At 36.9% G+C, this 72,089-nt stretch overlaps 5 protein-coding genes across 6 annotated transcripts in view; 3 read left to right on the top strand and 2 right to left on the bottom strand.

Annotated features, from left to right (window-relative positions):
- The window catches only part of LOC127445948 (tubulin beta chain-like), a 10,835-nt gene extending 5,341 nt beyond the window's left edge, over positions 1-5,494 (top strand). For both annotated transcript variants that reach the window (XM_051706476.1, XM_051706477.1), the window contains exons 2-4: positions 527-635; positions 1,555-1,665; positions 2,493-5,494. In XM_051706476.1, coding sequence (XP_051562436.1) covers positions 527-635; positions 1,555-1,665; positions 2,493-3,661 — 1,389 coding nt within the window. In that variant the 3' untranslated portion in view covers positions 3,662-5,494. The remainder of the gene's footprint in view (positions 1-526; positions 636-1,554; positions 1,666-2,492) is intronic.
- A 505-nt stretch (positions 5,495-5,999) lies between these two features.
- LOC127445975 (ATP synthase subunit epsilon, mitochondrial-like) lies at positions 6,000-6,831 on the bottom strand. The gene is made up of 3 exons (XM_051706522.1): positions 6,692-6,831; positions 6,335-6,459; positions 6,000-6,160 (listed from the first exon to the last, which is right to left on the bottom strand). Exons 1-2 carry the CDS (start codon positions 6,721-6,723, stop codon positions 6,336-6,338), a joined length of 156 nt encoding a protein of 51 aa, XP_051562482.1. The 5' UTR covers positions 6,724-6,831; the 3' UTR covers positions 6,000-6,160; position 6,335.
- A 13,022-nt stretch (positions 6,832-19,853) lies between these two features.
- On the top strand, positions 19,854-31,154 carry LOC127445967 (charged multivesicular body protein 4b). Its single transcript, XM_051706510.1, has 5 exons — positions 19,854-20,171; positions 26,123-26,300; positions 26,627-26,741; positions 26,839-26,965; positions 29,779-31,154. The coding sequence occupies exons 1-5, from the start codon at positions 19,988-19,990 to the stop codon at positions 29,841-29,843; spliced, it is 669 nt and encodes a 222-aa protein (XP_051562470.1). The 5' UTR covers positions 19,854-19,987; the 3' UTR covers positions 29,844-31,154.
- Positions 31,155-34,766: 3,612 nt separating this feature from the next.
- On the top strand, positions 34,767-59,347 carry LOC127445952 (adenosylhomocysteinase A). The gene is made up of 10 exons (XM_051706486.1): positions 34,767-34,895; positions 36,374-36,564; positions 40,546-40,621; positions 43,388-43,540; positions 47,111-47,223; positions 47,373-47,580; positions 49,387-49,474; positions 53,480-53,597; positions 58,197-58,391; positions 58,661-59,347. Exons 1-10 carry the CDS (start codon positions 34,868-34,870, stop codon positions 58,790-58,792), a joined length of 1,302 nt encoding a protein of 433 aa, XP_051562446.1. The 5' UTR covers positions 34,767-34,867; the 3' UTR covers positions 58,793-59,347.
- A 3,788-nt stretch (positions 59,348-63,135) lies between these two features.
- Positions 63,136-72,089, bottom strand: part of LOC127445971 (agouti-signaling protein-like) — a 14,554-nt gene continuing 5,600 nt past the window's right edge. Inside the window, exons 2-6 of the mRNA XM_051706517.1 lie at positions 65,736-65,813; positions 65,142-65,171; positions 64,846-65,019; positions 64,537-64,589; positions 63,136-64,181 (exon numbers count right to left, since the gene is read on the bottom strand). Coding sequence (XP_051562477.1) covers positions 64,011-64,181; positions 64,537-64,589; positions 64,846-65,005 — 384 coding nt within the window. The 5' untranslated portion in view covers positions 65,006-65,019; positions 65,142-65,171; positions 65,736-65,813 and the 3' untranslated portion in view covers positions 63,136-64,010. The remainder of the gene's footprint in view (positions 64,182-64,536; positions 64,590-64,845; positions 65,020-65,141; positions 65,172-65,735; positions 65,814-72,089) is intronic.

The raw sequence follows: 72,089 nt of genomic DNA, 5'->3' as shown, positions 1-72,089 counted from the left end.
ACGATTGTGCAGAATGAGGCCGGGATGGACACCTGGAGCGAATTATCCCGCCAAGCTGTTGGTGATTGCAGTGTTGGCGGGCGGGGGATAAAACCGCAATGAGAGCTGCAGTCGAGAGAGACTCCAGGAGAGAGAGAGATGCAACGGAGCTGTGCGTGTCTATGTGGAGCTGAAAGCACCTCATTAATATGTGTTCGTGCTGCTGAAAAGCATTGTTGAATGTAGTTGTTACACTGAAAAGTGTTCACAAAAAAGTGTCTTATGTTGGATGTTTGATCGGCTCCCGCTTCCTTCAGAGAGTCCACTTCTTTACACCAAGTTTTGTATCTGGACTCGTTTTCTTATTAAATCAAAGCTGCACTTAGATCCTGCTCTCTTGACTTCTTCCTACATTCATTACACCGGGTCAGAATGTGGAAAAATACAGGAACTTCCTCAGGTCTAAATGGGGGGAAAATATGGTAACTAATGTTCATTGAGATCAATTTAAAAAAATGAAAACTAAAGTGTTTCTGTGTGTTTGCAGTTCTGGGAGGTAATCAGTGATGAACATGGTATTAACAGAGTGGGAGCATATGAGGGTGACATGGACCTTCAGTTGGAGAGGGTCAATGTTTACTTCAATGAAGCACATGGTAATTCTGATATACGACAACAGCCCCTTACACATTATAATCCAGTCACATTCAAGTTTTCTTTTACTGCCATATAGGCTCAAAATGGCAAATTTTTTGTGAATGTATGTAGGCACAATAGCTACAGGTGTAGTTCATCACATTAACTATAGACAAATTTTACAACCTAAAAGTGTTCAGGTACTTTGTTCTTCATTTTGAACTGTATACAGTATATTGTTTTACAATTGAAACCCTAAAGCTGAAGTGTTTAATTTCTGCACCATTAGCATCTCCAATCAGAATGGCAAAAATAAACATTATTTTAAAACAGATTTTCTAAAACTTTCCCAGTCTGCTGCCATTGATCAAACAAAAAGATGGTCCCACCCCAAACTCATGCCATTGATGAAGCCAATGTTGCTGGACAGGTTGCTCAAAACAAATGGAGAAATTTTTATAGCGCTACAGAGACAAAGTATTTACAGTTTTCGAGGAAATCAGCCTACCAATGGCTTACTTGTAGTTGTCTCTGCATAATAAGCTGGGATAAGAGAAAGTATTTTTAACATCAGAAAAGTTACACACTTCAGCTTTAACACATTTCTCTTTGTAAAACTTTTTGCTTGAAAAGTGTGTTTGTGCCATCTGTCTTTAAAATAAATGAAGCTTGGTTTATAGGTCCTTATAGTATCTAATGCAATGACATAAATAAATTTTAAGAGTCCAAATAAATTTTGGGACCACTGTACATAATATTTAGTCTAGTATTGGGTTTAATTTTTGACTATACATTCATGAATCTTTGGTATTATTGTAAATTGGGAATTTTATGCATTGTGGTGAGAGATGTGTGTCAGGCAGTTCCAGAGTCTGGTTACTTAGTGAATTTCTATTACAATTCCGATTTCAGTGATTGAAATGCTTCTTTACCTCTCAGGTGGGAAATATGTTCCGAGAGCTCTGTTAGTGGACCTTGAGCCAGGCACTATGGACAGTGTGAGGGGCAGTCACATAGGACAACTCTTCAGACCAGACAATTTTATACACGGTGATCCAACATTGACATTTTACTTTGTTACAGGACAATCTTAAAGGAATAGTTCACCCAAAAATGAAAATATTGTCATCATTTACTCACCCTCATGCCATCCCAGATGTGTATGAATTGCGTATGACTAGGTCTTCACAATGCAAGTTAACGTGTACCAACATTTTGAAACTCCAATAAGCACATAAAGGCAGCATAAAAGTAATCCATTAGACTTCAGATGTTAAATCCAGAAATTATATGATAGGTGTGGGTGAGAAACAGATCAATATTTAAGTCCTTTTTTATTATAAATTCTCCTCCCTGCCCAGTAGGTGGCGATATGCACAAAAATGCGAATCGCCAAAAACAAAAGAAGAATGTGAAAGTGGAAGTGGAGAATGATGGTAAAAAAGGACTTAGTAAAAAGTTTTGAGTTGGCACAACCCCCTTTTTGAAGTAACCACGCCACTTCTTGAGCAACCCCACCATATTTTGGAGATTCTGCCTCCATTTGGAGATCTCTGGTCTGCAGCTATACCTACTTGGGGTGCTATACCCCAAGCACAATGGAAGCAAAGGTTTGAATTGTATCGCCATGGCGCTAACCACAAAACACCGTTATATGCTACTGCTACTCCATTATTTGCTATTGTCCCCCTAATGTAACCCTTCTAGATCCAGGCCTGGCCTAACCTAAACTATACCTTGAAATCTGGTTGGTTTATGGGAGTTTTGATTCAGAACCAACAAGGATACTGGTCCAAGAACATGTTTTATTTGGCAAAATGAAACTCATTAGCCATAAAGTTATCTCTGATGCTGTTTTCCTCTCTGTTAATGTATAGGGAATTCTGGAGCTGGCAATAACTGGGCTAAAGGTCATTATACAGAAGGTGCAGAACTTGTGGAGCAAGTTGTGGATCGCGTCCGTAACGAAGCTGAGAGCTGCGACTGCATGCAGGGCTTTCAGTTTGTCCATTCACTGGGTGGTGGCACCGGTTCCGGAATGGGTACTCTCATCATCAACAAGATCCGAGAGGAGTACCCCGACCGCATCATGAATAGTTTTAGCATAATGCCCTCACCAAAGGTCTCAGATACAGTGGTGGAGCCATACAATGCAACACTATCAATTCACCAACTAATTGAGAATACAGATGAGACATTTTGTATCGATAACGAAGCGCTGTACGACATCTGCTTCCGTACGCTAAAGCTCACAACACCAACCTATGGAGATCTCAACCACCTTGTATCCCTAACCATGAGTGGGGTCACGACCTCCCTACGTTTCCCAGGTCAACTGAATGCCGACCTTCGCAAGCTGGCCGTCAATATGGTGCCCTTCCCGCGTCTCCATTTCTTTATGACAGGTTTTGCTCCTCTAACGGCACGTGGCAGCCTGCAATACCGTGCCCTTACAGTGCCCGAGCTCACCCAGCAGATGTTCGATGCCCGTAACATGATGACTGCATGTGACCCGCGTCGAGGGCGCTACCTGACTGTGGCCGGCATTTTCCGTGGTCGCATGTCCACCAAAGAGATTGATGAGCAAATGCTTGCAATTCAGCAGAAAAATAGCAACTACTTCGTGGACTGGATCCCTCACAACGTCAAAGTTGCCGTTTGCGATATTCCACCATGTGGCCTTAAAATGTCCTCTACTTTTATTGGAAACAACACCGCAATCCAGGAGATATTTAAGCGCATAGGCGAGCAGTTCACACTGATGTTCAGACGCAAGGCCTTCCTGCACTGGTACACAGGGGAGGGCATGGATGAACTGGAGTTCACAGAGGCCGAGAGCAACATGAATGATCTGGTTTCAGAGTACCAGCAATATCAGGACGCCACAGCTGATCTGGATTGGGAAGGAGAAGATGAAGTGACAGAAGAAGAGGGTCTGTCATCGACAGCAAGGAGCACCAGAGTGGAGATAAAGACTGAGGTGGTCACTGAAACGTCTGTCAATGAAGAGGAGCAGGCTTTGGTGAATACGGCTGGACGCGATTGAAAACTGGATCTGATTGTTTGAGTGGGAACACTTTTTAATGCAAACTGTGAAATATTTCTTATGTCCAGGTGAACAAATGTTAAATTGCATTAATAAAACACAGGAAAAAGAATATAGAATTTTTACCAAAAATATTTTCATGCAGATGTATATAAACATTCTCCAAAGCTTTACAATATCTTACAACTTATGTTTTGCAGATAACAAAGTACATTACAAAATCTCTGGAGACAAAAACATAGCTATTTCTGTTTGTTCTGTAATAATGCAAAACTAAAGAAACATTTTGAAAAAGATTGTAAAGAAATGGATATAGTACATAAGATTTATTTCCCCTGTGTGTAGCATAACAGTACTATATGGCTTCAGGCTGAGTTTAATGTTTTGTTGTATTTTCTGTTTTTTTCTTATCCTTCATTGAAGACATAAATTATATATTTTATACTAGCAATTTTCTAACATAAAGGAATAGTTCACCCAAAAATTTAAATTCTCTCATCATTTACTCACCCTCATGCCATACCAGATGTGTTTGACTTTCCTTCTTCTGCAGAACAGAAACAAAGACCTTTAGTGAATATCTCAGCTCTGTAGGTCCATGCAATGCAAGTGAATGGTGAAGAAAATTTTAAAGCTCCAAAAAGCACACAAAGGCATCATAAACATTTACATGTATGCATTTAGCAAACACTTTTATCCAAAGTGACTTGCGGTGCATTCAGTGCATACATTTTATCAGTTTGTGTGTTTCCTGGGATTCAAGCCCATGCTCTACCAGTTAAGCTACAGGAACCTTAAAAGATAAAGGTAATCCATCAGACTCCAGTGGTTTAATCAATGTCTTCTGAATCGATCCAGTTGGTTTTGGGTGAGAACAGACCAAAATGTAACTCCTCTTTCACTGTACGTCTTGCCATTGCAGTCTCTTGGCACGATCATGATGTCAAGCTCGATTACACTTCCAGTGCTAGATGGCTAGGAAGTGTAATCGAGCTTGAAATCATGATCGCCAAGGAGACTGCTGATGTCAAGATTTATATTGATAAAGCAGTTATATTTTGGTATGCTCTCACCCAAAACCAATTGGATAGATTCAGAAGACATTAATTAAAACACTGGAGTCTGATGGATTATTTTTGTGGTTTTTGGAGCTTCAAAATTGTGTTCACCATTCACTTGCATACTATGGACCTACAGTGCTGAGATATTCTTCTAAAGATCTTAATTTATGTTCTGCAGAAGAAAGAAAGCCATACACATCTGGGATGACATAAGGGTGAGTAAATGATGAGAGAATTTTTATTTTTGGGGGATTTATTCCTTAAAATATCAATCATTTAGACAACATAATGAGTAAAAGGTACTAAAAAATACTGCCATTTCAGTACTTTACATTTTATGTATATGCTTTGTATTTGAGTATTTCTGGTTCTGATTACTTTATTTGTGCTTACATTCCCTGAGGAAATTAGTGTAATTAAAGATTATTCCTCAATATCTTACATCTGATTTCTTGTTGCCTTTCAAAATGTAAGGAAAAACATCTAAAGGGCTCTCTAGTGAAACTAAATCTTCAGCTGAACACTTGAAAAATGTAAGGCATCAAAGCTTTGCTTTATCCAAAAGTGTTTTGAATTAAGTTAGGTACATTTAAAATCAAGTACTTCCTCTACCAGAATTATATGTTTGTTTTTTTGCATTTTCTAATATTGTTCACATTTTCTGCTTAGTCACATTTATATAAAGCACTTAATTTTGCTTCCAGTCTCAAATGTTTTCGTAATCACTCAATGGTGGAACACTGTACATATCTGAATAAAACTAATGAATACACATTACTTCTCTAATTACCGACTCACACTTGAAATCTTTTCAAACTAACGCATACATGTTACATAAATTATCAAATTTCCTAACTCTATTCTGAATGGAATCACCAATGCAAAACTACACTGCCGATTTTCTCATATTAAATAGTTGACATATACCACTCTCCTAGTATGGCCTGACAGATAATGATTATATTAACTGTCTTGTATATGTTGATAAACAAGACAGTGTACACACTTTATTCCAAGAACAAAACAGCACATTATCACCTCTTATAACTTACAGACTGCAAGCCAGTAAAAGTGATTTGATGCTGCTTTGAAAGCAGACTTTATCTAAAATGAGAACCCAGACTTGCTATTAACAAAGCAAGTATGATCACACAACATAAGAGCTCAGGTTTTTAGTTTATAACCATACAAACAGTTTGGCCAGTGCATGTTCCTCACTAGCTACACAGGGAGCTCTGTGCACCAAAAACACACACACACACACAAAAGAGAGGCTGTTTTAGTTTGAGGCTCTTCATAATTTATTACAAAAAGAACATATCTATTTTCATTCAATCAGGTCGTCAGAATTGCAGATATTATTGCAGTCACAAATGATTAAATCTGTAGTAGGAGAATCTGTTGAGGAATGGGGATCACAGGGTTTAAATGACAGCTCCTACAAAAAAGCAGAACAGACAATTGATCCATTTTAACAATATAGAATATTGCAAAATATCAGTATAAAAAGCAATATCCAAGTCTAAGTTCTCAGTAAATAGCTATACCTGTTTCTAAACAGTACAGTTCAGATATGAACCATTTAAAATCTTAAAAGGCATAATAAACTCACATTATGCAGTCTTCATTTTAGTGACCTTCACGTTGGATTCGGCGTTTTTAATCGCCTCCACTTTGAACTGTGGCTTCAGTGCTGCGCGCACGACCCTGGCGCAGATAGCAGAGTACCTGATGTAACTGAAAAGAAACAAATGCAAAAAACATTGCTTGTGTGCAAACGTCCATTGTGATTCGAAGTCAACATGTCACTTTACTAAAACGCATGTAAGCATTGCCCAGCATAGCAGTCTAAAACAAGGCCAAAGCAATAACGCAGTGTTACAGCTTTACAGAAAACATTGCGTGCTAACGGTTAAATAGAAACGGCAAAAACTTTCCATATTTTCTAATGTTAATTGTCATTTGGTACCTCAGCCCTGCTTGTCTCCAGTAAGCAACCATTTTCTGAACAAATGTGTGCCTCCGGTCTGTCGAGTGCAACAGCAAACACCGATCAAGGACGAGGACCAGGCCTGTATTTAACCGGAAGACCCGTCACAGACAACATTACCGTTTCATAGGCTGGAAGACATGTCAATCATTTAACGACCGCATGAAAGGTAACAATCAGACTTAATGGTTAAATAAAAAAATCATTAATAGTATATTTTGAACACACTATTTTAATCGTCTGATTCTACATGCATTATTTTGTATTTAAGAGAATAGATAATGTTTTTTATTTGTATTTTATTTTAACCAAAGTCCTTCTAGCAAGTCAGTCCACTATCGGCCATCTTTGGAACGCTTTCGAGTGGCTATTTCCAGTCATGACAGCGCAGCTCCTATCTACTTGAATGGGGGGACACTGAAATCTCAAAAACGGTCGGTCAAGGTTACGATCAAAGAACATGTTTCAAATCAGCAATACAATCTGATAATATTGGAATAATAAATTGTGCTTCTTGACCTCATATTATGCTAAAATATGCAATTTTCCCTGCTTGTATACCTCATGCGCATGCGCATTATCGAGATGATTGACAGGCGATGTCTGTATCTAAAAGAGGATTGGCTCGTTTACCTGTAAGGCGGGACTTACTTTCTACATCTGTTGACCGTTGGGTGCGAGAGCTTCTTGGTTGGGCGTTCCAGTTTTTCCCCATTGATTTAAATAGGAGTGGTCCGTTTTTGCTAAATAGTCTCTGGCTTAACGGTCAACTAGGGTTGTGTATCCACAATATTCCTGAGTTCCATGACGCTTTGCGGGCGATATGGGCGGAACTTCCGGTTAAGCGTAAACAATCGTTATGTTATGTACTAACGCAGCATTAAAAATGACAAAAACTTGAGAACAAATGATCACAGAATTATAGCGAGGAGATATTGTTCTTCCTCAACTATCTGTTAATGATTATGGATTTCAGGATGATGGACAAATATCGCAAATAGAAGCATTTTAGTTATTTTGTTGAGTCTTTATCCATCAATTGAAGAACCTGAGCAGACTAACCTGAAAAGCTATGTAGCCTATTAGCGCCTTCACAACCCATCCTTCAGATGAGACGTTAAACCGAGGTTCTGACTCTCTGTGGTCATTAAAAATCCCAGGACACTTCTCGAAAAGAGTATGGGTGTAACCCTGGTGACCTGGCCAAATTCCCTCCATTGGCCCTTATCAATCATGGCTTCCTAATAATCCCCATTCATTAATTGGCTCTATCACTACACTCTCTCCTCTCCACCAGTAGCTGGTGTGTGGTGAGCAGTACTGGCGCACTATGGCTGCCATCGCATCATCCAGGTGGATGCTGCACACTGGTGGTGGTTGAGGAGAGTCCCCTGTTCACTGTGCAAAGGCTTTGAGTGTAGTGTTAAAAAAGCGCTATATAAATGTAACATTCATTCATTCATTCACAACTGTAAAGTTGGACATGTTTTGAGAACTGTAGATAATTATGTTTATTTTAAAGCATATATTGAGTATAGAATCTGAAGAGTTTGTTGTACCGAGATTATGTACATACTGCAGATACAGGAGAGGTCCATACAGCAAGATGCTCGTGTATTACAGGACTCAGGCGATGAGACTGTCATGCTGCCATTTTTCGGATAAAATACAATTATTTGGTGGGAGATGAATGTGTAGTAAGCTCAATCTAGCTTTATAATTGAACATTGTACACAAAGTTCTCTGTAAAGCAACTATAAAACAGTATGTACTATTCAAAGCACTAGCTGTACAAATAAATTTAATTGATACTGAATTAATGTCCACAGTGTTTTCCGAATCACCTTTTCCCCTTAAGGGAAGACAAGCACATTCTGCAAAGACACTAAAAAGAAAGTAAATTGCAGGCATGAAAAATGCAGGAAAGAGGAAATCATAATAAAATTCATTTAAAACGTGATAAAACATCTCACTACTGTACATATCTCATCTAATAATTATGGCCTTTCACTACAAAATTTATCCATTTAGCATCACAGCATGAAAACAGTTAAAACATCATCACTGCGCACAGACAGTTCAGGAAAACACTGTTTCTTTTTATACTCAGTAATAATGCCATTTTAAAACATGTGAAGCATTCACAAAAAAAGATGCTAAATAGAAATGAACAAACTCTCAAAATGTCTAATGAACTTTCAGCACATGTACACACACTTGTTGGCACAATAACGCTATCGTTTATTTAATTCATAGTGCTCCGTTTCTGGACGTCTATCGTAGCCGGACCGTGACGGTGGATAATATAAGTAATCCCCGCTGTTGACTTCTTGCCAATAAAGTGAAAAGAGCACACAAACAAATTATTCCAAAGCTTTTTCAAACAGATATTCCTAAGTCAATCCTTCTGCAGGCAGCCGATGGAAGAAGCAGCGACTGGAGCGCTGTGCTTTGAGAGTGGTTTCTGATCATAACATTGTTCATTTTAGACAAAACTTAAGTAACACTTGATCATTAGGATAACCGTTAACTTCACACATTGTCCGGGAAATTTTTGAGACATTTTACAACATTTAAAAAGCTAGAATCTAACCGCATAACATGCAAGCAAGCTGTGTTACAATATATTCAGTTCCTGAGAAATTGTGTTCCAGTGGGCAGAGCATACATGAACATTCATTAATTGTCCTGACATTTGATTGTACATTTAATTAATTGTCAGGAACTGAATATATTGTAACACCGGCTGCACACAAAATGCCAACCAATCACACTTCCGCTAGCCAACCGGAAATTCCACCCACTTTGCAAAATACAGTGGACTCGCTGAGAAAATTGTGGATAGAAGGGATCCCTCTTTCGTCAACTTCTCGCACATGCGCAGTCTGTTATGTATGTGTAAGTATGTGTAACTACGCTCATCAGTTAACCATGTTTATCAAAAGAATGACATATAAAGTTAAAGATCAGTTCAAGATGGCTAGCAAAATAACGAACTGCTTTTAATTTTAAACAACATAAGCATTCATTATACAGTATTAAGAATATAGCAACATATGTGCCGCAGTGATGTACTTCAGGAATCGAGAATGGGTGCGAGCGCTCCTTGTTGCTGCGAGTTCCGAGTCGAATCGAAAGTCGAATCCCATAGAAAAATACAAACAAATGTGTCCCAACTCAAGATATACATCCACTGAGGTGCAGATGCAGTCTTTGTTAATTAAAATATAAAGTTGCATATGGGTGGATTAGAACCCTAAGCGTTTTATGCACAGAGCAAATTAGTTATCACTTGTCCACTCAGTCAGACTCCTACTGACTTACAATATCTCATAATTGATAGTAGCACACATAGAGATGAAGTTATCAAATTTATTATGTTAAATATTTATTTTAGAGCTTGAATTGATCATCAAAAATGACAATTTAAAATAATATTTTACTAGCGCTCATCGTTGCTGTGCGACTTCAAATGCCGTGCATAATATGTAGGCTATAATCTGTCGACTCTCGCGAGATTGACGAAAGAGGGATTCCTTCTTTTATTTTTATTTTTTATTTTTTTGTGTATGTGTTGCTGTCTTTTTATTTATTTATTTATTTTTTATTCATGCCAAACGTCTTACATTAAATTGTGTCAACAAGTACAGAACAACAAGAAAAAAAAAGAAAAAAAAAAGGAAGACATCATAAATATATAATAATTTATTCATATTAAAATAATTTAATAATAAAATAAAAAAACAAAAGCCAGAGGGGGGAAAAAAAAAAAACATCTATACAAGGTTAAAGATTGAAAGCATTTTTTGACTTTTCAAATTTTCTTTTGTTTTTTTATGCCCATCAAAGACAAAACAACATAGGCGTTATAGTCTACCAGAAAAACTGACAATAGCGGATTCTTACAGAGGGATTCCTTCTAGACACGACCGTTCAATTAGCGTGTTACGACAGTAAATCACTGTTTGCGGATACCTTACAAATAAAAGGGGAGAGCCGTAAACTCCAACCTCCCTGTCACAAAAAATAGTCCTTCTCTTATAAAACAGCAATTTTATCATTGTAAACTCCAAACATAAGTTAATTTCAAAAGGATTATTTTGTGTAAATCATGTTTAAGATTATCTGACAGTGGTCAATTTACTAAACGATGAGCTGTTTCCTCACAAAAGCAGTTTATTCAGCACATTGAAGCATCTCCTACATAGACATCCATTGAAAAAACGGCCACTTGTCTCCTCGCCAGTGTACCGCACATAGAATGTACAGGTGCATCTCAATAAATTAGAATGTCGTGGAAAAGTTCATTTATTTCAGTAATTCAACTCAAATTGTGAAACTCGTGTATTAAATAAATTCAATGCACACAGACTGAAGTAGTTTAAGTCTTTGGTTCTTTTAATTGTGATGATTTTGGCTCACATTTAACAAAAACCCACCAATTCACTATCTCAAAAAATTAGAAAACATCATAAGACCAATAAAAAAAACATTTTTAGTGAATTGTTGGCCTTCTGGAAAATATGTTCTTTTACTGTATATGTACTCAATACTTGGTAGGGGCTCCTTTTGCTTTAATTACTGCCTCAATTCGGCGTGGCATGGAGGTGATCAGTTTGTGGCACTGCTGAGGTGGTATGGAAGCCCAGGTTTCTTTGACAGTGGCCTTCAGCTCATCTGCATTTTTTGGTCTCTTGTTTCTCATTTTCCTCTTGACAATACCCCATAGATTCTCTATGGGGTTCAGGTCTGGTGAGTTTGCTGGCCAGTCAAGCACACCAACACCATGGTCATTTAACCAACTTTTGGTGCTTTTGGCAATGTGGGCAGGTGCCAAATCCTGCTGGAAAATGAAATCAGCATCTTTAAAAAGCTGGTCAGCAGAAGGAAGCATGAAGTGCTCCAAAATTTCTTGGTAAACGGGTGCAGTGACTTTGGTTTTCAAAAAACACAATGGACCAACACCAGCAGATGACATTGCACCCCAGATCATCACAGACTGTGGAAACTTAACACTGGACTTCAAGCAGCTTGGGCTATGAGCTTCTCCACCCTTCCTCCAGACTCTAGGACCTTGGTTTCCAAATGAAATACAAAACTTGCTCTCATCTGAAAAGAGGACTTTGGACCACTGGGCAACAGTCCAGTTCTTCTTCTCCTTAGCTCAGGTAAGACACCTCTGACGTTGTCTGTGGTTCAGGAGTGGCTTAAGAAGAGGAATACGACAACTGTAGCCAAATTCCTTGACACGTCTGTGTGTGATGGCTCTTGATGCCTTGACCCCAGCCTTAGTCCATTCCTTGTGAAGTTCACCCAAATTCTTGAATCGATTTTGCTTGACAATCATAAGGCTGCGGTTCTCTCGGTTGGTTGTGCATCTTTTTCTTCCACACTTTTTCCTTCCATTCAACTTTCTGGTAACATGCTTGGATACAGCACTCTGTGAACAGCCAGCTTCTTTGGCAATGAATGTTTGTGGCTTACCCTCCTTGTGAAGGGTGTCAATGATTGTCTTCTGGACAACTGTCAGATCAGCAGTCTTCCCCATGATTGTGTAGCCTAGTGAACCAAACTGAGAGACCATTTTGAAGGCTCAGGAAACCTTTGCAGGTGTTTTGAGTTGATTAGCTGATTGGCATGTCACCATATTCTAATTTTTTGAGATAGTGAATTGGTGGGTTTTTGTTAAATGTGAGCCAAAATCATCACAATTAAAAGAACCAAAGACTTAAACTACCTCAGTCTGTGTGCATTGAATTTATTTAATACACGAGTTTCACAATTTGAATTGAATTACTGAAATAAATGAACTTTTCCACGACATTCTAATTTATTGAGATGCACCTGTATATGGAACCACCCTGTTATGCTCAGCCTGTAGGCTCTATTAGTAGAAGGGTTCTGCCTAAAGCCAAATAATTTTAAGGCATGATTTTAAATTACGTTTTTCTATGAAATTGCTCAACGATGAAATATTTAAGACATTACAGGCATTGCAGCATACTTTTCTGTAAAGCTGCTCAGAAAAGATGTGTATTGGGAAAAACGCTGTACAAATAAAAATGAGTAGGGCATCTCATAACCCAAATATAAGTATTTTTTTCAAATATTTTTTATTTGTATTTATTTTTTGGTGATTCTTTTGCGTAGGAAATTTCTTATAAACCATATTCATATTGTTTCATATATTTTTTATTTTATTTAGTTTTTGGCAATTATTTTGCATAGGAAATGTAATAAAACCCATATTTAATATTTTAATTATTTTTTGGGATTCCTTTGTGTAAGACATTTTATATAACCAATATTAATATATGTTTAATATATATATATATATATATAAAATTAATTTATATATTAATTAATTTATTAATTTATTAATTTAATTTTTTGCGATGCTTCTGCATGGGCCATTTATACACTGAAAAAAATGGAAAGCAGCTCTATTGAATATACTAAAACAGTACACTTAAAATCAACCTAATACATTTATGTTTGAGATGAGAACATAATTATATTGTGTAAAGTCCAAGTGAAATTCAACACAGTCATAAAAAAGTAATATTATTACATTGATATGAAATTATCAAATTGAATCGGACTTCTAATGGATAGTGTTCACTCAACATGATTTTTAATGCTTTTTCAATTTACTTAATTCAATTGAGTTAATCCAACACAATTCTTTAGTATTAGGTCTCAGCTTAATTTCATTGTGTACAATCTAACTATGTTTACTTAATCCAATTGTGTTGGGACTATGTGAAAAAGATTTGTCGCATCAAAGTATTTCTGAAATGGGACAGGGGATTTACATTTCCCAGCATGCCTTGTATGCGACTGGATTGGGAGAGTACATTTTGAAATTAAGTGTTATTTTAATGTATTTCTACACAAAATGAAAGAAGTAGGAGACTTGTTAGTGTTTAATATTCTGTTATGTTGGGATTTAGAGAGTTTCTGTCATGGTGGATATTTTTCGGAGGTTACCATTGTGGAGAAGACTGAAGCTTGGTTAGGCCGAGGATGGGTGAAATTTGATATTATATTTGTTAAACAATATGTGTTCACTGATATTGTCATGGAACAAAGACTGAAGGATCATTAGCATACAGACTAATTGAAGATCAATAGACCCTCAACAGCACCATCTTTATCATACTGAACAAAAAGATATCTATATTATGCTAATGTGTATTGTTACCAGCAGCAAGCTGTTAAATTGAGTCGAGTAATTTTGACAGACCTAATTTAAGTGAGATGAACTTAATTCCTTTGGGTTTATGCAACACAGAACATTTAAGTAGAACCTACATTTTCATTCCATATTAAGGAAATGCATTTTCATTATGTAGAACTGATGTCCATAATTGAATTACATAATGCCAACGAAAAAAAAATTTCAGTGTAACCCATATTTATATATTTTTCCATACACCTTTTAATTTTTATTGTATTTCTTTTTTGCGATTCCTTTGAGTAGGACCAGACACTGTGCCTACACATAACCGTAAAATGTTTACTAAATGCAGACAGGGTTTCGTCTTCATGGGATTCAGCATTAGGACAATCATTGCCACATGAAGCAATTGATAACAGCGACACACACAAACACACACACTCACACACACACACACACACACACACACACACACACTAAGATCTTTATTAAGATTAATCCCTCGCTCTGTGTGCCAAAAGATAATTCCGACACCCATGTTTTTGAATGGGAATATGGGTGGCCTTTACCTACTGGGTCATATACCAGGCAGTTTTGTGTGCCATGATATGCCTTTTATTATCGGACAAATGTGAAGGCTATGTGTAAATGCTGATTTTAAATTCACTGGTCGAGCTTTTGAGAGATGAGCATTCATGAACCTCCTTTAGCATAATTTCCATGATGAGCAAGTCCCTCACACCTAAACTCACACAGAGGGATAAAGTTAGTTTTAGGTTCGATATTTTTTGATATTCGGTTTCTCCCGCGCTCTCTGCCGAACATTCCAAATATTGTAGTACGTTGCCAGTTAAAAGACTGAGCTACTACAAGTGAGATTTTTACAGTAAGTCCAATAATATAAATACAGTATTAGATTATTTAAAATAAATAAACAAATAATAATTCAACAAAATGTTATTTTCACATTCCAAAGGTTGTAGTAAGTTCCCAGTGGGTAGACTGACATACTACAGATGAGATGTTTACAGTAAGTCCAATAATGAGTACAGTATTAGATTATTTTCGAGAGAGAAAAAAAAAAACTAAAATTCACCAAAATGTTATTTCACATTTCACTGATGTGAAATCCATTTAAACTGGATTTACAGTAAATCCAATAATATGAGTACAGTATTAGGTTATTTTAGGATAAACATCATAAAAATTCCTGAATTTTATTTTCACATTCTAAAGTTTATGGTACCTTCCAAGTTGATAGACCGACTAACTGTAAAAATCTCACCTGTAGTAAGTCAGTCTGCCTACTGGGAACTTACCACAACCTTTGGAATGTGAAAATAAAATTTTGGTGAATTTTAGTTAATTCATTTTTAATGTAATCTAATGCTACTCATATTACTGGACGTACTGTAAAAATCTCACCTGTAGTAAGTCTGTCTGCCCACTGGGAACTTACTGAAACCTTTGGAATGTGAAAATAATGTCTTCGTTAATTTTAGTGATTTTTTTTCTTTTCTTCTCCATAAGATAAGTGAATACTGTACACATATACACAGCCATCACTCTGGCTATCTACTACAACTTGTGAAATGTTTTTTTTTTTTTTTTTTTTGGTTGGTTTGTTTGTTTTATTACAATTACAATGTTGTTGTTGTTGTTTTGTTTGTTTGTTTTTTTGCTTGTTTTATGATAGAACATGCAAGTCAATAGTCAAATAAATGACTGCTCTGACGCAAGTGACGTTTGAGTTGTGGGTGGAGTTTTCAGATGGCCCCTTACACACCATAGGCGAATATCCAACGAATATCGAACCTAAAATTAAATTAAACGCCTCTGTCTTTACAATGTAGGCATATGCTTCACTAGTCTTATAAATGTATGGTTATTTTCGTCATCTCATTTAAAACCATTCCTTTTCAAACCGGAGCAATGTCAAAGACAGCAGGTTTATGTGTAGGGTTGTCTGATAAATCTGTCTATTTGATGAGAGAGATAGCTCAGCTGCAATAAACGTGGCGAGTTTTGGAGAATAAATGGTAAAGAATTTCATATTAACTGAGACTAATTCATCTGAACAATTAAACAGCAGAGAACTTTTATTCTGTCTCACAGCATTGAGAAAGACGACGGTGCAGGTTGACCAATCAGACCACTTGTGTTAACTCATATTAACTCGTAGGGCTTTAATACAAAGTGACGCAACTTTTTTAAATTACATTTATCAATGGGACGCGGCACTACAAAATCATACAATGTTATTAAGAATAAAAATAATATATAATAGACCAACTCCCAGTCAGCATTTGGCCAAGTGATGTGGCTTGTGATCTCTCGCAACAACACCATGATGTGCCAGGCAGAAAGATTCTAATATATATGTTATGCATAGTTTATAGTTAGTGGTGGTTCGGGACAATATTTAATGAAAATTGAGACAAATTTGCAGAGCGACCCCAACTCTAATTCTAGCTGAAGGCGGTAGGCTACAGATGACGGGGCAAGTTGACCAATCAGATGAAAGGGGCGTTTCAGTGCCGCTCACATGTGCGTATCAAATATTCAAGGCGTAAACTAATTTTTTAAACACTGAAGGCAAACAAAAAATGAGCCTTTCCCCCCAATCTCTTTATTCCTTTTTAAATAGAAAATGAAATTGTCAACAGGAAATAAGTTTGCATCTGCTTATTTTATTAATCAGTGTTAAAACCAATAAAGAAGAAAAAAAAATTTTTTGTTTTTCATTCTGGGGTTAAAAAAAAAGAGAGAAAAAGGAATGGACGCAAAAGTACATGGACCAAAATCCATCTTCTTTACAAATAAAAAGATAAATAAAGATTTTAAAATAAAGTTATATAATAAGTAATTAGAGTTTCAGAAGTAAGATTTCTAGGAATATGGTTTGACAGTGAAGCAACATGGAAAATACACAGATAAAATAGAGAAATGCAAGAAGATGTTAAATGTAATGAGATGTGTTTCAGTAAGTGAATGGGGGGCTGATAGAATATGGCTTTAAAAAAACATTTATACAACAATGATAAGAACAGTATTTGACTATGGTTGGATAACACACGGATCAGCATCTAAAATACAATCGCAAGCATTAAGAATGTGTTGTGGAGCATATCCATCTTCTACAATTCTGGCTTTGCAGGTGGAGTTGGGTGAGAGGCCAATGTACTTAAGACAACAATTAATAATGTCATACTGGGCTAATTTAAAAGGTCAGAAAGATCAGCACCTGACCAAAAAGGTGTTAGAAGCATGTTGGGAACATGGAAAAGGGAAGGAATCTATAGCTTTGGTTGGATTATTGAAGATTTAGTACAAGAAATGAAATTAAAGGAGTAGGCCTATAAAGTTGCATCAATAGTAACTTTACCTCCAACTCCATTATGGATTATGCCAAAACCTAAAGTAGATTTATTCCTATTAGAGACAAGGCAAGGTAATGGCCAGATAGTAATAGAGGCAGAAATAACAAAGGAGTATATTTGGACAAAATATGATTGTCTTACTCAGGTTTATACAGATGCATCTAAAGATCCAGGAAAAGGACAGGTGGGAATTGCTTATACCATCCCAAAGTTGAAAATAGCAGAAGGAAAAAGGATATCAGATCATGTTTCAGTATTTACAGAAGAATTACTAGCAATTATGATTGCAATACAAAAGATAAACTCTAGTTCGGCATTATTAAGTTTGGACACTCAATATTCTAATAGCAGACAAGACATCGTGGTGGAGATTTTCCAGATTTTATATAATATGCAACAATCAAACAGGAAAGTAAAATTTTTTTATACCTGCTCATGTGAAAGGAAATGAAGAAGCAGACAAATTGGCAAAAAAAGCAATGATGAAAGAAGACATTGACTTGCAAATATCATATAGTAGATCAGAAATTAAAGCAATAATTAAAAAGAAAATAATGCAAAAGTGGCAATACTATTGGGATAATGAGGAAAAGGGAAGACATTTATATTCAATACAACCACTGGTCGGTAGAGGAAGGATATCAGGAGGAAGAAGGAAAGAATTATTATATCAGAACTCAGATTGGGGCATACAGGGTTAAATGCAACAATGCATTTAATAGGAAAACATCCAACAGGGTTATGCATCTGGTGTGGGGTTAAGGAGTCAGTAGAACATGTAATAATACAGTGCAAATAATATGCAGAAGAAAGAAACAAATTAGTAGAACAATTACAGAAGAATGGAGAGCAACAAATAACATTGAAGAATATTTTGAATCCAACAACAGGAAGTAATATACTATTACAGTTTCTTAAAAGTTCAAATCTGATAGAAAGAATATAGCCAGAAATTTTTTTTTGCCAGAACAAAGTATACAACAGTATACAAAAATATACAAGTTTATACAAAAAAAAAAAAAAAACAGCCAGAGTGTACATTCAAATCTCAAATATTCTATATTCATAAGTCTTCTTTGCTTTTTCATTACCAATGTTCTCTAAACAGGTGCTATATTCTTTAGTTTCCTGGAGGAAGTGAATAAAATTAGGCTTGGAACTTGACCTTTTCTTTTTGTGTATGTGAAATTTCCCCAAAATAATAAAAAGTTGTAAAAGAAAAATACAATTCTTATTGTTATCTACATTTAAATAATACATACAGATGTCAAAATCATTCAACCTAACATATCAGATTTATTTCTAATAAAGTCTTCCATATCCACCCAAAACATCTTTGTGTATACACAATTATAAAAAGGATGGACAATAGACTCTTTTTCAAATGAACAAAAATTACAGGAAAAATCAATGTCTAATTGAAACCTCATAGTACACTTTTTGCTGGATATATACCATGTAAAATTTTAAATGTGACCTCATTCACTTTATTTTTTCACAAATTTTCTATGCTTTGCACCAGTCTATATTTTTAAATGCAGAGGTCCATAATAAACTTTTTGTGAGTAGCTGTTTCATCTGTTATATATCTAATATGTTGATTAGTACAGTTATGTTTGAGAATGTCTATATCGCCTATAAACACGCTGTCTTTTACAAATAAAATCTCAGAGACATCACTTTCACAAGCTTTTTTTTTTTTCTCCCCTTTTCTCCCCAATTTAGAATGGCCAATTCCCAATGCGCTCTAAGTCCTCGTGGTGGCGTAGTGACTCGCCTCAATCCAGGTGGCGGAAGACGAATCTCAGTTGCCTCCTCATCTGAGACCGTCAATCCGAGCATTTTTTCACGTGGCTTGTTGAGCGTGTTACTGCGGAGACATAGCGTGTGTGGGGGCTTCACACTATTCTCCGCAGCATCCACGCACAACTCACCACATGCCCAGGGGTGGACTGGGAAGAGAAATCGTCCGGGATTTTACATAGAAACTGGCCCAAATGTTGTTGAGTGGGGGTGGGGGGGGTGGTTGTTGCTTCGGCATATCACGGCTCATTTTAGCAAATGGCCGGCCCACCGGCACGCCCGGTTCTCCCGATGGCCAGTCTGCCCCTGACTGGCCCCAAAGTGCATCAGCCCACCGGGAAAATGCCCGGTATGCCAGATTACCAATCCAGTTTTGCACGCGCCCCACCGAGAGAGAGAACCACATTATAGTAACCATGAGGAGGTTACCCCATGTGACTCTACCCTCCCTAGAAACCAGGCCAGTTTGGTTGCTTAGGAGGCCTGGCTGTCACCCAGCACGCCCTGGATTCGAACTCGCGACTCCAGGTGTGGTAGTCAGCGTCTTTACTCGCTGGCATCAAAAACAGCATACTCTTTGGTGTTAAAAGGCAGTTTCTCTAAAAATCCACTATAAGACAATAAATTGCCATCTAAAACAATATCATTTGCGTACCATCTTTTGTAGAGGAGAGGTTTATTTTTATATTGAATACTTCTATTATTCCAGATAAAATATTAGTTTGGGGAGGACCGTCATGACCTGCCTCGTGTGCTTATGACGTGATGACGTCACGCGGCCTGGGCTTGAGAAGAGGAAGCAGAGAAAGCAACAACAAGCCAGTTGGGCCAGTGACAGAGAGAAACCGGATTTGTTTTTCACAAGTAGTCACAATATCAGTTCCCAGTCCTTGCTGTCGTCAAGGGGGCAAGATGTCTTTGTTCGGAAAGTTGTTTGGTAGCGGTGGAAAAGGGGGTAAAGCTGCAAACCCTCAAGAGGCGATCCAGCGACTCCGAGAAACCGAGGAGATGTTGACGAAGAAACAGGAATTCCTGGAGAAAAAGATCGAACAGGAGCTTGTAACGGCAAAGAGAAACGGCACAAAGAACAAAAGAGGTGAGATAATCGGTTTACCTGCGAGGAGGAAGTAAGTTACTAGTCTTGCTGTATACATGCATAGCTTGTTAACTCAGGTTAGGTTGGCACTGTGAAATGAGCTGTTTATGTTTGTCACTACTTCGTATGCTTGGTAGTTTAGCCTGTCAGGCTGTTTCTTTGTCAGTGTACCCTAAATAAATACTATTTACCTGGACTTATTAAAGATGAGCTGATCGTTGAGTAAGCTAACCCTCATCCAAATAATTAATGAACTAAGATCCGGACAATATTTGTAGGCTAATGATAAATGATTGAAGGATATCTGTAGAGGCTTTTAAGCTGGGATGGGGAATTATCTCCGGGGATTCTGGGTCAACAATATCTTTTAATTTAACTAATTGATTTAGCATGCTTGGGAGATAACTTCAGAGTGTTGTAGCTCTCCATCTGTTCGCCTTTGACATATCCAGGTATCCATGGTGATCACAAACATGTACGTCATGAAGAACCAGAAGTGAAAGAAATACATAGTTCTAGATCATACATACTTAAGGCCGTATCAAGGTATTCTGGGACCCTGACAGTATATTGCTCTGGGTCCCATTCCTATTAAAAAATACAGTTTAGAATTTGTTGTGGGGCCCTTCTGGACCTGTGGGCCCCTAGAATAATTTCCACCTTTCACACCACTAGCTATGGACCTGTACATACTGATCTAGAACCACATTCCCCTTTTCAAACCTGTGACTCAAGCTAAACATGCAATGCAAACCTTGTGTTAGAACAAAAAAGTCTTGCTTTGTCATGGTTTCCATTACTTGCACCTTTCAAGCAGTGCAAATGTAATTATCACACGGCTTGTTTTTGTAAAGCTATTTTTTCTATTCCAAAGCACCAGTAATACAAGAGGGGCACAAATCCATAATTTATTTTAGGCCAAAATTAAAAGCCCTGTAATAGAATTACCTATGTAAAGTCCCCAGAATAGCCTAAAGGCTAAAACACCTTCTAATGGCAGACTAAATTTTACCTGGCTCTTTCTCCTGTTTGTAAGTGTCCTTCTGTTGTCATCTTGGCCTTTAGGTAAAAAAAAGTTTAATCTCTTGTACACCTGTGTAAATGCTGATTAACAATAAATTGAATCTTGAACTTACAACACTAGCATTCTGTACTTTGTTTAGATAAAGTAGTCAGTACTCACGACAGTTAGCATCAGCATGTAAGCTTGTTTTCATTTCTTGTGTGTAGGCTATTTATTTATTGAACACCCTGATATTATTAAGTGTTTGACCGTGTCTCATTTATTACATTTATTTTCTAGTAGACAATGTTACATTCAAGGTAATGCAAAACTTGACTGGGTCTCGTCTCTAAAGTCCGAAGTAAACACTCTCAGTCATTGTAAATGCAGCAGGTGGCAGCGAGTGAATGTGGTATGCTATGAATGCGTAAAATGACAAAAATATAAAGGTAATGATTACACAAGAAGCCTGTTTAACTGTTTATTTTTCATATTCTTTAACCATGCTTAATGAAGTGAGCTAAGAAAGCGTACAGCAGAACTAAATCTATAATAAAACAGTTTGCAGATAATTTACAATGGAGGGGAATCCCACAGCAGGTTTTGAACCTGAGAAACATATAAAAGTGATATTTCAGAGAAATATTTGACCATTATTTTGAGCTCAGTGACTTCAGGTGAACAAATACATAGGCCAGACCCAATAATATCTTTTATGTCTATTTGTACAGAGTAGCATTTGCGTACATAAAGTTGACCTACATCTTTAAGAAGAAACATTAAGCTGTATTATTTAACGTGTGCTACAATGTGTTGTTGTTTTTTTCTTACAAGTTCTTTTCTTACAATCCACCACTTAAAGTTGCTATATGTAAGATTGACAACAAGCATTTGAAATGGGTACTGCAGTCCAAATTCAAAATATTGGAGTGTTGTCTGCCCCGCCTCAGACTCGAAGCTCACGTGGGTTTGCCAGAATGAGGACACGCAACAGGAAAATTAGCCAACTCAGCATCTGTTTTAAAGGATTTCTGGGCTTTAAGCTGTCTCCATCTTCCAAAGGCATTTCCAATATTTATCCTTGTTTTACTACGCCTCTGGTCATGGTAGTTTTTAGACGGATGGTGAGGCTTTTTAGGTCGGGTGGAATCTGTTATCTCTGATCCAGTTCATTTGCTGGCATTCATGGCTGCAGCACGCAATGTTCTTTGCCTGCAAACTTGTTCAAATCTGGCAACCCGGTGGTGTCGAAATGCTATTGGTGAGTGGGCAGTGGGCGGGAACACTCAGGCCAAAACATAAACAGAAATTCCGGCCTGGAATGGAAACTTCAAAGTAGAATATACTGGCTGTAGCATTGTTATCGGAGAAGCCAGTATTTCAACTTAGCATGTTTCCTAATTCTCTAATGACATATAATGGTCATTTTATGATTTAGTACAGTAAAATTATTACATATAGCACCTTTAAGTTTATCTTCTCATAACACCAGTGGCGGAGCTAGGGGGTGACCAGGCTTCGGTTCATGGTGGCCACAGCCACCCCTGGCCACCCCCTAGCTCCGCCACTGGTATTATGAGAAGATAAATATGAAGATAAACTTAAAGGTGCTATATGTAATATTTTTAGATAAACCTAAGTGGTCAATTGTAAGAAAATAACTTGTAGTATGCACCATGTTGTTTTGATATACTGACAACAATTTACGTAGTGATTGTGCAAATCTCACAAAGTTTGTCAAGAAGACACATTCCTTCATTCTCATTAATGTAATGTGAAAAACAAAAATCATTATTTGTAACATGTTTGTACATTATTGTATTATTTGTTGTATTACCTTTAAGTTTTAATTATATATAAAAACATTTTTTTAATAAATAATGCATACAAGATTATTTTCAGTAATAAGAATCTAATAAACCTTATCATTTAAATTTTAAAACGATCAAGATGCAGAATTGGGGGAGTAAATGTGCTAGATTTTCATATTGTCAATCATTTTATAATGCAAAAAAAAAAAAAAAAACTTGATGGTCCTAAAACAGGCTTAATTTTCTTCATTTTTATTTTGGGGTAAAACATGAACCAGGTATATTTGTGTGAGACTCACTATTTTGTAAGAAAAACAAGTGTGAACTTGTTTGCTAGTCATTAATGCATCATTAGGCTGTCAACTACATTCACCATGGAAAGCAACAGGCCTTTTTGTCTTTTTTACAGCTCACATCCCTGATTAAGTTTGGTGAGTGTGCCTCATTTACCTGCGCACGTGCAGACCTTTCCTCTGCATCACTGCCGTAGACCTTACTTTTCATGCCAAACACCCTAATTAAATCTATAGGGATTTAATCAAACTATTTTGGGGATAAGAAACTTCATAACTGAGGTGGAAAAATATCTTTTGATTTAGGATTGGGAGTATTGTGCAGTGGGGCTTTAAATCTTAGATTTACTGTACATTTATTTTCAAATGCTTTCTTACCAAAGCAACATTTTTCATATAATGCACAGATCACATTACTGAGTAATACCAGGACTGGCAGAAGATAATACACTGTGCTTGCTAAACTAGGCCTTAATTGCCAAAAAGCAACTTCTAACAAGATTTAATGATACATAATTACACACTGCTCTTTATGTAACTGTTTTAAATAAAAACACTGTGAGTTTTATGCTGTAAAATAAAGCGCAACTGTGCCCGCCAAGCTGTCTTGGTTTAAGAAGTATTTTTCCTCATTAATTTTTTTCCATAGGGATGTCATAAAATCCTTCATTAAAGAGTTCTATGCCATGAACCAAAACATAAAGATACAAGACTCTGTACTTAACGTCTTTAATGAAGGAAAGTATTACAATCATATTAAGTGATGCAAATTACGTAATCAAATTATTATATTTGAGGGGGCCTGGGTAGCTCAGTGGTAAAAGACGCTGGCTACCACCCCTGGAGTTCGCTAGTTCGAATCCCAGGACGTGCTGTGTGACTCCAGCCAGGTCTCCTAAGCAACCAAATTGGCCCGGTTGCTAGGGAGGGTAGAGTCACATGGGGCAACCTCCTCGTGGTCACTATAATGTGGTTCGTTCTCGGTGGGGCGCGTGGTGAGTTGAGCGCTGATGCCGTGGTGGATGGCGTGAAGCCTCTACACGCGCTATGTCTCCGTGGCAACGCGCTCAACAAGCCACGTGATAAGATGCACAGGTTGATGGTCTCAGATGCGGAGGCAACTGGGATTCGTCCTCCCACCTGGATTGAGGCGAATCACTACGCGACCACGAGGACTTAAAAAGTGCACTGGGAATTTGGCATTCCAAATTGGGTGAAAAAAAAAAAGAAACAATATATTTGAAATCTATTGAAAAATATTTTTATATATTGTTTGAGAATGTAGTGGGGCAGACTCGATTGCATCATTCATAGTGCGTCTTGGAAGTGGGCGGTCGCTGCTGGGCTCTTTTTGCACGCTTTGCCGCTATTCTCTGATTGGTTAATCTTTTCTCTTCAGGATGATGGTTTGTGTAGATCTTTACTAGAAATACAACTATTAAACACAAAGTTGAAATAACCCTGATAGATGGCTTCAACAGAAGTATACACTGATGGGCCGAAACATTATGACCACCTGCTTAATATGCTGTTGGCCCCCCATGTGCCGCCAAAACAGCTGCGACCTGCCGAGTCATGGACTCTGCAAGACCCCTGAAGGTGTCTTGTGGTATCTGGCACCAAGACATTAGCAGCTGATTCTTCAAGTCCAGCACATCCCACAGATGCTCAATCGGATTGAGATCTTGAACTTTTCATTATGTTCCTCAAACCATTCCTGAACAATGTGTGCAGTGTGGCAGGGCGCATTATCCTGCTGAAAAAGGCCACTCCCATCAGGGACTACCATTGACATGAAGGGGTGTACCTGGTCTGCAACAATGTTTAGGTTGGTGCCACGTGTCAAATTGACGTCCACATGAATGGCCGGACCCAGGGTTTCCCATCAGAACACTGCCCAGAGCATCACACTCCCTCCACCGGCTTGTCATCTTCCCACAGTGCATCCTGGTGCCATCACTTCCCCAGGTAAACGGCAAACATGTACATGGCCATCCACGTGATGTAAAAAATCTTATTGGACTTATTGGACCAGGCAACCTTCTTCCACTGCTCCAAGGTCCAGTTCCGACGCTCGCGTGCCCATAGTAGGCGCTTTCGACAGTGGACAGGGGTCATCATGGCCACTCTGACTGGTCTGCGTCTATGTAGCCCTATATGTAGCAGGATGCGATGCACTGTGTGTTGTGACACATTCCTCCCGTAACCATCATTAAAACATTTTGTGACTTATGCCACAGTAGACCTTCTGTCGGTTCGGACCTGACGGGATAGCCTTTGTTGCCCTAGCACATCGATGAGCCTTGGGCGCCCAACACCCTGTCACCAGATTTGGTTTGTCCCTCCTCGGACCACTGTCAGTAGGTACTCGCCACTGCTGACCAGGAGCACCCCACAAGCCTTGCTGTTTAAGAGATGCTCTGACCCAGTCATCTGGCCATAACAATTTGGCCCTTGTCAAAGTTGCTAAGGTCTTTACTCCTGCCCATTTCTTCTGAATTCAACACATTGACTATGAGAACTGATTGTTCGCTTACCATCTAATCTACCCAGACCTTGACACGTGGCCTTGGCAGTAGATGATCAACGTTATGCGCTTCACCTGTGAGTGGTCATAATGTTTTGGCTCATCAGTGTATACCATTGATTTAGAACCTCGGAGCCCACGGTAGGTCTGTCTTTAAGGATTTATTAGTTATTGTTAAAAAGCAAGTCATCTATGTTGAAAAAGAAAGGGATTTTTACTTCCAGAACCAGACCGTTGCACTCTATTTCAAAGGATTCCAGTATTCTATGTATTTTGTATTTTAGTAATGCCAGTTGCCTTTTTTCTTTTCCAAACAGCTGCATTACAGGCATTGAAGCGTAAGAAGCGCTATGAGAAACAGTTAGCTCAGATTGACGGCACCCTTTCTACCATCGAGTTCCAGAGGGAGGCGCTAGAGAATGCCCACACCAATACAGAGGTCATCAAGAATATGGGCTTTGCTGCCAAGGCCATGAAGGCTGCCCATGACAACATGTGAGGAGTTTCTCATCTATTATTAGTGAAAGAACCATGGACCATGGAGTGATTCGAGAGACATTAAACTAGCATAGCTATGTAGGACATACAGTAGATTTTGGGATTATACAGTTTAGTGGTCATTATACACAAATATTTGTCTATAGAATGCTGTGAATTACCAATCAGAATTAATTATTCCTAAGAGCTGTGTTGTATTTATGGAAAAATGTCAAATTCATGCACATATTTGGGGTTTAGAACTCTGGAATAATGAATCAAATTGTGATTGATTTTTCTTTTTTGTCATTGATTTTTCGTGTTTCTTACCTGTATTCCTTCAGGGACATCGACAAAGTGGATGAACTTATGCAGGACATCACAGAACAGCAGGAGCTGGCACAAGAAATTTCAGATGCAATTTCAAAACCTGTTGGGTTTGGCGAGGAATTTGACGAGGCAAGATCCACAATACAGCAATGATGAAGCTTCACCCTCTTCCAGTTTGACAAAATGTTTGTTTTTCTTATTTTTTGTTTTGTCTGTTTTTTCCCAGGATGAACTTCTAGCTGAACTGGAGGAATTGGAGCAGGAAGAGTTGGATAAGAACCTTCTGGAGATCGGAGGCACAGAGAATGTACCACTGCCAAATGTGCCCTCTACATCTTTACCTTCCAGACCAGGTACTAAAAACACACACATCTGTAATTACACACACAGCTCCCCTAGGGCTTGGCGATGTATTTAGGGAAATTACAATATATCTGACATTATTTAGTTGCGAATATGGATGTTTTAATGTAAATATCTGGCCAAAATAAGTCTCCAATTATCATACAATTATCACTATTTACGTCAATGACTGTGCTAAGACTAGCGCTACGATATTTTACGAGCACTCCTGATTTAAACTGCGGTAGTGAAAATGCAGACACCTAGTTAGGTAGTTTGATTCATATTCATGAATCAGTCCAAAATGTCTCATTTCAATGAATCGATTCAAAACCCTGTTTTGTTTACTAATTACTTCTATAAAAAAATATAATCAGATTACATTACTGATTACTTCGTCTAAAAAGTAATAACATTACAAATTATTTTACTTTTAAGTTACTTTCTAAATCACTTTTCTTGGAAAGGTTTTTGGTTTTCCGCTTAAACATTTTAAATGTCCTGAGTGACTCCAGCCAGGTCTCCTAAGCAACCAAATTGGCCCGGTTGCTAGAGAGGGTAGAGTCACATGGGGTAACCTCCTCGTGGTCACTATAATTGGATACCACGAATGTGGAGGCTTCACGATATTCTCCATGGTATCCACGCACAACTCACCATGCGCCCCACCGAGAGCGAACCACATTATAGCGACCACGAGGAGGTTACCCCATGTTACTCTACCGTGCTCAACAAGCTACGTGATAAGATGCACGGATTGATGGTCTCGGACGAAGAGGCAACTGAGATTCATCCTGCACCACCGGGATTGAGGCGAGTCAGTACACCACAACGAGGACTTAGTGCATTGGGAATTGGGCATTCCAAATTGGGGAGAAAAAAAATAAACAAAAATTCTATATTTCCTCATTCATTGTCACACACCCTTCAGCTGTCACAGAAACGCTAACAGACGTACATATGAATTCATAATTTAAATGTATTATACATATTACTTCAGCGCAAGTAATGTACTTAAAAGTAATTTACATTAAAAGTCGGTATGTGTAATCTCATTACAAGAATTTAAAAGTAATGTGTTACACTACTTTTTTTGACAATAATAATTAATTACAGTAACTAATTACTTTGTAATCAAATACACCCAACACTGGTATTTATGGCCCCATTTACACCTTTCATTAACATGCGTTTTCGGTGATCGGATTGCTATCGGACAGCACTTGACCACATTTAATGACAGGTGTAAATGCACCCAAGATGGATTGTGATCGGATCACTGAAACCACATTTGGAGGTGGTAAGGGACGGATTCTGACCACATTCAAAGAAGGTGTAAAGGCAAATGTATTTTCGTTATCCGGATACAACTATGTAAGTAATTATGTGATGAGTTTACTCTACAGTCATCCATAGTTAAAGCGCTGTGTTGTGTGTTGCCTTTTTCTGTTAATTCAGCCATCACAATGTGAAGAACACAACAGACACTGCAGTCTTGCAATCTTGTCACCTAAACAATGAAAAAAAAAAAATCCCATGAATTATTCATTAGAATACACTTGGAAAATCTCGTCGCTCTCCACAAATATCTCTTGCTCACGTCTCTCCCTCATTTTCGATCACCCGCGACACTCACGTGCAACCAGGCTTCACTCACGCGTTTCAGATGAAACATGTACAAAGCGCTGAACGTGAGATAAATATCATTAAATTTGCTTCAGCGACCAGAATTTTAGCTTTGTCAGCTGTCAAAAATATTAAATAAAGGAAAAACACTGACTGTAAAATTGATAGAAAGAATTTTTTCTGCCAATTTGGAATGCCCAATTCCCAATGGGCTTTTAAGTCCTCGTGTCGCATAGTGATTCGCAGAAAGGAAGAAGAGGCGCTGATGAGCCTTCTTCACAACGGCTTCAGTGTGGATGGACCATGTGAGTTCCTCAGTGATGTGGACACCCAGGAACTTGAAGCTGCTGACTCTCTCCACTGGTGCTCCATTGATGGTGATGGGACTGTGTTCTCTGTCTTTTCTCCTGAAGTCCACCACAAGCTCGTTTGTCTTGCTGACGTTGAGGGAGAGGTTGTGCTCCTGACACCAGTGTGTCAGAGTGTGCACCTCCTCTCTGTAGGCTGTTTCATCATTGTCAGTGATCAGACCTACCACCGTCGTGTCATCAGCAAACTTAATGATGGCATTGGAGCTATGTGTTGCCACACAGTCATGTGTGTACAGAGAATACAAGAGTGGGCTGAGAACACAGCCCTGTGGGGCTCCAGTGTTGAGGGTCATTGATGAGGAGATGTTGCTGCCTATTCTAACCACCTGGCGTCTGCTTGACAGGAAGTCCTGGACAGCAAGGTGTAAATACAATCCAGCTAAAGAATATCCAGATACTATCCGGATATGAAATGCATGTTAATGCAAGGTGTAAATGGGGCCAAAATATATTAGTAAAAATGTAGGCAAGTACTGCATATAAATAAAAATTGAGTGGCCATTTAGTGAAAACAGTGTGGAAAACATGCCTTGATTAATTCTAACTACATTTTTAATGTATTTTACTTTTTAGATTAAAAATATTGAATGCACTTGTCAACAATGAATGCTTGGTCAAAATAATGGTACAAAAATTGAAAAACACCCATTTAAGCCACTTCAGAGCAAAAACAAAGCATTTTGTGTATCGAATGTCAAAATGCTGAAATATTAATACTTTTTTTCAGTTTTATCGCCAAGCCCTAAGATCCCCCATTTTACTCCTGTAAATGTGTTGATAATGGCCCTGTTTTAAATTCGATCTTTAAAATGCATTTGTGATTGCAGCAAAGAAGAAAGAAGAAGAGGATGAGGATGACATGAAAGATCTGGAGCTGTGGGCTGCCAATTAATGCCTGCTCTGCTCCAACAAAACTCATACACACTATACAAGGCATAAACCACACTCAGATACCTGTTACTAAAGGACCTGGATGGACTGTATGTTAAAGTATGTGTTTAAAATAGGTTAACATATAAATACACTAGAAGGAAAAACAAAACCATAAATGCAACCGCACCAAAACAAAAAATCTCTGCCAGGCTTGCATTCAACACACTCATCCGAGCAAGACCAAGATTTTGCTTTGTTTCTCCCATGGCCTCATATTGGGACTCTTTCTTCAAGAAAACGGCTTGTTGTAAAGTTCAGTGTTTTTGTGTACAACCCTACATAACCTCTGAAAGTAGTCATATGTTTTCTTAAAGGTATCCACCGTTTGCCTCTTGGTCAGAGAAACCAATACACACGGAAACCCTTTTTTACGCAGGGAATGTGTCTGTTACAAATCTGTCGTGTTTTTGGAGAGAACATGTGGTTTTGTTCATTTGTTTTCGAGATTTTTAAACAAAACCTATAGTTCATGTGCACTTCGGTGCATTCAAGTTCTGTTAAAACCACTTGTTTTCTTTGGTTTATGATTCTGTGTGCATTAAGCATTTCAGAATATAGCGGATGACCGAAGTGCAGGTTCCTCCCATGTAAACTAATCATCAGAAATTTTAAAAGTCCCTACAGGTGGTTCTATATCAGCACTTAGGTCTCATGAGTACAAGGTTTTGTCCCTGTTTGGGGCATGAAGGTATTGAGAAACACAGTAGTATCACAATCCTCCTTTAAACATACTTCAAGCCTGAGTGTTCTGAAACTGGGTTTGTAATGTAAATAGAAATGTGTACTGTATTTGAGACATTTCAGAAATACTGGCGTGTGACAACATGAATGAGCATCTCCAAAATTTCTTTACACTAGAAATGGATGTTGTATTAGGGAAAAACTATGACAAGGCTTGTTGTAAAAATAATTTAATGTTTTCTTGCATGCAAGTGAGGGGAGAAAAAGTATGGATATGTAAAGGATATAATGCAGAATAATTTAATATCATGCTTTATTTTACAGAGTTAACTATTACAATGTACTGGTACAATGGTTTTATTAATTTGTCTCAGAGTCTGTAAAAACATTTTGAGTATTGAATATTCAAAGGGTAAAGCGATTAACACATAACTACATTATTTATCAGGATCGAAATGGTTCATTCACATTGTTTATTGTTTGTTTGTGAAAAGGGCTGTCTTTTTTGACACTCATTTATGTTGTCTTTCTCTGCCTTTCAACTTGTCCTTTCATCTTAAAACTTAAATTAAAGTTTTGCCAAAATTAACTGTTTTCAGGATTCTTTGTTGTACATAGGTGTTAATATACATTATTTGCCCAATATTTTGTTAATCAAGCAGCTCAAAGCATCTTCAGATTACGTTAAAGCTGAAGTATGTAACTTTTTCTGTGTTAAAATACTTTCTCCTATCACAGCTCATGTTTCATGAATTAGGCAGATTTACTGCTCAGTCACTACGCTGCATGTTAGCATTCCTATAAGAGTTTATGTGAATGTAAGCATTTCAATGTACATTTTATAAGCATAAAATATAGTAGAAGTGCCTTCTACATATTGATTGTCGCAGAGACTGTAGCATTACTCTTTAGATTTAAATTGTTTTGAATAGTTTGTGTGAAAAATGTTTCATACTGTAGCATATCTATATGCATGTATACATTTATAGGAGTAAGTCAATACATTTTCTATTAGCATTTTTAAGGCATGATACAAGTATTTGTCCAGTGCCTTAATGTTGAATAAATACAAAACCAGACTGAAATGTGATGCTTTTATTACAAAGATTCTTGTAAAGGTTTTAAGTAGTTGTGTCTGACTGGCAGTGCTGGGTAAGTTACTCTAAAAAAGTAATGAATTACTAACTACTAATTACATCTACAGTGTAATTAGATTACTGTACTAATTACTCTGTCTGAAAAGTAATTGCATTACTTATTACTAATTACTTTTTTAAACCCTTATAAACCTCAACCAGATGAAAAATACAAGAATAGACATGAAGCTGTTCTTTTAATTCTTTCAAATAAATAATATAAAATCAAATAAATTATTCATGAACTGGCCAAAGAATTTAAGGGGGCAGCATTAAATTAGAAAACATATATTCTAACATTAGACATTAAATTTCGATTTAAATTCACTATTGTTTTATATAATTGTTCTAGAGTCTATAAAGTAATTAACACAATTACATCAGAAGTAACTGTAATTCAATTACTGAAAAATTAAGAGTAATCCCTTTTTTTCAATTTTTCAATTTTTTTTCAATGCAAAAGTAATTTAATTACAGTAATTAATTACTTAGTAATGCATTACACCCAACACTGCTGACTGGCAAACTACTTCTCACCACTATTTTCCACTGATTCAGATGATATTTTCTCTGGGCTGCCCCCTGTCATTTCACAGAATAGTACAACGGCGAGCACGTCAAGTATAAACGCCTCTAGAATTTGCGGAGGTGCGTGCAGTCAGCGGAGGCTCGCAGTGGTGCCAGGCTAAAGTATAAACTCAGCACAAAGTCCTTATTCAGTTCCTGCATTTGCAGTTTGGAGATTTCACCAGCAGGTTCTAATAAAGTTCATGTCCAAATTCTGAACGTACAGAACATCAAATTATGTCGCTGCTGAAGCCGTTTGTTGAAACCAAAAATTATGAGATTTGTGTTAAACTTTCTAGAGGTCATGATTTATTTTTTCAATTCTTATTTTTATTGTTACGTTTATGTGTATTATTATTCCTGTGTATTTACAATTGTATTTATGATTTAATTTTGACTAGTAATTTTCCACTTGTTGTCTAGAGTGATTTCTAAGTCACTGCAAAAGGGGCCAGTGGAACAAGCTGGAGAGAGTAAAATGTTTGGATTTAAATCGATTTTTATTATATTTTCCTTTCATTTGAAGTGTAATTTGAATTTAGAAATATTGTTGGTTTAATTTTTTCGTGTTTCAAAAAATGAATTTAATTTTTCAAAATCGACCAGTAGAAGAAGTGTGTGCCGATACAATTACTGTTTATACTAGCCATGATTTGTGTGTCAGTAGATGAAAATGATTAATAATAGTTACTTAATTTAACGGCACATACATTAAAATTCTGACGAGAATCACATTTCCCATGCATATAAAAGGTTTAATGCTGCTAGGTTGGCAGGCAAGACTTCAAAAGGGGACTATCTTCAAAAACTTCATGGTAAGACATATCAACCATTATTCTCAATTAATAAGCTCTGTACGTGGACAAGACTAAAGTTACAGGTCATATTAAGTGTTTAATTTGAAGTGTTTAGGTATGTTTTATGAAATACAATGTTTGGTTTATATCAAATAAAATCAATTTATAAAGAAAATGCAATTTCATGTAGTGGTGGCCCGTTTTACCTGAAGGTGGTAGATAAAATGGGCCACCAACTTTCAGTTAAAATGGGCCACTTTCCAAATAGACTTTTAATGTATTTTGTTACAACTCATCTTAACAATATTTAATATTACTCATCAACAAAATCATACATGTATACAACATATTCCATCTACTCCACACTTTTTATTTTTCCAGACATAACGCCAAGAAGTAAGAAAAGAAAGGGAGAGAGCCGAAAGGGACAAAAAGTACATAGAGAAGAAAGAAATGCCTAAAAGAAAATATTTAATCAGTGGAGTGAGGACAGAATGAAAGGAGTAACTTTTAACGTCGTTTTATGATTGTAATGTTCTAAAGATTGTAAAAAAATATCCTATTTATAACTAAAGTATTGTTCTAATGTTTTTAAGAGAACAACCTTTTAATTTTGTGATGCTACACAGTTTATAAAGACATGCAGACATGCACACACACACACACACACACACACACACACACACGTTCACTGTCCTACTATACCTTTGTCATGACATTTTGTTTTAAAATAAAATTAATTGCTCATTGATTCAATTGTAAATGCTGTGGAACAGCATTTTTATAATACATTATGTATTTAGAATTATAAAGGAGACATGAAATATCAAAAAGAAACATTTGATTTTATGCCCACTTAATTTGATAGGTTTATAGACGATTAACCAAAAAGTGGCCCATTTTAGCTGACTTCACCCTACCAACTTCTTATGAATGTGCTGTCTTTGTTTAAATCATTGGTGCTTGAGGGAATGGACTATATCATAGGATGCAAATGTTGAATAACCGGAGAAGAACCTCAGAATTATATTGCACTTGGTCCAGCCTTTTGCGTGTTGTGTGCATGATTTCGCCAAACCCACTTGCGCCTGGACTTAGCACATGCTTGCACGAAAATATAAAAGCTTCATGGCCATGCCCACTGACTTTGCACTTATGACTTAAGGCATTGCATTGCGCATATCACTTGCACTATTAAAACAGGGCCGGTAGTCTTTTAGGCTTAATTTAATGACACAAAACAACAAACCTGACAATTTTGCAGGGATGAGTATTATAATGGGACATATTTTCAGGACACAGTAAATATACTTTATACAGGAAAAGTGAAATGCTAATAATTGTCTAAGCCAGTTTTAAATATATTAACATTTATGGAATAGAATTAGCATTTTATTATTATTATTATTATAAAAAAAATAAAAAAATCTTGCAAATCTTAGTGCCATAGGCACAAATAATCCTCATGCTGTCAAATATTTAGGAATAAGTACGAAAGCCAGTTGAAACTTGTTTTACTTCTATGTTAATCAAAACTTCACATTACAAATGATATAACACACCCTTGAATCATCATTGGCTGTCATTGGGCCACATGGACACGCCCACAATAGCTTATTTAGAACGACAAGGCGGGACAAATGTTGGACCAATAAGAAACGAGAACACAGCATGAGCTCATGAATATTACAATAACCGGTTTTGTACACACTTATATTCAAGTTCACGATACAGTTATACCCTTCTGCACTCACTCAGGTCCTCAGCCGGGTACCAGACCGACCAAACAACAGCAATCCAAAATGTCCGAGAAGCTTCCATTCAAAGTTGGTTAGTATAAGTTAGCAGTTCCTTGACTTTAAATAAAGCGCAGTGCTGTTTTGCCTGTAATGGCTATTGCAACTGTAATGCTTTTTAAGCGCTCTTTCCTCTCGATAAAACATATCACTCTTTGCAAAAATGCTTGGGTTATATTTGACCGTCCTTTTTTTAAATGTTTATTAGCTAGTACATATCACACGGCAGTGGAGGCGTCATTGTGAGCACAGCCTTGCACGAGACGCGCTGCCTGCAAACCCGCCCACTTTAAACAGCTGTTTTTGTGATTTTGTCTATTTTCTGACTGGGTTAACAACTATTGTATTCTCGCATGATATTATGTATGAATTTATATGTAACACATGCCCAACAACCTAGCGTGGTTCCATTCGGAAGACAAGAGGAAGAAATTTTGGAAGTTGTAGTTTTTTTGCATACGGTGTTGAGGCTCTTTCAAAGGCGTCCTGCTTTCCGACTGAACTACATTTCCCATAATCCAATCTCGCGCCGCCGCTTCCATTGATGACGTTCATGAATCTGAACTAGTTTCTCGTTACGTTTTGTGTTAGTTAATCTGCACGTGGTTAACTAAGAATGGGTTATAGGCACTAAAACGTTGCACTTTGTCAAATCTAATATGCTAGTTATAATACCATGTAAATAAGATTATTTGTGTGTGTAGTTTAGTCACACGTCAGCATGATTAGACAGACCGCACTTGGCACCTGTCAAACAGGCATTTGAAATGTCTGTTGTTGTTTTTCACTTGAACCTCTCTGATGTCCCGACTGGAGATAAAGCACAAGTGATTCAATAGGAAATCCAGCTGGACTTTGCAACGTAATCTGAAGTGCAGAGTTCAGTTTTTCAAATGCTTTGCATTAGGTGGCTGAAATGTCAACATTTGACTTAATAGCCACCAGCACTGCACACTAAAACGAAGGAAAAGTGTGCTTTTTAATTCAGTGGACTGTTCTTACCAAGGCTGTAACCAAATATTCAAGAGTTTAAATTTACCAAATTTGAAAGATTAAAAATCTGCCATTGAAAAACACATATTGATCAACCGCTATTATTATTTACCACTGAATATTGGGGGTTTATGGCTCCAAGTATAGCCTAAAGTACACTTGGTCTAGTGCAGTTTTTCTTCAATATGTGCACATAAACTGCCACAGGAGATGGTGCCTGGTTACAAGACATGTTAGCTATGTAGTTTTGGGTGTCGTCTTTAGAATTCCACTTCTCATATTCTAGGCAGAGTATGACACTGACACTAAACTTTGAGATGGGTATGTTAGTTTCTCAAGACTTTGTAGTCACCATTTACCACATCCAGAGAAGTTATGCTCTCAACTTATCATTTACAAAATCAATTTAATTTAACAGATTTTATTGGACAAATTAGATCATCCATTTCCTGCCCTTTTTTATTTTTAATGTGCTAAATTGTCTCATTGATCATTTGTTGTCGTTATCTCTCTCTGCAGCTGATATCAGCCTGGCTGAGTGGGGCCGTAAAGCCATCGAGATAGCCGAGAATGAGATGCCTGGTCTGATGAAGATGAGGGAGCTTTACGGCAAGTCCAAACCTCTGAAAGGCGCACGCATTGCAGGCTGCCTGCATATGACCCTACAGACTGCCGTGCTCATTGAAACCCTTACTGCACTGGGAGCCGAGGTGAGGACACGCCTACAGACAGTACAGGAATAGATCACCATAACAAATTTTTTATTATTTACTCACTGTAATACGGATAATTTCAAGCCTGTTTACTGTTATTTTTATTTATTTATTTATTTATTTATTTTATTTTTCTCTTTTTTCACCCAATTTGGAATGCCCAATTCCCAGTGCGCTTTTAAGTCCTTGTGGTCGCGTAGTGATTCGCCTCAATCCGGGTGGCGGAGGATGAATCCCAGATGCCTCCGCGTCTGAGATCATCAACCCACGCATCTTATCACGTGGCTTGTTGAGCGCGTTGCCACGGAGACATAGCGCGTGTGAAGGCTTCACGCCATGTGATAGCTTTCTGTGAGGAGCAGACTGAAATTAAGTCATCAGACTCTGAAAATCTTCGCCTCTGCATGCAGCTTTTAAATGTCATTCTTCATTCCGCATATTCGAACTGGCGCATCACATTCTTTTTTTGACTTACACAAGAACCAGTGGCGTCAGTGACCTTCTTTTAACGTGCTATTTTTGATTCTGAATGTGAGTTTTAGCAGAGCGTAAGATTATCAGCAAATAACAATTCTTACAAATCTTACCGTGTGGCTTCAGAAGACTTGGAATATAGCGCACGAGCCATATGGACTATTAAAAAGTGTTCATTATTCCTTTTAAAAGGTCATAAAGTAGGCTTTGATCATTAAAACATTGACAACGACTGAGTATGTATTTTAGATGCAGTGTTGGTTAACAAACAAAGTATTGTAGTATTACCATGGCCATGATTTTTGGACATGGTATGATGGTTGAACCATGGTAAAGCAATATCACATGGGCAAGAGTGCTGTATGGGGTACTGGGTAGCTCAGTGAGTAAAGATGCTGATTACCACCCCTGGAGTCGCGAGTTCGAGTCGCGAGTTCGAATCCAGGGTGTGCTGAGTGACTCCAGCCAGGTCTCCTAAGCGACCAGAATTGGCTTGGTTGCTAGGGAGGGTGGAGTCACATGGGGTAACCTCCTTGTGGTTGCCATAGTGTGGTTTGCTCTCGGTGGGGTGCGTGATGAGTTGTGTGTGGATGCCACGGAGAATAGCTAGGTAACGCGCTCAACAAGCCACATGAAGAGATTAACGGTCTCAGACGCGGAGGCAGCTGAGATTCGTCCTCCTCTACCCAGATTGAGGCAAGTCACTATGCCACCACGAGGACTTAGAGCGCATTGGGATTTGGGCATTCCAAATTGTGCTGTATGGCCCTACATCAGCACAGCTGTGATTTGGCAGAGAGTGCCACAGGTAATCACAGCCGTGCTGATTACAGCATGATTGTGAGTGTGATATTGCTTTTATACATCAGTTCAACGAACAAGTAAATTAAAAAAAAATATATGAAAAACTAAGGACTGTTACAAAAAAAAAAAAAAAAAAAAGCGATCATGGAGTTAGAGACAATGCCGATGACTTCAAAGAAGCCGCTCGCTGACTGGCAGCGTTGACTCAAATGAACGTCGTAAACTCAACGGGCTCACAACACATAAAAATGGTCTTTTCGCTACTTGCTGGCTAAAATCTTTAATGTCACAGAGAAAAATTAAAAGACAGATCTAGCCACTTTTATCACATTTACGCTGCTCTTACACTAGTTAGAATGCCACGAATATAAGTGGAGTGATATAAACAATAAAGCATCCTAGTGCTATATCAGCATTCTTGGAATGCCTCTCGTCTAATCAGATTTGAGGACCGGTTTTAGTTGCCAAATTACATAATTGCTAAATTTAGATCATTAAAAAGCAAGATAGAAAGCCTAAGAAAAGAAAGCTGATAACCAGTTTATCGGCCAGTAGTTTTAAAAATCGAGATATATACTGCAATTTTGATGGTAGTTACCTTACCATGTAACTTTATGGTAATGTATTGTAAAAACAGGTTTTTAGATGTAAAAATTATGATTTACCTTATTGTTAATGGTGAAAAGACAATACAATGTACTTTTACAGTAAACTATGGTTAAAATTACGGTGAAAAACAATAAACATTCCCGGAAGTTCCTGCATGACCCATCACATTTAATAATATTTTATTGAAATAGTTGTTTCGTCATATTTTTGTAATTATTATTTTTATTATTTTTCACTGTGAATTCTGGAAACCATAACTGACATTTTTTTTTAAAACAAATTTAATAGGATATAGCCTATATTTTATAAATTATGTAAAATGTGTTGAAAATGTTCTTAGTCAGGGCGGCCCAGACACAGAGGCTGCAAGACTCTAAATTAAATGAAATTTCAGATGCCGTTTATTATGTTAGCAAAATCCCACTAATAGCCAGATAAAAAGATTCGGTACACAACGCTGGTATGTTTATTATACACAAGCCTGAAATACACCGTGGACTCTTATTTTGAAATGCCTGCACTTCCAGTTGTTAAGTCAATGACAGCTGATTCGCTGAATGATTTGCTGAGACAGATTCAAACTTCTAACCTGAGCTCAAACCCATTTAGTGAATCTTCAGTTGATTCATTGAAAAGATCCGGTTCAGAAGAGTCATTTGTTTGCGAATCGGACATCATGGCTTGTGCTGTGTTCGTTGTTGTGTGCAGCAAGCTCATCTCTCAGTGATGGAAAGTCCAATTCTTTTCCACAAACCGGTTCTTTCGGACGGTTTGTTTCAATGAACCAGGTAAAAAAAAAAAGATTCTCCAGTTCGTCACTTTTGTCATCGCATAATGACGTCACTGTACATAATGCTAATACCCCGGTATCGTGGAATACACACTCAAACACATTCAATAAAGCCATATGTAAGCACATGTTGCTAATTATTACATCTTATTCAAGTAATAATAATAATAAGGGTGTTTATTGTCATCAGTTTCATTCAGTGATCTTACATCTTGGATAAGTTTCCTACATTAAAGTTTTGCACCTAAAGCAACCAATACTGACACTGATATAAAAACGTAGCTGTTTGTGACTAAAGCATATAAACTGAATAAACTAGTCTTAATCAACTCATCCTTTTTACAGAAACATGACCCAGCTCATAACAACTTCAAATATAATCTTCATGCACAATACACGATGGTAAAATTCATTTACATCTCTCGACTGAAATGTTTCGTCCCCTCATTCAAGTGCTCGGTTCATGCATGCTCATCCGATTTGTGAATTAGTTGGAGTGGTTAATTGCAAAGAAGAGTTGGGAAAAGCAGAAATCACCAGTTCTAGAATCATATTACTTCCGGTTATCTGCTCATTTCGAGTCGGAGTGTCAGTCATGTCCGAGAGACGGGTTAAGAGAGTATCAAATAATTTAGTCTGATTTGGTGCACTGGTTCAACTCGTTTACTAAAAACAACCAGTTCAAAAGAACGGTTAGTTCACGAACTGGACATCACTAATCTCTCAACAGAAAGGGTTAGAAGCAGAATGAGACACTCCAGATATGTAATTCAATAACTCACGAGATAAACTGCATATGAATGCACACAAAGTTTTCCCGACTGTTGCCAGTGGTGATATGAAACTATTTTTTTGTCGAATTTGCAACCATTTTAGTCACAGTCTGGAGCCCTGATTACAGGCTCTTTTTCCTGCTCATAGAAGCTTAATCTTTGAGTCTGTCTGAAATGCAGGGCATATGCCTCTCTGTCCCTCTTATCCCTGTATTTCCTCTGTGTAGATGGAATTTCCCTGCCCAAGGCCATATTGTTTTATCCAGAAGGCCATGAAACCAAATGTACTTATCAGGGTAAACCTGGTTATGGGTAGAGTGAATTAGTCATAACTAAATTACTTATTGGTGTCTGCAAGTGCAACTCTGAAACAGACAAACATTCAGTTCTAAATGTTATTTTTGCGTGACGCTTCAAAACTTGTTTGTATACAACATGTTCAAAAGATTTTTCTTTGGTCACGTGATCTCTTTCTTTCATCCCTTGATTTACTTGTTCTCCTTGTCTTTTTTCCTCATTGTGTTTTAGGTCCAGTGGTCCAGTTGTAACATATTCTCCACTCAGGATCATGCAGCAGCAGCCATTGCTAAATCTGGCGTTCCAGGTAACAGGTGTTGGTGTGCTAGTTAGTCTGTTCTGTAAGCACAGCTCCGTTGTAATCCTGCTGGCTGTTTGCTCTAAAGCTTTGTAATCAGTTGTAGATAAGAAGAGGCCTGGTGAACACATGGTTTAGTGACCGATCTCTGAATAAAGCCTGCACTGCACTGCTGAGAAAAAGTGTAGAATCAGCATAAATGGGTTTAATCTTTAGATTTGACTCAATATTTTAGGAGGACTAGGATGCAAGAGTTAAGGTCCACAGATAAAGGGGTAGTTTTATTATAAAGGCATAACAATGCAGTGTTGCTTTAGAACAGTTGTTTTTACAGCAGCATGCTGACTTGATGTGTTTATATGTGTAACGCTAATTTTTGGTTGGCTAATCCATTCCATAAAGTTTTATTGTCAGTTCCATCTATTTCCTCTAAATTAGCCTACATGCTACTGACTTGGCACTGAGCGTGTTTACATGCACGTTCTTTCTTACACAGATTATGCTCAATCTGACAATGTGTGGTCATGTAAATGCATTAAAAGGCTTTCCTTTATCGGTGTTAGGTTACAAACTGGTTTTAGAATACACCGATCGACACGGGTAGAATTAAGGTAAGCGTTGTGCGCATGCATCTTCACAGATTGACGTCAGAAGCAGAGAATCTCATATAAACGTGGATTTCTTGCTTTGTCTAATTTGTTAAATAAGATGATTTTTGGGAGTTTACAGCGTTAAGAGTGCAGCAACGCCTGCCCACTTTTTCAACCACCTGGATTACAGAAGTATTTTTCCCATACATTTTTTTTGCATGAACTTTTCATAAAATCCTTAAAAGAATTTTAAGCCAAGAACCAAACCAACCAGCTCTGAGGTGAATCACAACATTACAAACTTTGTTTTGAGGCAAAAAGTATTTGAAAATAAGACAAAAAGACAAAGGTACAATACGTCAGTGTACATCTTTCATAAGGGCACGAACTACAATCCCATAAGGCACAGTGAATGTCATAGTTGAATTAAAAATGATGGGAATATATATATATATATATATAACTATTGATTTTAGGTTGTTTATAAGTATAGAAACAATATATTTTAGGTTTATTGCAAAATATTCCGATAAGTACAAATATATGAGTAGTTTGAGGGTGAAGGGAGACCAAATCGTTGCGCCATTCACAGTACTTAATGGAAGTGGGCGGTTGCTCCTGGGCTTGTTTTGCAGGCTTTGTTGGCCATGGTTCTCTGATTGATGAAACTTTCTCTTTTGGACTATGGGTAGTGTAGTTGTTAACCATGAACTCCATTTTTTAACATGATTTATAAACCATGAAGTTGGAATAACGCCAACTGATGGCTTCAACGGAAGCATATTTTATCGATGAACAACCTCGGAGCTCATTGTAGTTCTGTCTTTAAATGTTTCTAAGTTATCATTGAAAACCAATCAGTCTATGGAAAGAAATTGAGATTTTTACTTCCGGAACCAAAAAGTTATGTTCTATTGGTGTGCATGTAAACAGGCTCACTGAGTAACAGTTTCTCCCCTGTATTTTTTTATAATCTGTGCCCAGTTGCAACAAACCTTTTTCAAGGTTGAAAACGCCTTTAATTTTGATAATTGTAAGGGTGTTGTCACTAAGGGTTTTCTTAACTTTAGGGGGTTTGGTGCAATTGGTTACTGATATTCTGTTTTAGAGCCATCAAACAACATTCAAATTTTGCAGAGAAAGGGATACAATTAAGGCTGAAATGTGGTTGAAAATGTCAAGTTATGCTAATCTGTCCTGAAAGCATCCTCTTGTGACACTACAAAACATCTATCTAAAAACATTGATTTTGTAGCCCGAGCTTTTCCACTTTCATGCAAATGCATTTTTGTGGTCTGCGAGGGTTGTGCCGATATTAACAGCAGCTAGTTGAGTAATTGCGGTTAACATAAACTAGTGCCTTAAAGAGATTACCTAAGAGACCTTTTATGCAGCAACTGAATTACATTAATGCTGTGTGAATAAATGCATTATTATCTTCTTTTTTTTCTTTCCCTGGAATCAATAGGACATGGTTTAGTGCCAAAAAAGTTTTGCTGACTGACTTTCTGTGATAATACGATTTTGCAGATACCGAGTAAACTTCATAGGCTGTATCCATAAATCAAAAAAATTAGTTCAGCTCTTTATCAGGAGAGCTATTCTCTTGTTTAATTCAGCTCCCTCTAATTACCATGCTAGAGTTTAATTTTGAAAGGAAGATTGCAACAATTAGAGAACTGAGGTACTGTAGTGTCCTATTAGCATGTTCCAATTGGTATTCAGATTCTCAACCATAAAAGACTTGTTTCGATTGTTAGGAAACATCGGTGAATTCAGATCCCTAACATCACCAAAACAGCACCGTATTGTGTGATATTGTAATGGCAGCAGTGGTGAAGAGCATTAGAAAAATTATGGCCCTCTTTTGAAGGCTTTTTGTGCATTTGTACGTAAACCAAAAGTGGTAGATTATTACTTGCATCCATTGTTTATGTACTGCAACTGCATTTCTTATACTAGCTTTTTTTTCTTAGCTTCAAAATAATGCCACAGAACAACTATCACATATTTATGGAGCTTGTTGTGGTTTTCAAACAAGCCAGTATGAAATAATGGCCTCCCATACTTACCGTAAACATCATATAAAGTCCTATGTGTGAAGCGCAATAAATGTATTTATTTGTAGTCTTTTGATTGCTAATTTAATTGTGATGCTGAGCCAACAGCTTGTGTTTTATTGTAGTGTATGCCTGGAAGGGAGAGACAGATGAGGAATATGTGTGGTGCATTGAGCAGACTATTTACTTCAAGGACGGTCAACCCCTCAACATGATCCTGGATGACGGTGGTGACCTCACCAATCTGGTGCACCAGAAATACCCCAAACTGCTTGCAGGTATGATTAAAGTATGCTTTTTAAAGAGTAGATTCTTTCATCTACTCGTGAATGAGTGGAATTCGAGATTCTGAGTGAATAATGACTTTTTGTAAGAATGAAAAATTTTGCTATTGCATGGCTTTGGAAAAGTTACAATATACCGCAAGAGTTGTATGGACTACTTTTTGTTACTTTTCTGTCTTTGGAGATGGATGGCCACAGTTTTACTGTATAGATTTCCAGTGCTAATACAGGTAGTATTACTGGCCTACTGACACTAACTGTTGGGTTGTACTGTACTGCTGTTCAATCACCACTAGATGTCAGGCTGATCCACGGTCAAGCTGCTCCCTTCTTGGCTTAACAAAGTAACATTTCAATAAGTGCAGTCATCATTAACCTTAAAAATCATTCTTTTATCATTCCTAATGGCTAGCAAATGTTTCTCCATTGGCACAAACTGGCATCTAATAGAACTCACTCGAGTGTGATTTTGGGTTTGAAAAGGACCAAAAAGCCGTTTATACGCTAGTCCATGTGGAAAATTGAAAAGCATACTTTAGAATACATAGGGGAAATCATATCAGTCCTATGTTACGTAAAGAGGTGGTGTTTGATTGATGGTGTGCCCTTAGTTTCATTGCAATGTGATTTAGAGCTTTGGACTTTAGCTGACTCTTGCAAGTTCCTATAAATGTTGTCAAAGTTTTAAGGGTGAAAATGTACAAGGCTACACCATTTGACCTCTGCACTATAATAGGGTTAAGAATCTGGACTGGAAACACGAAGGTCAGTTGTCTGATTCAAGGAAAGGGCCAGTGAACTGAGGAACTGTCAGCATAATACTCTTGAACAAGACTTTTAATCATGTTGCTAAAGAAATAGAAATTGTATTTACAGCAATCAGCTGTACAATCATTGTCTATCGCAGCAGCAGCATAACATTTTAGCAGTCTTGTCTCAAAAAACAAGACCTGTTGATGTTTTGCTGATATTTTCATTTCGGTGGCTTAATGCCAGGAATGCGCCACCGTATAGATTTACGATAATACGTTTGGCTTCTGAGATGGTAAATTTTACACTGAGACTCAAGTTGTCAGAAGATGCATCATATCACTGATCTTTTCATAAGTACACCTTTTTATTTTTTTGATGCGCTCATGTCACAGTGGTCCCAAAAGTATTTAGACGCTTAATTCAAGTATGAATGCCATGGCATTATAAAATATCAAACGAGGTGGCTTCTGCAAACAAATGATGCCAGACCTTTTCTGAGCCATTTTTGTAATCACTTTCCAAAGGTGATTTTTAATGGCTGTATAAAGTCAGATCCCCTCGTTCACACAGGTGTCTTAGCAGAGTAACCAAAGGTGTAGTTCAACACATTAACTATGAACATATTCCACTAACATTTGACAATCCGAAAGTGCCAGATGCTTTTTGTCTTCATTTTGAACAATATATCTTATGTCTTATATATCTTTTTGTCATTTAAAACCTAATAAACATCTTTTTGCAAAAATGTTGTGCAATTGGTTTATTATTTAGCTATCTGATGCAATGCAATTTAAGTGGCTGAAATAGCCACTGCACATGTGCACATGCACAGGGTTGGGGAGTAACGGAATACATGTAATGGGATTACGTATTTAAAATACAAAATATAAGTAACTGTATTCCACTACAGTTTCAGTTTAAATCATTGGTAATTAGAATACAGTTACATTTAAAAAGTATTTTGATTACTGAAGAGATTACTTTGCATTTTATTGTCATTTGTTTCATTTAATATTTAGTCCTTTCAGATGGAAACATTTATACATATAAATGATGCGATCCAAAGTGCATTTGAACAGAGGTGAAACACTTTCTTATGATGTGTTACATTCATACGAGCAGACAGAGAAGTAAGTTTGAAGTAGGTTTGGAGCAGAAGAAATAGAAATAAACCTTGTGTAAATTGTCAGCTTTATGCTAAGCTAAAATGCTATTTCTGGCCATTTTACATGCACGTTACCAGGCACAGTCATATTTTTTTATCAAGAAAGTTCACATTGGATCATAATTTCTTTTTTCTAGTAAGACCTTTGATATTGGGGCAAAAATCGTATTCTTGATTATAATTGTTGTATTGTTTTCCTGTAAAAATATCTAAAAATCCTTAAAACAAGATCAATTTGATTTATCTTGTTTTAGAAACAACACTGCGTAAGATATTTAGGTTTTTCAGAGAATATATTTTTAACATGTGTATTTTGTCTTACTGTGCTGGCAGAGTTTTTATAGTCAAAACAAGTGAAAAAATCTACCAGTGCTGAAGAAGTAATCCAAAGTATTTAGAATACGTTACTGACCTTGAGTAATCTAACGAAATACATTACAAATCACATTTTACAGCGTGTATTCTGTAATCTGTAGTGGAATACATTTCAAAAGTAACCCTCCCAACCCTGCACATCAGTGAGGTTAGCTATCGGTCTTGCATTAGGATTTTACCTCCTGAGACCAGAGCGTGACTGCTGTGTGCATATTTCCCTTTTTGATTTGTAACTAGTAGCACCTAATAAATAAGCATCATGGCAACATATGGCAACATATGTGGATAAAGGGAATAACTTTTAAATTTTAAATAATACCAATATATGAAACTTTTTTTTTTTTTTTATCAAATTTTTTCCAGTAGTGTTGGTTATTCAGAGATTAGCATAATTCATTCTGATTCAGAGTATTGGCCAGCATCATCCAATCACTGCACACTGTTAAAATTACACATTATAAATTCTGAATCTTTGTACTGATTCCATTGTCCCATGTCTGCCAAAAATATTCAGTCTGCCGTACATCATCTGCAGCCTAAAACTGAACTTTTGTTTGGATTTTAGGAGTGAATGCACTTAGCTGCATAGGAAAGTAGGATGCTCCGTATTTAGCGAATGACTTGACCTCCAGTGCGCTGTCTGTCTGCACTGGTCTCAGAACAGTTCGAAATGCACCTTATTTTCATCCTAACTCCATATAAAGCTTCTACAAGCAATATTTTTTAGCTTTTAGATGAACCCATTGATTCTCAATATGGTAATGCACAGTAAATATAGAATTTCTAAGTAAAACATTAGCTAAAGGACACATTAGTGTACATTGTGTTTAGCAAAATTGTTATTTTGCATTTTCGATGAAACTAGAGAGTAGAGACTAATCCTTTGATTCAAACAGGTTTCAATGTAAAAATGTAATTAGGTTTTTTACCAGATGTAGTTTTGTTGGTGTTTCTCCCAAAAACAAAATCTGTTGTTTTGTCACAACTCTGTTTGTCGAAAGTTTAACCCTTTACTGACCGCACAGAATCTCCTGAACTGAGATCAGTCAGTTTAAATGAATTTAAATTATGCATTGCGTTCAGCAAAGCCAAAATACAGTGTCCACGCATGTGTACACAGGGTCACATGAGGTTAAGCCATACGTTCATACTGATTCAGACTGCATTTGTTTCAAACTGTTTCACTGATCATGTTTTTTGTAGATATATAACATTCTGTAACAAAAGGTTTCAGAAGATAATGTTCATGTCTCTTTCTGTGTATCTTTCAGGAATCAAGGGTATCTCTGAGGAGACCACCACTGGTGTTCACAACCTCTACAAGATGTTAAAGAAGGGAGAACTCAAAGTTCCTGCAATTAATGTCAATGACTCTGTTACCAAGGTAACATATTATTTCACAACAATAAATGATGTCGTTATTCCCTTTAGACATTTCACATTCTGGTTTAGTTCACACACACATGTAAGCGTTTTGTGGAAATAAGTATTTGTAAAATATTTGAGGATTTTTTTTTCCACACGTCCCCTTAGAGTAAGTTTGACAACCTGTACGGCTGCCGTGAGTCTTTGATTGACGGCATCAAACGCGCCACAGATGTGATGATTGCTGGTAAGGTGGCAGTGGTTGCCGGGTATGGTGATGTCGGTAAGGGCTGCGTTCAGGCACTGCGGGGGTTCGGTGCAAGAGTCATTGTCACAGAGGTCGATCCCATCAATGCTCTGCAGGCGGCTATGGAGGGTATGTTTTTTTTGTTTGTGTCTGTGTGTGTGTGTGTGTGTGTGTGTGTGTGTGTGTATAAAAGCATCTTCAGCAGTGCTGACTGAGCTCTATGTGGGCAGAATATAAGAATCGGCTCCCTGTTGATTCATAAGTGTGAATTCGAATTAAATTGGCCACGCCGACAAAATATTAATTGGAATTTGATTTGGAATGACAGGAAGAAGAATTAACTGATTTGCAATTTAACACAGTCACAACAGAGGAATTTCATAGTGCAACACAAGTTCTAAACATGACAAAAAATTATTTACTAAATGAATCCAACTCGTATGATTCCTTTATATCTTCCCCAATGCATTGTTATACGTAATATATTAAGAAAAACTAAATAAATAAATGGCGTAAGAGTGTGAATTGTGTATTTGATAGGGCTGGGTATTGATACAGATTTCCCTGTTTGATTAGAATCCGATTTACAAGCTTTCGATTTGGATCTTGATTCAACATAGATTCATATGGGTACATTTCTGTTACTATGTCCATTTTGCTTAAATACAAAATAAATTCCCTCTCAGCTAATGCTTTTAATTGTAAAATAACTTTAGGCAACCCTTCTAGGTACAATAAGAAAATATTAATTTTATAAGTTATATTTTCATTAGTTTTTCTCATCAAATATGTCACATTTTAGCTTTTGAAAATTCAATCTACTTGCATAATTTATACTATTTACATAATATGTAGAATACGTGCTTAATCGGTCTCTTTAAGATTAGCGGCATCAGCCAGTGCATTTGACGAGAGAAGACTTGCGTAATTTCTTTAGCGCATCCATGAGTGATTAGAATAAAATGTTTCATTTTTTTTGTTGTTTTTAATCAACAACTTACTGAAAAAAGCAAAAAATGGTATTATAACAGACATTATTCAATGACATATGAATCCGTGGATCTCTTACAAATTAAACCAAACTTGTACTCTCAACACACAGTAAAAGGACCTCTGTGCTAATAACTTCTCCACTATACTACTCAATCTTGGGTGAGTGAAATCTGAACATTTACTAGTCAATGGCTAATCATAGAAATTTTTTGTCGCATAGCATGAGATTTGGTTGCACATACAAGTGATTTACTTGCATAATAGAGGGTTGCCACAGAGTGAAAGATCAATCTCGGGATCTAAGAATCGATATCGAGATCGTGCAAACGTAGATCGCAATGCATCGGAAAATCAATATTTTACCCAGCCCTATATTTTGACATTGTAATGGTTTGGTAATCAGCTAAAGTGTGTTTATTTGTTATTATTAAGAGTGGAGTTAACAGTTCTAATGAAGCCATCAATACAGATTTAATTTGTGCCATACAGCACCCCACAATTGTTTTCAGACTTTATAAAAAATAGTAACACTGAAATTTGGGGTAAATTGGAGCATTCTCATAAATGTTAGTTCCAAAATCCACCAATAGCTCTGGCAATGTATAATGAACGTTTTCTGTTTTCAAATATTTTTAGTATTTTTGGTAATTGTATCTGTATCAGCCTTTAGCCACCCTGCTCTCTAGATATCAGTATTAGCATTGGCCATTGAAAACCTGTATCAGCAAAATACTACTTGTTACTCTTGTCTACCGTTCGTTGAACTTGGTCCGGTAATTCTCCAGACAGGAATCCACCCCAAGAGCCTACTATGTTTTTGAGAGTTGTATTTCGCAAGCAGCTGTAACTGAATGCCAGGCTAGTTTCAGAATAGTTGACATTGTTGTTTTATGTTTTTATTGGCCGCCCGATTGCTTCATGACTCGCACTCTTATTTTACAGGCTATGAAGTGACCACCATGGATGAGGCCTGCAAGGAAGGAAACATCTTTGTGACCACAACTGGCTGTGAGGACATTCTGCTCAGCAGGTCTGTAAAAACACACAGTCATAAGGATTTGAATGATTCTGGTTCTGATTTTACTTGACTGTTCCGGTTCCTTAAAGATTCCAGTTAAGCTTAAGTATGTAATTCCCGGGACTCTAGTGCTACCGAATGGAATTGCAAAAATAAACAATGTTTTTAAAATGGCTTTCCAAATATGCCACTCATTTGCTATTGTGTAAACAGTCAGATAGTCCCGCCCCCAACTTACGCCACTGGTTGAGTAACGTTGTTGAGGCGGGTCGGGTCCAAGTCGGTTGCTCAAAACAAACAGGAATTTTTATATTGCCACAGTTTGAGAAAATGTATCAGTGAATGGCTTACTAATAGTTGTCTCTGCATATTAAGCTAGGATAGAAAGTTTTTTAACACTGAAGTTACTTACATCAGCTTTAACAATTCTTTTTGTAATTTAGAAGTTGGTAAAATGTCCAATGCTGACATCTTTTCAGATTTCAAAAATAAATTACATTACACAATTCTTGCAAAAAGCTGTTTTATTACCCAATACCATTTATTGCCTCTTGAAACATAGTTTCTCGCCTTAGGGGCTGTTCACACTGAATGTGTTTTTGCATCTGTTTGTGCTGTTTATCCATTTTTTTTTCAATGTAAACATGCACTAGTGTAGACAGATGTCATTGACCGCTGCGATGCATTTCACTGTGTTTCAGCACCGTTTTCCTACATGACGTGTTAATTTAAAAGGAATGCCATCTATTAAAAAGTGTGTCTTGAGACACCTGTGTTCTGTTATGTTACACTGTCTAGCTTTTTTTAGCACAAGAACACATTTGGTCTGAACAACACCTAAGCCCACACTAAACCAAGGATTTTGTCTGTGAGCAATGCCAAGTATGGGGAAAAAAAAATGGAACAAGTTGGCAAAATGTATTTGGGCAAATCAAATCACAAAAACAATGTCTCACACTCTCAAAAGTTTATCCTCTCACTCAAAATAACATTGTCATGGCAATGGCAGAGTTTAAAACCCTGCACAGGCAGGCTTAGAATCTGCCCTGCCGTCTCTGCAGAAAGCTACTGATTTGCAACGTCTGTCAATCACAAAGTGTTTTTTTTAAATATTTTGGCTATGTTTTGAACTGTCAATAAGATTATAGTACTCTTAGCTCAGTTTAACACATTTCATTACATTAAAACCCCTTCCACAAAATTACACAGATCTTCAAAAAGTGTGCAGATTCCATGTGCGTCACATGAAGATTTCATTTACACAGAATCAAAGCTTCCTACACTGTAAAAAAAGAATTGAGCAAACTTAAAACATCAAGGCAGCATGGTGCAGTAAGATTTGAATTCTCTCAACAACTGTCTTAATTGTCTTCAGTAACATTGCTTTGTTCACTAAATGAAAAAGTTAATGTTGAGAGAACTACTTTTTGTCTTGTTCAGCCAACTATGAATTCGCAATACGAGAAATTTCATTTTGTCACCATTTCAAACTTTTATATGTTTTTAAATTACTTAATGAAATTAATGACAATCTTTGCCACTGAAGAGAGGAATGTATTGCAAGGCAAGTACGTACAATTGTTTGACATAGACACACAATAGACCTCAGCCCTTAACACACAGTAATCAGTAATGGTAGCAATCAACAAACCCCATTAAGTTAAAAGAAGAGCTCCTAACATCACCACACAACAATTGATTATAGTCAGCAAACTGCAAAATCTATTTGAAAACCGTTAATAGAACCGAAAACCATTTGGTTCAAGTATTTTACTAAATAAAACTTTAACAAAACCAGGAACTGGTTCACTTTTCACAACCCTAGTTTCTTTTTGATTTATCAAGCTGTTTTTATATAATATATGCTTTTTGCAAAAGATTTAGTTAGGCTGCAATTAATACTTTCCACCCAAAGCAGAATCTGCAAGGATGTAGATCTAGCATTTCCCTGCACGCAAAAGAACCTGACTCGCTGGACGCCTTGAGAAAACTATTAAACAAATTCTCACACTGTAAGCCAGCTGTATATAAAGATATCATCCGGTATAGAGTTGAAAGTCAACAATGAATCCTTTCAACATTGTGAAGGGGGAGTGCTGGGCTCCTGCGAGTAACAGACAAGGAGATTCATGTGCAGTGGAAGGACCCCTGGGCCTGTGATCAAACACACACAGCGTGAGATCTGGCTTAAGCCGCTACAGTCTGGAGTGCGTGCGTGAGATGCGGTATTGTGAGCGAGAGTGCTTATCTGGTGTTGAAATGTTGAGGTGAGCAGGGTAGCACAACGGCTCTTTGGGTTCTGAGGAGTGTGGGCCTCTGTGATAAATGGTTGGGATGAGGACACACAGAACCCAGTAGAGCACAACTGCTGTTTGGTATTATCTACAGATGTGAGAACTGTCTTTTAGAATCCTCTGGAAGTTTTCAGTGCTGATGGCACTCATTTAAAGCAGGCAATCTGTGAATGTTGGTCTGGCAACGGTTTAAACGAACGTGATCCAAAAATTGGTCGAGTTAAAAAATTTTTTTTTAATGATTTAAGGAATCAGTGCTGTTTGTATCACAGGGTTAACAATCTGAGCAGGGTTACTATGGTCATGGAAAAACATAATTTCAGGAATTAAAAAAATTTGAGTTTTAGGTCTGGGGAAAAAAAGAAAAAGTATACATCAGTGCCACTAGCGTCACCAAACAGTATTTCCAAAAATAATGACAGTTTTCAAGCTGGTTTTCCAAACACTATGGCAAGCCGAATTGACTTTATTCATGTGCAGACTATGAATTATTGATATCAACAGTTACATTTTCATTAGTCAAAATGTTAACTCTTGATATCAGAAATGGAAATTAAAGTACTTAAATTATTTATAGTGCTAGTTTTTTGTATAAAAAAAATGACGTCATCACTTGCAAAAATACACATTCTTGATATCAAAAATTTTATTCCAACTACTGTAATTCTTTCTTTATTTTCACTAATACAATTTCACAGTGATCTCTCATTCACTCATTCAGTTACATGTATCTAAAAATATTTTTTTTTACTACTTGAAATTTCAGAAACCAGCAATGCACTTTTTGCTAGAAAAAAATAATATTTTGTATCAATTATTACATTGTTACTAGTACAAATATCCATTCCTGATATCAACAATTGAATTACAGCTAGTGAAAATTATTATTTTTAATACTCTCCCCTAATCTTCCATTAATTGGTCAAAAAGAGTTCCAACCCAAACTCGCACCATTGGTTGAGCAAATGTTGCTATAATAGGCTGGTTTGTGGTGCTTTCAAGCCATGTCAGAATGATTATATTTATGAGTTAACCGTTAACATGAACGTCACCGCAAAGTCATAAATACGAGTGGGAAACTGAGGATTTTCTTTGAGCCTCGACTTTCCCAGTTGGGGGTGTGTTGATTTAAGAATCCTGGTGGAAGCAAATTGTTATTGGCAATCAGTTTTATTTGAGGAGTTTGATTGTTTTGGGCTGTGTTTCCCCATAAGCATCGTAAGCCTAAGTAGATCGTAGAAACCACTGGTGCCAATGGTCTCTACAATCAACTTAAGCTTGCAATGCTTTTGGGAAACGCAGCCGGGCCAATTTGGTTGCTTAGGAGACCTGGCTGGAGACACTCAGCATGCCCTGGATTCGAACTCGTGACTCCAGGGGTGGTAGTCAGCGTCAATACTCGCTGAGCCACCCAGGACCCCGCTGTCTCTGCATATTAAGCGAGGATAGGAGAAAGTATCATTTGAAAAAATTACACATTACACGTTTAAAGTCAAGATGGTTTCATTGGCTAAAATTTACTCTTTGTAAGTGCAATCTCTATAAAATGTTTTTTTTTATTATTATTTTTTTTTATATATCCTTGTCTAGTTAAAACAAATGGTTGCATCTAGAAACAACTAGAAAACATTGTAACATTGCTTTGTCATTCACTCTATCAGGTAGTGTAAACATTGTTAAAGAAAACGTGATCAGGCATTCATATCAGTTTTTTTTCTCGCAGACATTTTGAGCACATGAAGGATGATGCCATCGTTTGCAACATTGGCCACTTCGACTGTGAAATCGACATAAAATGGCTCAATGAACATGCAGTTGAGAAAATCAACATCAAACCTCAGGTATGAGATCAGCTTTTTGCCACATGCACCAAAGCCGGAATCACAATAGCCAATAGCAATTTTTCAGGTGTAAGCTTGAATGCGCATTAGTGTCTGCCAGCGGGAGATTGTTAATCCCTTGATGTCAGGACTCCCTGCTGAGTTCATCAAAATTATCGCAATGTCAGGCTCTTGTGTTCTCGTCAAGTGACCAATGAGCTGTTACTTTTTACTGAAGAACTGACAAGACATTGTGCTGATCTGAACCTTTTCATCAGCCATATATAATCACAAATGCAGATTGTAATCCATAGTGATTCTGTCACCAAGCGTTTTTCCTGTGTTTTCTCCTAAACTAAAATAAAATCTAGTGAAATCCGAAAGCGGAGGATACTCAATAGGCAGACGCCTTTCATAATAAACAAACAGATTTTTGTTCTAATTTTGTGAAAATGAATCAGAGATCATCATGTCAAGGAAAGCCTATTTATACTTAAATTAAGTAAACAGCTATTTAATGCTTCATTGTTATGTAAATTGTTTGTTTGTTGTTAGTAGATTCTCACTTTAAGGAAAATAAAAAAAAAATTGGTCCATTCAGACTTTTACATTTTTATACATTTTCTCACAGGGGACACCCCTGAACCTACAGTATTATTTTAACTGTCAAAAGGCCTCCTATGTCCCATACATGGGCATAGATTGTGAATGTAAAAATATTTCAGCACAAAAACTGTACTGCTGTCATTCAGCTTCAGAATGAACTGTTGATCTTATCTTTTAATATTCATATCCAAGTCTTGATGAAATATTTGAATCTTTTGGTAGAAAAGATCTCTCAGACCCCACTACTTTAGCCGTCTCTGGGCCCTCAATGTCCTCTTCAGGATTTGTTTTTCTTTTTTTAACCAAGTACAGGTGCATCTCAATAAATTAGAATGTTGTGGAAAAGTTCATTTATTTCAGTAATTCAACTCAAATTGTGAAACTCGTGTATTAAATAAATTCAGTGCACACAGACTGAAGTAGTTTAAGTCTTTGGTTCTTTTAATTGTGATGATTTTGGCTCACATTTAACAAAAACCCACCAATTCACTATCTCAACAAATTAGAATACATCATAAGACCAATAAAAAAAAACATTTTTAGTGAATTGTTGGCCTTCTGGAAATTATGTTCATTTACTGTATATGTACTCAATACTTGGTAGGGGCTCCTTTTGCTTTAATTACTGCCTCAATTCGGCGTGGCATGGAGGTGATCAGTTTGTGGCACTGTTGAGGTGGTATGGAAGCCCAGGTTTCTTTGACAGTGGCCTTCAGCTCATCTGCATTTTTTGGTCTCTTGTTTCTCATTTTCCTCTTGACAATACTCCATAGATTCTCTATGGGGTTCAGGTCTGGTGAGTTTGCTGGCCAGTCAAGCACACCAACACCATGGTCATTTAACCAACTTTTGGTGCTTTTGGCAGTGTGGGCAGGTGCCAAATCCTGCTGGAAAATGAAATCAGCATCTTTTAAAAGCTGGTCAGCAGAAGGAAGCATGAAGTGCTCCAAAATTTCTTGGTAAACGGGTGCAGTGACTTTGGTTTTCAAAAAACACAATGGACCAACACCAGCAGATGACATTGCACCCCAAATCATCACAGACTGGAAACTTAACACTGGACTTCAAGCAACTTGGGCTATGAGCTTCTCCACCCTTCCTCCAGACTCTAGGACCTTGGTTTCCAAATGAAATACAAAACTTGCTCTCATCTGAAAAGAGGACTTTGGACCACTGGGCAACAGTCCAGTTCTTCTTCTCCTTAGCCCGGGTAAGACGCCTCTGACGTTGTCTGTGGTTCAGGAGTGGCTTAACAAGAGGAATACGACAACTGTAGCCAAATTTCTTGACACGTCTGTGTGTGGTGGCCTTGACCCCAGCCTCAGTCCATTCCTTGTGAAGTTCACCCAAATTCTTGAATCGATTTTGCTTGACAATCCTCATAAGGCTGCGGTTCTCTCGGTTGGTTGTGCATCTTTTTCTTCCACACTTTTTCCTTCCACTCAACTTTCTGTTAACATGCTTGGATACAGCACTCTGTGAACAGCCAGCTTCTTTGGCAATGAATGTTTGTGGCTTACCCTCCTTGTGAAGGGTGTCAATGATTGTCTTCTGGACAACTGTCAGATCAGCAGTCTTCCCCATGATTGTGTAGCCTAGTGAACCAAACTGAGAGACCATTTTGAAGGCTCAGGAAACCTTTGCAGGTGTTTTGAGTTGATTAGCTGATTGGCATGTCACCATATTCTAATATGTTGAGATAGTGAATTGGTGGGTTTTTGTTAAATGTGAGCCAAAATCATCACAATTAAAAGAACCAAAGACTTAAACTACTTCAGTCTGTGTGCACTGAATTTCTTTAATACACGAGTTTCACAATTTGAGTTGAATTACTGAAATAAATGAACTTTTCCACGACATTCTAATTTATTGAGATGCACCTGTACTTTTGCTGCTAATGTGGCAAGTTATAAAAATTAATATATATTATATATATATATATATATATATATATATATATATATATATATATATATAAAAAAATAAAAAATAAAAAAAAAGAAGATACATAATTTCCAATCCATGTAATTACTGACACCATGTAGCTACATATTATTATCTGGACCTTTGCTTGGAAGGATATGTAGAGACCGGACCTCTTGGAACTTTAAGTACCCCTGCACTACAGTCTGTTTTTATGGAAAGCAATTTCTTTGTTCACTGTGTATGGACATATGTGGGTATGTCCATATGCAGGTGGCAGTTAAAAATATAGATTTTCTGATGCATTGCAATCTTCATTTAAACTATATAAATTTTTTGTTTTACTCCAAGTAACCCTATACTGCAATGAGAGGAAATTGCTCTCATTTGCAACCAAATTTCACGCTATACAAATAAAATGTATATATTTGGCAACCGGCTGGTAAATGTTTACATTTCACTCACCAGTGATTGTGTAGTATAGTGGTGGAATATTCAACAGTGAGATCCTTTCACTGCGTATTGAGAGTAAAAGTTGTTCCCTGTAATGTGTGTCCAAAGACTAGATCCACGCAACCCATTTGTCATTGAATAATGTCTCTTTTAAATACCCTTTCTGTTCTCTATATTCAGCTGTTGAACAAAAAACAGACATTTAATTCTAATCATGCATGTCACAAATGAGAGCCATCTGATTCTCGTTAACGTGTGCACATTTACAGATGCTATTTACAGAAATGCCATTTTTGTTAAAGAGACCGTACCGGTTTTAGCACGTATTCATCAAACCAATGTAAATACTTAATAATATAAATTATGCAGTTAAACACTACACAAATCAAAACATCAAAAAATAATATATGCAATATAATATATTTATTAATTGAATACATCGATTTGTTCAAAAGCCAAAATGTGACCAAAATTATGAAAAACTACTAAAATATAATTAGTAAAATTAATACTATCATAATGTACCTAGTTAGATGGTCCCCTGTATAACTAACAGCATTTGCTGGGAGATAATGTCTTTTCATATGTAAGCAAAAGGGTCATAACTTAAGTATACCCAGATGAAAAGATATCGAATTTAGAGCTTGTAAGTCAGATTCGAATTGGGAAATCTGTAGCAGTACTCATCCCTATTAACCAATAATATTATTATTATTATAAACTTTCCTCAAGAAACTCAAGATCTACGCAAAGCAATGCAACAAAGAAAATAATTAATTGGTATTAAAAATCCACAAAAATAAACACTTCTTGCAGAAAATATCAAATGAATATAAACACTTCTTGCAAAACATTTTTTGACCAAATTAATGCGGAGTGCATCTTTTTAGCTTTCAGAGTATTCTTTAGCGTGCTTAATTTTGCTAAAACAGATCGCTTATGCTACGAGTTATTATCGTCGTGCGACACAGATTGCATTTTTCAATGAATGTCATTGAATTTGCTTGGGTGGCCGCAAAAAAAATATAAATGCCAGAAAAACCCTTCAAGTCTCACGTGAAACCCTGCCCAGTGATAGGTAAGCCCACGCCATGCACATGGATATTTTCAAATCACTACATGAACGATATAGCATGAGTTGCGGTGAGTTGGTATGTCTGTCATCCCTGCAAGTGTGACACCTTTGGCTAGAATAGAGTTTACTCAAATACATGACTTGTTTTGAGTGAGACTGAGAGAGAGAGACTGAGACTCTTGTATTACACATAACTAATATTGGCATTATATTCATGCTGTATAGCCAAAGGGGAACTGGCACCCACAAGCGGAGCACAAGGTTTTTTTTTTTTCTCTCCATTAACTAACGTCTTATGAAGTTTTGGGTTCCTTGCCACATTCGCCTTTAGCTTGCTCACTGGGGAATAAATCATTTTTAAAGCATGATTTTCAGTCACATTTTTTCATTTACACTGCTCAATGAGGACTTTGAGATTACATACATTACAGCATATTTTTCTGTAAAGCTGCTTTGAAACTGTGTGTTTTGTGAAAAATGCTAAACAAACAAAAATTACGTGACTTGACCCATTATGGTCAACTTTGATCTGACTTAGACTATCTCTTCCCACTGTCATACAGGTTGACCGTTACCACATGAAAAATGGACGTCACATCATTGTTTTGGCAGAGGGGCGTCTGGTGAATCTGGGCTGTGCCATGGGCCATCCGAGCTTTGTGATGAGCAACTCATTCACCAATCAGGTGCTTGCCCAAATTGAGCTGTGGACCAACACCAGCAAATATCCATTGGGTGTCTACTTCCTGCCCAAGAAGGTACAGTATCTTCAGTTTGACATGCTCTTTATTGCAACCATTGTATGAAGTACTACCACAATGTCAACGATTATAATTTTATGCATTTTGTTGCGCTGATTTTGAGGGGGAAATGTGCAGAATTCTGTGGAATGGATTTAAAGATGGTAAAATGTGTTAAACAAATCAGAAAGCACTACAATGTTATTGTCAGCTGAAAGCATTATAAAATTAGACAATATTTTTACTGCTGCTTTTTTCACCTTTCCTGACCCTTTTCACATTTGTAGCTTGATGAGGAGGTAGCTGCCGCTCACTTGGACAAGCTCGGCGTCAAACTGACCAAACTTACAGAGAAGCAAGCCAAATACTTGGGTCTGCCCTCCGAAGGTCCCTTCAAACCAGACCACTACCGCTACTAAGAAGCTTTGACCAATCGCAGCTAGAAGGGACTACACAAATGGTTTTGTACCAACGTTGGCAGTTCTGCCAGTTACCAGTGGTAATAGTGCTTTAACGTGTCTCTCACTCTTATCATGAGCGCCTGCAAGCTCTCACCAACACCTTTCTCATTGATATCAAGTGCAAAGCAAACCTGTGACCATATTGTCACTGTAATGTTTGCATTCCCTGTTTTATTTAACGGTTATGTTAAGAGAACCAAATCCTGCCACTAGGCATTTGAATTGGTGCCCCTCTGGAACGATTTGTTTCCTCCATGCCTTACAATTGATTCACAGTTTGTCAGGTAATTCTCTTTCAATTGAGAGAGGCTTGCCATTTTGGCCATGCAGAGTTTTTGTAAATCCATTTAAGGAATGAAAATGTTGAATAAAAAAATAATGATTTCTCCATATGTTATCAACTGTCAGTGTTAGCAGGCTGTGTGAGTCATGTTTTTGAAGCTTTCTGAAGTCTTATTTTATTACATCTACTTGTTAAGACCAGATTAAATAAATATGTGGTATTTCACTTTACCATGCCTTATTTTATTTAGTGAGTTGTCAATCAATCAGTCAATTTCAACACCGCATTTGTATTGTCAAATTATGACTTACCCGCCAGTTTTTTCCAGAACCACTGGTTTATGATCTGATAGGGTCACTGACAACAGACCCTGAGCTTTGGTGAATAACATGTCTCGCACGTTTGTGTTATGAATATGAATAATTGTAAAAATGTGCTACTTGTTTCGAAGAGGTGCGCTGTTACTTTTCGAAGCGATCAAACGTACAATTTTCACCTGGCAAACAATAAAACAGACTCAAAAGTCACCTTGCTTTTTTGAAGGAGGGACCTGAGACATATCTAGCCTTCATATTATGTTTTTTTTTTTTTTTTTTTTTTTTTAAAATGGGCACATACTTTATGGTAGGGGTCAAATGAACCCTAACTGGTTTCAATGCAATTCACCATAAATCACACTGTAAAAAGCGGCAAACCTTTATTGTGGCCTGTCAGAGACTAAGAAAAATTGAAACTCTTTTACCCTAATTTTGATGGGGGTTAAAAATTACATATGTAATGTTTGAGACAAAGTTTAAATAAAAAAAAAAATACAAAACAGTAGTGAACCAGGTTAAAATGGTATTTTATGGTTTTCTGACTTCTCACAGATTACAAAAAAGGTGAGAACTATGAATGAAATATAAACTGTATTTATAAAGGGTGTGTTCACACTTGTAGTTCGGTTCTCTTGATTCGGACCAAAAAAGAAAATTATACATTTAGTCGTGGTTCGTTTAGCGTTCACGTTGGTATTTTTTTAACACCGAAACTAAAGATACAAAACAAAAGGCAGCAGGAAAAATTCACAACCTGATTGGACAGATTTTATGACGTATATTTTGCGATGGAACGTGCCGAATATCCAAAACAATGCTGTCTGCTGGGCGAAATGCGCTCGTTAAATTTATATATGTATATATGGTGGTATTTTTTTTTTTTACCAACTGAGAACAAACAAAGAGCTAATAAAATGTGTAAAGGAGTCAAAACAGCACCAGGAATTCCTCCGTTGTACACACAAACGAAGATATGCTGCAAGGACGACTGACGGCGGTTCCGACGCCTGTACCGAACTGCAATGGGCAACATACTGTAGCTCCTATGATGAGAGCAACCAGGTATGCTTGAGGTCAGTATTAGGCAAATTACTAACTGTTTTTAGTCCGTTTAGACATCTTTGGTCCATGTTGCGTTCATATATCAATCGAATCGCAACAGAGTTCGTTTGGAAGCGGACCGAGACCATAATTCGAATCCATAATTTATAAAGATTGAATATACTCTTGTAACTTTAAAAAAATGAATCCAAAAGCATTTCAAACACATTTTTATACACGTTCTTGAACCGATTATGCTTAAGCTGACAACCTGTGTGGTCATGAAAACGCAGTTTGCTTTTATCGTGGTAAGAGATCGATTTTGCTCAAATTTCGCACTGCATGTAAACACCTTTACTTGCTTTATTATAATATAATTTCTAAATCGGAGCAATGGGTAAAAAATCGACGTGTGCCATTTATGATCTTCTGCCAATAAAGGAACGCTGTTGAAAGTGTTTACATGATCACAAACCTTGTCTGGTTTAAATAAACAAACCCACCTGGTCAGGTGTAAAGGAATATTTCAGGTTCAATACAAATTAAGCTCAACCGACAGACTTTGTGGCATAATGTTGATTACAACAAAAATAAAAAATGTTCTTTAAAAAAAGCACAAATTTGGGTTTCAGAGAGGCATGTACAATGGAGGTGAATGAGGGCCAAAAGTGATATAAAAAAAAGTGGAATATCTGTTTGTTCAACAGATTAATATGCGATGATTTCAAGAATCTCCACTGCATTTCACTTGATTATGACATTTCCCATAAATTATACTAATATCGCAAGCCAAAACATTAAGATGAAATCCATTCCATTTGTGTCCTTGATAAAAACAAATTTTTTAGGCATTCATTGACAGAGTTGTGACATTGACAATGCTTCATAGAGAAGTTAGGGTTTGGCAAACAGTCTTGACACTAAGGGCTTAAGAGGAACTATGAATATAACAGAACCACTGTCAAATCTGGGCTTAAAGGGATAGTTCCCCCAGAATGAAAATACTCATCATTTACTCACCCTCATACCGTTCCAGATGTGTGACTTTCTTTCTTCTACTGAACTCAAACAAAGATTTTTAGAAGAATATTTCAGCTCTGTAGGCCCACACAATAAGTGAATGATGGCAAGAATTTTGAAGCTCTAAAAAGCACATAAATGCAGCATAAAAGCAATCCATAGGACTCCAGTGGTTAAATCCATATCTTCAGAAGTGATATAAGTGTGAGTGAGAAACAGACCAATATTTAAGTCCTTTTGAATATGAATCAAATTTTTTGCTTTTGGCGATTTGCTTTCTTTGTGCATATCGCCACCTACTGGGCAGGGAGGAGAATTTATAGTAAAAAAGGACTTAAATATTGATCTGTTTCTCACCTACACCTATCATATTGCTTCTGAAGATATAGATTTAACAACTGGAGTCATATGGATTACTTTAATGCCGCCTTTACGTGCTTTTTGGAGCTTCAAAGTTCTGGCCACTATTCACTTGTATTATATGACCTACAGAGCAGAGATATTCTTCTAAAAATCTTCATTTGTGTTCTGCAGATGAAAGAAAGTTATACACATCTGGTTTGGCATGATGGTGAGTAAATGATAGGAGAATTTTAATTTTTGGGGAACTGTCCCATTAAATCAATAAATTCAGTGAGACATGTAAGCAATAGCACTTAATGGCTAACAAACCCAAACTGTTTTTTTTTTTTTTTTTAATTGTTTATTTTGCAGATCATTTATGCCAAGATGCCATGCTGACACGTGGCTTCAATCTCATTTGGTCCTTATTACCTGGAAATGCTAAAATTGCATATTTAGAGCTGCTAATGTGGTAAAGAATTAGCCTGTAGGTCATTAGATGTTCTGGACCCCTAAAATGTATCCCCTGAGAGACATAATAATGGTCTATCTTTTTGAATTTTTCTTTTTCCTCTTCTCTCTCACCCTTTTTTTTTTACTTTCAATGTGAACCAGCTGTGGCTTCTGGAGCCTTTAGTGTCACTCTGTTTGTGTGTATGTGCTTTTGATTGTGTTTTATTACCTGTGCTGGACCAACCTGGCACATGCCACTAATTATCTGACGTGTTCGGAAATGGTGTCCTCGTGCTTTGATCTTGCATTGCGTGATCAAGTGTCTTTAAAGTTGAAGTGTGTGTAATTTTTTTCCTTTCTCCTATCCCTGTTTATGCAGAGACAACTGTAGGTTAGGTGGGCAGGGAATGTATTTGGGAAACCTGTTTGAAAATGGTCGTGAATTTTGCGGTTCCGTTCGGCAACGCTAGTGGTGCAGAAATTAAACACTTAAAAAGCTAGACCCAAAAATGAAAATCAGGTCAAAAAATTTAGACAACCATCGGGGTGTTATTTTTTTATTTTTGTTTTTTTAGCTTGACAACTGTGGTCACTATGAATTATTGTACATTCTTCAGAATGCCCTTTGTGTTTCACAGAAGAATGAAAGTCATAGGGGTTTGAGAGTGAGTAAACAATATCCAGCTTTTTTCTCAGGGTGTTCAATCTTTTTTCCATACAATGAAAGTGAATGGTGATTGAGACTCTCATATAAATATACAGTATATATATATATATATATATATACAGTATGTGTGTGTGTGTGTGTGTGTGTGTGTATATATATATATATATATATATATATATATATATATATATATATATATATATGTGTATATATATATACACACACACACACACACACACACTGTATATTTATAGGGAGACCAGGGCTGTCACTTGAAGAAGTTGTCACAAGAGCTATATCTTAGTAACTACAGATTTTTTAGTCAAAGTTCAATAAATGTTTGTTTTCTCTATAAGTGCTTTTGTATGTTAGTTTGAAACCCTTAATTCAAAACTGTATTAGAATAATTTTGTATTTCATATTTTATTCTCCAAACTTAAATGACAGTATTAACATTTTTAATAGCTCTTAATAAACAAGTATAGACAATGAACACACATTTAGGCATACATTTTAACCCTGGGTCAACCATATTATAAAGGCAGATTTTAACTGAAAATCTTAAGGGTGTAAATGTTAGACTGGGACAGGTTGTCACTGTGTATAAGCAAAGTGCTTATAAAACAGAAAAGTGTTCGAACAAACATTAATATTCCCACTGACATAATTTAGACTACTTTTGTCCCACAACAAGACCGTCGACAGTGTTAACGTCTGATTGCAAAACTTAAACTCTCGGAACGGTTTTGTTTACGATCTGATGCCCTTATAGGTTATACGCTTTCATGTCATTAGACAATGATTTATAAAACTGTTATAAAAAGTCTGAAATGTTTTAAATACATTTATAAGCAGTTCAAATGTGATTTTGTGCACCAAAGTCGCTCCTCAGTATCTCCAGTCGCTTCTGACGAGCTGTCAGAATGTCTGGCCAGGAAATATCCGAATAATCGGACCCTGGCGTTTATATGATGCATGATAATCCCACAGGGGTTTAAAAGCAAGCCTTTAAGATTGGGAACTCCAAATGATCCTCCATGAGACAGAGGGTGTTCAGCATCTCGGGTAACCCATGCGGCAGTAACAGACGGTCTTGAACAGGCGACAGTGGCAAAAGGCGCACGGCTCACAGCACACCGTGCTCGGCGTCTTGCAGCTGCCCCACAGCGGCACACAGTTCGGCGGCGGCGGCAGAGGTTTCTTAACGCGGGCGCTGAATTTGTTCTGAAAATGCATAAAATTAGAATAAACAGTTTTTGAAATGTATGTAAAATTAGAATGCATTTAAAACTTTTTAGACTAACAAAATTAAATAAATAGTCTATATAGAAAAAGCCTGTTTTGGACATTGTTTCTACTTTGTAAAAAATGATATAGGCTATATATACGCCGTATATTAGTCTTAAATATTTTAAATCACCATAAACGGGAATGAACTCCCCATTGAAATTAACATGATTTATTTAGCTACCATTTCATCAAAAACGGTTACTTACAGTATGTGGAACAAACTCAGGCTATTAAAGCTCTCTGTTGTGAATGGAAATGACATTTAATTTAAAAGTGTAGCTTTACAAACCTTTTTTGGTTTCTTTTCCGATTTCTTGTTCTTCTTGGGTGTTTTTGACAAGCCTTTAAAAAAAGAAATACTATGACAAGTGACAATGTAAAACACTTTTTCAAGTGTTTACATTTAATGTGTTTCTTTTTAACATGAGAGTAAAAATGAAGGAATTACAAATTCAAACTCATTCAAATGTAATGTTTTATATTGACCAAAGAAATGTATTTGATGTCAAAACATTCCTTGATTCTTTTTGAAACTAGAATTCTGTGTTTTGTATATATTTTCAAAAATGCATGTGTATGATAAAGAAAGAGCTCTTACCGACTATGAGGACAGGAGGTGCATCTGTTTGGTCTAACACATGGAAGCTGATGGATGTTTGGTTGGAGTTGTGTTGTTCCTCCATAAGCATGTGTGTGTGTACCGTGACACAGCAGGCTAAACAGAGCACCATGCCACACAGCAACAATGACGGATTCATATTAAGATTTTACCCTGCATAAGACCATATTTCAAAACATCATAAAAGAAAAAAAGAAAAAAAAAAAAGCTCAACAAAAAGACACATTCAGAATTAACCATAGGCCTTTAACTGTGCTGAGTCTCTGGATACTCACCTTTTTAGAAAATGTTAATGCCTTCAAATTCTAAATTTATCAAAACAAAAACAAACAAACCAGCCTTTATTAATTTACTTAAAAACACAGATTTTAAGAAGAAGTTTATCTAGGACTGCTGATCAAATACAAACATTAAACATTCCTTTATGTGTTTTTTATACCAATATCATCATATTCACATTGAAACATTTATAAACTATTAAAGGATTACATTTATAAACATCTAGCCTATTTAACTAGCATTAACAAGCAGTTTAATGCTAATTAAAGGTGTAATCTTTAAATTTGGCAACAAAAAAAAAATCACTCCTCCAGGCAGCGGAGTCATTTGTTTTTGTAGTATAGGCCAAATAAAAAATACCACTGTTGTATTAATATGTAGTAACTCCACCAGTAGTCCAACCTTTCAAGAACAGTCTACATGGCACCCCCCCCCTTTTTAAGTATAATCCTCCAAGTATTTCTAGTGGCATTTGATCACAGTTTATCACTTTCAGACACCTTTTCTTTATATCCTCTCTCATGAGCATTCAAAACTGAAACTACCCATGGTAATCTTCAAGAGTCAGTGTTGGTAATTTAAAGACTGACCTGTTCTGGTGAGTAATGGGGCCCCCTGTTTTCTCTTTGTGTAGCTTGCTTGAGATTTTCCCTGCTCCCCTGCTGAGACTGAGAGAGAAATGTCAGACAGACTTTTTGTAGTCAGGAAATTCAGAAAGAGGCAAAATGCTAAAATTAAGTAGGGGTGGACCTACACAACCAGAGTGAAAAGAGGGAGAGAGAAGGACAGAGAGATAGAGAGAAAGCACGAAGTCTATGTATGCATTTACAGTATAGCCCGAAAAAGTATTTGGACATTTAAAAATGCTTGCCATTGCATCAGATAACAAAATATCTAAGTGTACCAAAATACAAGTGGCAATTATTTAAAAAAAAGATAGCAGAGGCACTTTCAGTGTGATAAACTACACCTGTGGTTACACTGCTAGGACACATGTGTGAACATGAGAGGAACTGACTTCATACAACCACTAAAAATCAAATGGTAAGAAGCAGTGTTGAGTGCAATCTATTTACAAATTAATTAGTTACTGTAATCTAATTACTTTTTCAGAAAAAAAAGTAGTGTAATTCATTACATTTTCAATTCTTGTAATCAGGTTACACTTACTGACTTCCAATTCATTTAATTACTTTTAAGTACATTATAGGGTTAAGCTTATTTCTAATATATTATATATGTAGAATACAAGAATTATAGCTCAGTAACAAGTTATTGTGAAGGAGAAATGTGAGGTACTGAGTGTATGACTTTGTGCAACAATGAACAAGACAGAAATGTAGACATTATTTTGATTTTTTTTTAAGTGGAAAAGTGTTTTAGAAAGTAACTTAAAAGTAAAATAACTAGTAATGTGATTACTTTTCCAATGAAGTAATAAGTGAAGTAATATGATTACAGTTTTAGAGAAGTAATTAGTCATTTGTAGTGGATTACTATTTTTAAGCAGCTTACCCAACACTGGTTAAAAATAATTGCAAAAATGGCTAAAAAATGTGAAATTAGTTTTGAGAAAAGCTCTAGCACCATTTTTGTGTAGACGCCACTTTTGAGATTTGAGATTTTGTTATCTAAATTAGGGATTGACTGAGTACAGTTGTAACACATTTAGCCTTTTGCAATACTGTAAAAATACTGACCAGAATAAGCATGCCATTTTTTCACATGAGACCATTTTTCTATCTACAAAAAAATAAATGTCAAAAACCCACAAACATTGTTCCTTTTTCCATAATTAGTATGTGAAGAGGAGGAGCGCATTTGTTACAACTGTCTTCATGCAGGGTACTGTTGTAACACTACCCCGGGACAGTTGTGATGTGCAAAATAATGCCTAACTTAAGTAAAAAAATACTGACATATATTATACTCTTTGATTGTTTTAAAATATTTCTAATGCTTCCATATGTATCAGTTGTAAAACATCAGCTGGAAATAAACTCTCTTGTTTTTCCTAACCCTGATATAAGGCATCATGTGACATGCATACAATACATGCAAACAAACAAAAATATATATTTACAATCATATTTTTGGACAAAATCTACTTTGCAAAATTATATCCACTGCATAATGATCTGTCTGTCTATCTATCTATCTATCTACACACACACACACACAAAAGGATTTTTGCAGGTTGTTCAGTTTCTTAATTAAAATTAACTGAAGCAACACAATTCTAGAACATTTTGTCACAATTTGATTTCGTTGTGTTCAATCCAATTAAATTAGTAAAACTTAATCCATTTGAGTTTGGACTGAATTGATACTTTTTGTAACATTGATGAAACTGGGCTGGGGGTTTACATTTCCCAGCATACTTTACATGGGACTGGATGGGGTGAACAAATGTGAAAATTTTAGTAAGATGAGAATAGGAGGAGATTTGTTAATGTCTAATGTTCTGTTATAAATGTTTTTAAAAAGAGAGTCTGTTATGCTGGAGTTTTGGGGGTTACCATTGTGGTGAAGATTGGTGCTTGTGCTTAGACTGAGGATGGACTTTCACTATTATAGAACATTTACTCCCCTAAACTGATGTTTTCTAATACATTTGCATAATTATGGACTATGTTCTTTGAATTTCCCACACAGAGAGAGGATGCTAATGTGAATGTGCAAACTGATAATGACAGTTCAAACTTGCATTAGAAGGGAAAAAATCGATCTACCCTACAGCTATACATTTTTAAATTTGGCATAAATAATTTTGGGGCCACTGTATGAGAGCGAGAGAGAGAGAGAGAGAGAGTGTGTGAGGGAGAACTAACAGTTGGTCTTTCTTTATTTAGCAGGTAGGAATATAAACAATACTCACCCCATCACAAAACAGCATGTATTTGATTTGACTCATGAATCATTAGATTTAATATGATATAGTGTATATAATCCTTTTTAACACATCAAGCTAATCAATACTCCCTGTATTGCTCATTATGGAACATTTTGAGGGAATTTACTGTGTTTTAATGTAGATTTAACTGTTGTAAGCTCTTTTGGGCAAATTACACAAAGAACATGCATTTGGATGTTAATTTGTTTATTTGATATGTTTGCTCCCCCCCCCATCATTTACACACACACACACACACACACACACACACAAAACAGTAGATGACGCTATAATCACTTTAAATTCCTTACCTTGATGTCTGCTGCCAAACCAGACAAGAGAAAAATAAATAAATATTGGCATCATTGTACCGTTTAAAGAGTTACCTTTAAAGTGACTGACATTAAGTCAGTTTAGAGCAATGAGCAATCTGAGTGACCTTTTAAACCATTGGAGTTCTTAAAAATGTCCATAACAAATGCTGCTTCCTTTCCAATTGGTAACCGATTAGAATAAAATTAAAGACTGGTTATTAATGTTATTTATTTTTTAAATGACAGTACTCTGTGCTAAGGGCGCATGTACCAGTTGCAGTGTTACCAGATCTCTCAAGAGAAAAATGTGACCTGGTCTGGAAAAACACACTAAAAATAAGCAACTTGCCTCAACCCAAATAAGTGATCATAAGGAATTCAATTTTAAATTTCATCTTATGTGGGCCAAATTATTTTATTTTAAACATGTAATAATTATTAAATAATTTTTTCATTATTTTAATTATTTGTTTTAATTACAGATCTGCTTCTCAGTCAGATCCTGGCAGCATCAAATCAGTATCAATGCATTATATCTAACAATAAATCAGTGAAGACTTGGAAACAACTGGGAAATGTACTTTTTACCTAACATTTTTTTCTTGTATCTGGATTAACCCTGCATGTATGCATAGTAATTATAAATAGTTGACCAAAAGGTCTTCAGCATGTCACAGAAGGCTACATCCACAACGTGCATTAAGGCAAAGAAATGTGTGATTCAGCAATTTCCTTCAGAATCAAAGCACATGCTTATCTTGTTCAATTAAAAAGAGAGAAGCCTAATTTTTTGGGCGAGAGAGAATTCTGAGTAATTCCGAAAATTTGCTGTAATAAACCATTTACACTTTGGTTTCATGAATTTTTTTTTTATTGGAATTAAACTAAACGGTTAAACTGGTTATTTTGTTTCTTTTTCTTTTTTCAGTTAACATTTTTATTGATTCATAAATATATAACAAAATAAAAAATAAAAAACACAACATATATATACACTGAATCAACATTTAACATTTAACCCCCCCCCCCAGTACCCCTCCCAATCACCAAACCCACCCTAACCCCCAACGAACACCCCTGTGGTCACAAATAGATACACACACACACACACACACAACAAAAAAACAAACAAACAAATATAATAATCATATATAATTAAAACAAAACATCTCTCTCCCCAGCCCCTCCCCGAGAGTCCCCCCAAAACACCAAGTAATTACCCCACTTCCTGTCAAACAGATTCTAAACGCCAGCCTTCTGCTTGACATTCCTTCATAAGCAGCCAATCTCCACACACCACTCTGGAAATGAGGGTGCCCTATCTGACTTCCATCCCCTTAAAATAATTTGCCTGCCCATTATAATACTGGTCAGAACCCATTTTTTAATGTGTATATCCCAAAAATGTATAACCGCCCCATCGCACAAAATACAAAGTCTAGGGCAGAGTGAAATTCGAGTGCCTAAAACGTCACACAAAAAAACTCTGAACTTTCAACCAAAATTCCTGAATCTTAACACACCCCAAAAAAGCATGGGTTGTGTCTCCGTCTTCTTACTGGCATTGCCAGCAGGTGGGTGTGTCTTTGAGACCAAGCCTATACAATCTAGAGGGGGTCCAACAGAATCTATGTAAAATCTTAAATTGCATAAGGCACACCCTTACATATCTAAATGCAGACTTGACATTTTTTAGAATCCTAGCCCACACTCCCTCCTTCAAAACCAAATTTAAATCTTTCTCCTATAATCTCTTGAGAGAAGTTGAAGGGATACATTATAGCGCCAACTATATGATTTATTTTTCTCCATATGTGACAACATCTCTAAACTCACCAGGGCGTGATCTGAGACTAAGATGTTTCCAGTTGAACAATCAACAACAGATGAAATGAGGGACTTAGATTTATATATATAAAAAAATCTATTCTAGAATAAATCTTATGTACTGATGAACATTTTTTATAGTCCCTACCAGATGGGTTCAGAAGTCTCCAAATATCTGTAAGACCAAGATTTTTACACATCCTGTGAAGCGTCAATGTTGCTCTAGGGTGCTTACACACTTTTGCTTCACTATGATCAAGGACTGAGTCCATCAATAGATTAAAGTCTTCTCCCAATATTATATCATGAGGGGTGCCAGCAGCTTGCAGCATCCCCTCAAGATCTATAAAAAAATCCCATCATCAGCGTTAGGTGTGTAAATATTAGTCAAAATCAACCTTTGCCCCTGAATTTCTGCTAAAACAATAATGACTCTTCCTAATTTATCTTTAATCTGTTTGATACATTTGAATTGTAGATGTTTACTTATCAATGTAATGACTCCCCTGTCTTACTTGAGCAGCACTAAAGAAAACATGTCTACCCCATATCTTCCTGAATTTTTCAGCTTCCTGCGGGGAAAAAATAGATTGTGTGTCAAAAATAAAACTATAAAGACCACATTCCAACATTAGTGCCACAGTCAGACCCCGAACTTCCTCCAGAACCAAACAAACTGCAAGACAGTGCCAACCGGCATCCATCCCTCTAAACTCAAACAGTCCATGTACGCCTACGAGAGTCCCCGCGACAACTTTGCTGTCGGATTGCTCAAGTCTGGTGTTCCTGTACAAATTTTGTGAGACAATTACATAACCAAAAATAATCAATAAAACAAACTCCAGCCAATAGGCAGAATAAACACAAAGAACGTGTAGATTCATTCACAAAACTGTCTCGAAGGTGTGTTCCTCCACAAAACAAATTCCAGCCACTAGCGGAACCAGCACAAACAAAAAAATAATAATAAAGATGTTCAGTATCCTCGGACAGTCAAACGAATGTTCAGTGAGCCAGCTGCTCATGAGTGCAGGAGATGACCTAATCATTCCAATGTCCTGCAAAAAATAATCCACGAAACAAAATCCATCCAATATGAGGCATAAGCACAAAGAACGAGCAGATTCATCCACAACTGTCCCGAAGGAGTGTTATTTCACAAAACAAACTCCAGCCGCTAGGCAGGACCAGCACAAAAAGAAATAAAAAAGGCGCCCATCTTCCTCGGATGGTCAAGTGTATATTCAGAGAGTCAAGTTCACTTGGAGGCCATATGATGATTGTGTGAGAAACACATCATGACTTCCTCAGTCCATTGATTTTATGAAAGACATCACTTGTTGTGGGCATGTAAATATTTTGCAGCTATTCTTAGTATCTATTCTCAATTTGGCCGGGAACTTCAGTGTAAAAGCGACCCTTCATTGATGCAAACGTTTCTTGAAGGAGTGTTATTCCACAAAACAAACTCCAGCCGCTAGGCGGAACCAAAACAAAAAGAAATAAAAAGGCGCCCAGCTTCCTCAGATAGTCAAGTGTATGTTCAGTGAGTCAATTCACTTGGGGGCCATATGAAAATCACCAACTGGTTTACTCACCCTATTGTCTCTATGAAAGACAACGCTTGCTGTGGGCATGTAAATATTTTGCGGCCATCCTTAGTATCTATTCTCAGTTTGGCCAGAACATCAGTGCAAAAGCGACCTTCCGTTGATGTAAGAGTTTCTTGCATTCATTGAATCGATCACGTTTCTCTCTTGTTGAATTTGCAAAGTCTGGGAACAAGAACATGCTGTGATTCTTCCAAGAAAGCTTTCCTTTGAACCTTGCCTCACGCAACACGAGATCTTTATCGGATGATCTCAGAAATTTGGCCAGAATTGATTGGGGCCTGTCTCCCTCAGCCGATC

This window comes from Myxocyprinus asiaticus, chromosome 9 (assembly GCF_019703515.2).
Source record: "Myxocyprinus asiaticus isolate MX2 ecotype Aquarium Trade chromosome 9, UBuf_Myxa_2, whole genome shotgun sequence".
Taxonomy (NCBI): Eukaryota; Metazoa; Chordata; class Actinopteri; order Cypriniformes; family Catostomidae; genus Myxocyprinus; species Myxocyprinus asiaticus.
Note: the sequence above shows the minus strand (reverse complement) of the source record. Positions and strands in the feature narration are given on the sequence as shown.

Coding starts and splice junctions, on each gene's coding strand:
- LOC127445952 (XM_051706486.1), top strand. CDS start 34,868: ATGTCCGAGAAGCTTCCATTCAAAGTTG. Junction 43,541..47,110: donor ATACCCCAAACTGCTTGCAG/GTATGATTAAAG, acceptor TGTATCTTTCAG/GAATCAAGGGTATCTCTGAG. Junction 47,581..49,386: donor TCTGCAGGCGGCTATGGAGG/GTATGTTTTTTT, acceptor CTTATTTTACAG/GCTATGAAGTGACCACCATG.
- LOC127445975 (XM_051706522.1), bottom strand. CDS start 6,723: ATGGTTGCTTACTGGAGACAAGCAGGGCTGAG. Junction 6,460..6,691: donor TGGAGACAAGCAGGGCTGAG/GTACCAAATGAC, acceptor GTTTCTTTTCAG/TTACATCAGGTACTCTGCTA.
- LOC127445967 (XM_051706510.1), top strand. CDS start 19,988: ATGTCTTTGTTCGGAAAGTTGTTTGGTAGCGGTGGAAAAGGGGGTAAA. Junction 26,742..26,838: donor TTGGCGAGGAATTTGACGAG/GCAAGATCCACA, acceptor GTTTTTTCCCAG/GATGAACTTCTAGCTGAACT. Junction 26,966..29,778: donor ATCTTTACCTTCCAGACCAG/GTACTAAAAACA, acceptor TTGTGATTGCAG/CAAAGAAGAAAGAAGAAGAG.